The sequence below is a fragment of the Pelodiscus sinensis genome, chromosome 9 (genome assembly GCF_049634645.1).
Source record: "Pelodiscus sinensis isolate JC-2024 chromosome 9, ASM4963464v1, whole genome shotgun sequence".
Lineage (NCBI taxonomy): Eukaryota > Metazoa > Chordata > Testudines > Trionychidae > Pelodiscus > Pelodiscus sinensis.
The window spans coordinates 41,314,029-41,386,117 of record NC_134719.1 but is presented as its reverse complement, the minus strand read 5'-3'; positions in this window follow the sequence as shown (position 1 = coordinate 41,386,117).

The window sequence follows — 72,089 nt, the reverse complement described above, 5'->3', positions numbered from 1 at the left end:
CATGGCCAAGCGGCTCTGACCCCAAAGGCAGCCAAGAAGTTCTGTCCCTAGCCATGTAGCTTCAGTTCTGGCTCCAGCAGCTGGGGACCTTCGGCCTCAGGGGCAGCCAGGAAGTTCTAGCCCCATATGCAGTCACAGGGCTCCAGCCCTGACTGTGGAGCTCCAGCTGTTGTGCACCAGCCCCAGCAGTAGCAGGGCCCACAGCAGCTAGAGAGCCCCAAGAGGCTGGGCAGCAGTAGGGCCAGGCTGGAGCCATAGCCTGGGGGCAATGGAGCAGCATGGGCCATGAGGGGAAGAACCTTCTCTGGTCTGGTACATCCCCTCGTTTGGCACCTGTCCGGTCCTGAGTGTGCCTGTAAAAGATATTACCTCACTCACATTGTCTCTCTATAGTTATAAAATAGCGAGGCAAGAGATGCATGGAAAATACATGCTGTATAGGTAAAACTGTGTCAATAGACATTTTCAAAATTTTCCATGAGGCATTAGCAAGGCTTTAAATAGCTGCAAACTGAATATTAAAAATACCCAAGTGTATAATACATGTAGAAGGGCACCTTGGGTTGAATGCATAATGGATAAAAAACTGTCAACACCCCCTTCAAAATCATATAGTCACTTGCTTAGGTGAATAGACAAGGGTAGTGAGGTGCACTTACCATCAGTTAAATTAGGAGGTGTATAAATGGAAATAGAAACCTTCTTTTAAAAATGAACATCCCTCTGCCTGGCTTTTTTCTCCTCCTCTCTCATGAATCAAGCCTTTTCCAGGCAGATCTTAAGACCTGTATTTAGAAAAGACTGGTAAATGGTCATGTTTTATCCACAGAGAGACTGCTTTTATGTGATCCATTCACCTCCTTTTGTGGCAAAGACATAAGCCAGTCTGCATTTAGACACCTGAGACTCAATTCAGCCTCAGGAAAGGGTGAAGCAGCCGATAGAGGACTGTTACATCTTCTGTATAAGATATGAGAAGTATTGGTTTTCTCCATTTAATCATTGTTCTGTGGTTAGGCTGGGAATGAGGGGTTCTGTAAGCAGGCTGCCCCAGGGAAAGAGGACAACCCCAGCCCTCTGTCATCGCAGCAACTTGGAGCCAGGTGAGAAGCACCTATCCATGGCCACTGCAGGTGCAGCAGGCACAGCTGGGGAAGGGGTGCATGTCCCACAGCTGGGGGACTGACAGACAGACAGACACACACAGAAACAAACTCTGTAAAATATATCGTAGATAGCTGTCCCTTTCTCCACCCCTGTTCCATGTAGGCCTAATGGGGTTATAGTAGTCCAGGTCCTGAACTCTGGCCTCTTGCTGACCCCTTGTGGTTATTGTGCAGTATAACTCCATTCTACCAGACTCCTCCCTTTCCAATTTATGAGGAACAATTGAATTCCACTTACCTCCCATTATCCTGGCAAAACCAACTCCTGACCTTGCTTGAAGTTATGATAAGAGGAAGCTACATAACAAATCTGGTGGTCCCAGTATTACCATTTAGAAGAAGTTCTTGAACAAACAAACTTGCAGACAGACACACATTTCTAAAATATATTTTAAAGATGTGTATAGAGTTGAAACACTTTTAAAAGTTCTGTGTATTTAGGAGAAGAATGTCTAATAATAATAATGCAGCCCCAGTACTGGAATGAGTCATTGTATATTTCAGCAAGTTATGTAGATTTTTCTCCTCTACTATACAATAAAATACATGCTTTTACTATGACGAGTACTTTGATAGCACATCAGCTCATTATTTAAGAAAGGTTCCTTGTGTAACAGTTATTTTGTAGTTAGCTGTAGAAAAGATTATTTGTTTGGCTTTTTAATGTTGCATTCCTAATGGGAGAGAAAAGAAGTGAAAGATTTTCTTTGACAGAGGTGACTGTCATCTGTGACATTCTTTCTGTGGATGTTGAGAGAGTGAAACAAGAGTTCAAAATGAAGAAGCTTATGAATTGCTGTTATTGGTGATATCCTGCTGAGAAGATGAGGTGCATGCCCACACCTCTATTTTGTTTTCCACGTACATTTTCAGCCTTGCATGAAGACCTAGCCTGCTGTTTAAATTGTATTTCTCTATGTGACTCATGCGTATGTGATTCATTCATAGCAATATGCAGAAAGAATCTTTATAGCATATTCCTGACCCCTCCAATTAATTTTTAATCTCATTTTAGGGAAGGGAAAAAGCTTTTTCTAGGCAAAACAAGGTAACAACAGAAGAAGTAAAGACTCCAACCTGTTGTCCATGCTCAGTACACATAGGACATTTCTTCCAGGAGAGAGGACCCTTATCTGTATTTACAAAACCTTGATGGTTGTGGGAAAGGGTCAAGCAACCATCTGTTTAATTTCTAAATATATTTCTTCTGCTTTGCACCTGTCAAGATGTACCGCTTTATAGTGTGACCAGAGACTGCATGTGACCAAACAAAAATCCACAGGGCTTCAGTCAGTTCCTCCAAAGGTTATTTTTACATTCTGCCACTTCCTGTTGCCCCCAGTGCTGACTAGGAACAGTAGCAAGGAGAGAGAACAAAAGTGGCATAGGTGATTAGCAGTAATTGTGTGAGCACCAGTTTAGCACTCTGTGTGGGTCTTTGGGAACACATCAATAAGAAGGAAGGTTGTTTTCTTGTAGACTCTCTTGTAGAATCCAGATGAAGTGGCAATTTTAGTTTGGTTTAAAAATCAGCAAAGAAAGCCATGGTAAATAAAGAACATTCAGTTTATGGAGGTTTCACTGTAAGTGTGCTATGGACAGACATGTTCTATTCCTCCTCCCCCCCCCCCCCCAACATTCTTTATAAGCAGGTTCTAAAATATGCTGTGCTTCCCGGTTCCACATAAACATGTACTTCTGATTGTAGACTGCTGCCAAATTCCGAAGCTAAGAACACAAAGAAATCAATCCCTGTTTAAAATGATCAGATAATAGTTAGCAAAATATTTTTCAGGATGTCTTTTACAGACTCCTACTGAGATAAAAGTTGGCAGGAGGCAAAGGGTGGTGATTTCAAGACATCTTTTTTATTTTGATAATTTTTTTAGAACTACAGATTAAAAAAGAACAAAGAAAAGACTCCTAAAAGAGAAGCATGAAATAATATTTAAATGATGTGTGACTTCATTCTTGCCTACAGGCCTGCTGAATCTTTTTAGAATTCATAAAGAAAGTCCCCCAGGATATTTCACAGTGTGATGGTACACAGCCTACTTTCCTGACAGGTCATTATTGCATATCATGCTGGGATCCAGTACATGGCATGCTAGTGGCTGCTCTACCTGCCTCTGTCTCCTTGTACCCTCTGTAAATATAAGCAGAGAAGTCTGTCTTTGGAATCCTAAAGGTCCAAGAGAGCTCAAAAGGTAGTGAGTGATTGTTTTGCACTACAGGACAGTGCTGTCATAAAAATTTCTGCTTAATTCAGAAGGCTTGCACCCAGAGTCCTTGGCAAAAGTCAGGCATATGATGTGGACCACCATGTGGTGCTGTCTTATTGCTGCAGCCCTTTCTGATTTTATGCAAGGTAACACTTCTACTTAGTGATTAAAAGATGTTCATATAGATGAAGGAGGAAAAGAATAAATGCAAAAGAACAGGTCTATTGAATTTAAAATACACAGCCGAGACATATTAGCATGGATGAAACTGTGAGGAGAAATTGCCTCATTAGTTCACTTCTGGGATATGGAGTGGGCACAGCTCACAGCTAGAACTTTGTGCCTCTATAAACCTTGTCTTTCCATAATAATTCTGCACAGTGTTTCTAGAAGCCTAAAACATGGAGCTTGTGAAAAAGCTTTGTAACAGTGGCTCCTGTAGTTATACTAGGGACTGTATGTTGTTGCTATGGTCAGTGGTTTTGAATCTTATTCATCACTGGAGAATTCAAAGAGTATATCCCCAGAAAAGGTTTTCTTTTGGAATACAAGAAACTACCATTTTACCCTGGCTCACATTGAGTGGGATGGTAACAATGTAACAAGTGGGTATATTGGACAATAGGTAAAGTTCACTAGAGGTTGATGGGAGTGCAGGTCACTGAATCCCTCTTATATTTCTGACCAGGGCTTTGTAAAATTCGCTTGTGAGACCAATAAATGTTCAAGACTAGCCTTGTAGTTATCATTACAAATATTACCAGTTATTAATTGAGTAGCAAAGGGTTTATTGGATAAATAGAGTTGAGTAAGCTTCCAAGAGAAGTTGTGGAATCCCCCAAAACAGTTTGGATAAACATATGTCAGCGATAGTCTGGCTTTATTTGGCCCTGCACAGCATAGGGAACTGGATTTGATGACTCCTTGAGGTTCCCTTCAGCCCTGGGGTTACATGTTTCTCTGATTCTATTATATAAATTAGAGCAGAGCTACTCAGCACATGACTTCAGGGCCGCATGCGGCTCATAGCCTGTTTGTTTGCAGACTGTGGTGCACTTTGGATTTACGTGGGGCTCAACATGTGGTCTGTGAGTGGGATCTTTTGAACATGGCCTCCACTGGGAATACACTCCACAATGGCGAGGTGTCTCCCAGGTGGGGTGAGCATTGAAAGGGCTGGCTAGAACAGATGGGTACAGGGTGTCGGCATTTCTAGCCGCCAGGGAGGAAGTACTGAGAGTGCGAGGGCATTGTGGGAAGTGCTGGATGCTTAGCTTTGTGGGCAGAGTCTGAGAGGTACTGACTGGCTCACACTGGCCACGTTTGGGTCCGGCGCTGCAGCTTAAACTTTGTATTCATGCCCATCAGTGTGAAAGAAGCTATTTGCATATATTTGCATATATATTTGCATACATATGCAACCACACTTAAGTTGCAGCCCTCGGCATGTGATGTGAGTATCACTGTGGCCCCTAGGGCTTCCAAAGTTGAGTAGCCCTGAATTAGAGGTTAGATTTTTTTTTACTTGCTTAAATTCTCAATGCATTGAGATTTGCACTTAAGGCGGAAATTAAATCTCTTTGCAGGGTCTGAATAATATAATGTTCCATCCTCACAGTCTCAATATTTATTCTTTGGTCAAAGAATTAGTTTTCTGATAAGTTACAAGTAAATCTGCTAATTAGTTTAGGAGATAGAATTATTTAAAAAATGGGACCTGTAAGAACTTGTTTTAATGAGACCACGTGTAGATCCCTCTGGTAAATTAATTATTGATTTTTTTTGGCAGTGCTGAGCACTGCAAACAAAGTTCACAAAGTACCTGGCAGGATTGGGTCCTTAATGAGGACTGAGAAATGATTTCCTTTCAGTATACTATCCATCTAACCAGGGATTTGTAATCTTCTTTTATCTCTTTATAGTCATACATGTAAAAAGGCTATAAAATAACAGAAGCACTGTATGATTAAGTGTCAGGCATTCACATTTTTGAGGGAGCAGAGCAAAGGGGATAGAGCAGGGGCCCTGTATCATGAATTGTGAAGCTGTAGAACCTTTCATTTTGACTAACACTCAACTCCAGGGTGAGACTAAGCATTATTATGGGTATGTCTACACTGCAGAGTTTTTCCGGAAAAATGACACTTATGTCCACACTGCAATTGCCTTATTTTGACAAAACGTCAAAAGAACAGAGGGTTTTTTCTGACGGAGGTAAAGATCTTTCCACGAGGAAGAAGTCTTTTTCAGAAAGAGCTTTTTCAGAAAAAAACGTGTGTGGACAGGGAAGAGAGATTGGGGGGGGGGGCAGGTTCAAAAGAAGAGGCCTCCTGGAAAAAGCACAGGTGCTCTAGTGGCCACTCTGTCCATAGTAATCACAACTTAAATGCGAGCTAGCGTCCATTCAGTGTGGACGCTGTCTTTTGAAAAAGCAGATCACTTTGTTGATGTGCTTTTGCTATGTGGATGCTCTCTTTCAAAAGAAGTTTTTCCTGAAGATCTCTTCTGGAAAAGAGTCTTCCGAAAGAAGTCTGCAGTCTAGACATAACCTATGTTGTAATGGAAGAAAGAGAAAGAAAGACAACAAACTGAGAAAATGAGCAGATTTAGCATCTTTGTCTTTTGATATTGACTGGTAACTGTTGGAGAATGAGAAGTTTTTAATGGTAAGCAATGTTTATACATATTATAAGAGTAAAACTATAAGATTGCCTGAATAGGATACTAGCTTTTGGAAATATGTAGCTAATGACAGGTCAAATCCAAAAATAGCTAACTTTGTTGAATTTGTTTAGTACTTCACTGGTTTAAAATATTTTGGTTATTTAGATCTGCTTGGATTTGTAGTCTGAAAAACAAACAAAAAACAAAAAACAAAAAAAACCTTGCCACAATACTAGCTATAGCAATAATCACAATAATATTTCCTTCAAATCCATCAAAACAATTGCCCTGATGTCATAAAAATCACAATCTAATGATGTTATAGTAGACTCTCGCTTTTCTGATGTTAATTGATTTTAACTTCTGTTTGTATAACTTCCTATGTAGTTGTCCATTCCTCTTTTTATGATCAACTTGTCTGATTCTACTAGTTCTCCCTTACCGCTGCCACCATCATCTATAACTTTTCTTGCCTGGGTTTATGGTTATATTTACTTTTCCAAATATTCTATTGTGAGAAAAATAACCTTAGAGAGCGTTGGAGTAATCTATATTGCCCTGCCATTCATTTAAATATGTGTGAACATTTCCTTGATAGTATGGAAAAATAGGTGAATCAAGAAATGGTGCCACAATAGTAATTAATACAATTCATGAAGTGCTGTTGAGGATAAAAAACAGCTTGAGACTGGCTTGTAGATAGTTCCTGATCTAGCTTTTGAAATCTTTATGACTGGATGTTTGCTTGCTTGCTTTTTTCTTAGAAATAGCCTCAGTCAGTTATTGATTTTCTTTACCCCAAATGTTAAAGCAGTAAAAATAGGCGTGACGCCCAGTTTGACAATTGCCTTTGCAGTACTTGTATACTTGAATCACAACCCTCTATTAAGTCGGAAGAATCTTTAAGTTACTAAAGCACTACTAGATGGTCCAATGAGAGACAGCAGTCAGAATTGTTTTAGGACATTTATTTGCAACATAATACTATAGATTAATGGCTTTTCAGGAGCTTTAATTCCTTGTTTCTGCATTAGCATTTTTAAGCCAGAAACACCAAATAGTGAAGAGAGGCGAAGGCAGAGAGTTAGGTAGGTTGATTATTTAGCAATAAGGATTAAAGAACAAATGAAAAGTTCAGGGGCTATATAGTATTATGATGTAGCCAATCAATGCTCACTTGTTCTCCTTTTGATCTGCTACTTCATAGAGTCAAATCCCACTACTTGTTTTTTTGGATATAGAGGAACCCCTTATAGTTCAGCCAATATGGCCTCCTATCCAAGAACAGTAAGGTAATAAGGTTGCACAGAAGGTACAGAATCACTGTGGCATGCTGCTCAGCTCCTTCAGAGTGCAGATGTTGAAAATGACCAACACATTAGTAGGACAAGGGCAAAATATACGCACTGCTACACAATATACTATGAGGACTACTGAGGTCTCACCACTGTGAAAACAGACTTGGAGTCAAGCAGCTAAGCAATCACTCCATTCCCTAAGGAGGACAAGGCCTCTATGCCTCAGTTACCCTTCCTGTAAAATGGAAGTAATAATACTTTACCAGCTTTGTATAGTGCTTTGGCATCTTCTGAAGAAATGTGCTCTGATGTCTTTGGAAGAAATTTGTTCCATACTATATAGATGTCTCAGGACATTATAGTTATAGCCCTTTTTTTTCTTGTTATGTTTCTTGGCCCTCTCTAAATAATTCCTGTCTCTGCTTGGCTTTGACTAACACACTTAGTCAGTGTTCAGCCATGATATACATAATTAGCTCTTTTAAATATTCCACCTCAATCAAATTGCTCTAGTCCTTAAACTTTTACATTGCTTTTCTCCCGAACTCAATATCTTGTCATTTATCATTACCATTTGTAATGGGCCAATTTTTTTTCCATGAGACGCTGCTAATTTGCAAGCCAATTAAAATTAATTTTTCAAGTATGAGTTGAAGCATTTTATCCCTTGCCAAAAGCTACACTTCATTACACCATTGCAATCACATTGAAGTCAGCCTGGATTTCCGCAGGCATGTCTGCTATCATAATTTCACATGGGCTATGTCTAGACTAAAGGGTTTTTTCGAAAAAAGTGGCCTTTTTTCAAAAAATCCTCACCTATGTCTAGACTGCCATCACATTCTTTTGAAATTAAATCGAAAGAACATGGCAGTTTTTTTCGACAGCAGTAAACTTCATTTTACGAAGAAGAATGCCTTTTTTCAAAGAGCTCTTTCGAAGAGCCCTGGAATGCAAACAGGGCTTTTTCAATAAAGAGCGTCCAGATTGCTCTCTTTCAAAAAAGTGGATTGTTTTTTCAAAAGTGTTGTTGCTGTCTAGACGATCTTTTGAAAGAGACTTGTAGTCTAGTGGTACCCTTACTGGTGCCCATTGCTTACCATTATGCTACCTTCTGCATGCCTATATATTTTTAAAAATTACTGTTCCACTATCTTACTATAGATGAACAGATTATATAATTTCCAGGATTGCTCTTTATTCATCTTCTAAAGTTCAGTTTCACATTTTCATCCAATCCTTGGGTTTCTCCAGAGGCCGGACCACTCAAAGCTTTAATCAGTTGGTGGATTTTAAGCACATGAATCCCACTGAAGTGAATGGAACTATTGAGCATGTGCATGACTTTTTGCTGAATCAGGGCCAAAAACATTTCCATTTATAAATATTGTTGGTTAATTTTATAAATTAAATCCATGAGTCCCTAGGCTGCACATCATTCAGAATAGCTAATCTGTATATAGTAGGGTTTTTGGCATAATCCTTTACTAGGTTATAATCAGCCACTGTGGTGATGAGGGACCTGATTCTGACTTTGTTTGTCCTGTTCACTCCCATCCCTGTTTTTCTTCTTTATTTGTTCCTTGTAATTCGTTGGTGTCAAGAGCTCTATGGATCCTCCTTATAGGATGCGGGGGGGGGAGGGTGTCCTTTAAATGAGGGCAGGTTCATGCCCACCCACCTCCACCTCCAAGACCCCAATAGGATGAATCATTATTAACAACACTGTAACAGTTGCACCAGGGAAAAATCAGTTTAGGGAGGATGAGAATCAGGGCCAAAGTCTTCATTACTGCTTAATTATTGAATCTTCATTCTCTCTCTCTCTTTCTCTCTCTCTCTCCCTCTCTCATGTTGTGAGATTAATAGCACAGCCATTTTAGAATCAGCATGACATTTTCCCTCCTTCTACCCATATTAACAGCTCCACTTTCTCTCTAGCACTTTTTTCCTCTGATACATTTTTAAATCCCTTATTATTCTTAAACCTGTATCCAGTATTAACATGTTCTGCTTTTGAAGAATTATACTGGGAAGGATCTCCTTCCCTCTCCTCTGCCAAATATATATTTGGAGAACTCCTTTTGAATTGTGGATGTATTCTTCATACTGTGTAAGATTAGACTATCATTATTAAAGTGCATACTGTTTCCTGAAAGGAGACTTGGTATATCATGTTCAGCTATATAAACCCACCGTTTTTTGGACTTGTGACTCTGCATGGCATCTTAAACTTACTTCAGCTAATTTCAACTAAAGCACTTGTTCATTGCCACAATAACAACACCTGGGGTATGTCTAGACTACACCTCTCTGACGACAGAGAGATATAGATTAGGCATGTCAAAATTGCTAATGAAGCAGGGATTTAAATATCCCATGCTTCATTAGCATAAACATGGCCACCGCTTTTTTTCGAAACAGAGCTTTTTTGAAAGAAAACGGCAGTCTAGACGTGGATCTTTCAAAAAATAAACCCTTTTTCGAAAGATCCTGTAAATCTCTAGCACAGGCCTTGTTTATGCTAATGAAGCGCAGGATATTTAAATCCCCACTTCATTAGCAATTTCACCGTGCCTAATCTACAGCTCTCTGTCGACAGAGAGGTGTAGTCTAGACACAGCCCTAGCTACTAAGGGCATGGCTATACTATGCAAAAGATTGATGCTGCTGCAGTCCATCTTCTGGGTTCAATTTAGCAGGTCTGTGCTGACCTGATAAATTGAACTCAGAGGGCACCTCCATCAGCACTGGTACTCCTGCTCCTCACAAGGAGTAATGAAAGTCGATGGGAGCATTTGCTCCTGTCATCCTACCACTGTGTGGACAGTGCAGAAAATCAATGTAAGACACATTGACCCCAGCTAGTTGCATATCTTAATTAGACCTTCTTCTGTAGTGTAGACCAGGCCTTAAGGAGTGACTCTTGTAACCAATTTTGTCACATTTCATTGCTTTCTGTCACTCCTACTGTTAATTCATAATTTTATGGAATGAATTGTGCTGTTAGAATGAGGTTTATATAACAAAGAGACCAGTTGCACTTTTGCATATATCTGACACAAATCCAAACTTGACTTTTTCTATCAGATTAATTCAGATGAGGACTTTCTTCCCCCTTCTTCCAACTGACCTTCACCATAGCTAACCTTCCATAGTATTCTCCTAAGTTCTGAAAGCATCTCTGCTAGGCCTTCATGTACTCCTCAGTTCAAATCTGATTATCCAGAATACACACTAAACCACAGAAGACAGAGTCAGAAACCGGGCAAAAATTCAGCAGCTAGTGATGCCAAAAAGGCTGCAGAGCTCTGTGATACATGAAGTGATATCACAGGAAATGTGATGAAGGAAAAGCCAGAGAGCCTTTGTAGGGCCAGAGTAAGGAAATGGAAGGCTGGTTATGGACCCATTCTAATGTTATATGGAACAATAGAGGAGAAATGGATTGGTGAGTTTACCTGTAATATACTGTTCAGCCATGAGATATCTCTGGGTATGTCTACACTGCCACCCTAGTTTGAACTAATGTAGGCATTCGAAGTTGCAAATGAAGCCCGGGATTTAAATATCCCAGGCTTCATTTGCAGCTTGCCGGGCGCCGCCATTTTTAAATCCCTGTTAGTGCGGACTCCGTGCCTGTGGCTACACGCGGCATAGAGTAGGTAGTTCAAATTAGGCTCTCTAATTTGAACTACCAGTACACCTCGTTCGAACTACCTACTCCGTGCCGCGTGTAGCCGCGGGCACGGAGTCCGCACTAACGGGGATTTAAAAATGGTGGCGCCCGGCAAGATGCAAATGAAGCCTGGGATATTTAAATCCCGGGCTTCATTTGCAACTTCGAATGCCTACATTAGCCACCCTAGTTCGAACTAGGGTGGCAGTGCAGACATACCCAGTCTGTGAGTACCAATTTTTTCCCTCTTGTTTACCAGAAACCATAGTGCTTGAGACTCTGTTTCTGGTAAACAAGAGGGAAAAAATTGGTACTCAAGGCATTAATGAAGGTGTTTTCCTTAACAAACACTTGCTGTTTAAAATCTCTGATTCCATATATTATATTATGACACCAACAGAAGTAGAGCGGATCAGAAATTTTCTGTCAGGGAATGCTGATGCACTGAAATCAAAATGTTCTATGAGAACCTGTCAGTTTGGACAAAATTATGACAGAAGCCTGACAACTTTCTGATGGAGCAGTCCTTGGTTAGACACAGCCTGAAGAATCTAGGATAATTATCTAGAGTGAAACTGATGCTCATGCAGAAGAACCCTTAAACCATTTAAAGCTTTAAGTGACACTTAAATAGTGCATAGGCCTTATTTGGACCTTCTGCATAAGGTGAATTTCACCCTTTGCCCCCTTGTCTGCCATTTATCCTGAACTTTTATTAAAGTATTCATTCTTTTTTGGCTCTTTTTATGTAACTAAATATAATAATAACTATAACTAAAGCTAAACTAATATCATCAACAACTTATGAATGGAAATAAAAAAAGTAAGGCTTCCTTTTCATCAGAATAATAGCAAACATTTCCATCTAACACCTGGACATTTATTTTAATAGAAAGATATCACAAGTTTAAACACAGAGGAAAATAGCTCACAAATCCAATAAAATTTAGAATGCACGGTACCAGCAATATCAGGGGATTTTCACCCAATATATTTGCCAACAAATCAATAACAAGAGTAAATCCTTCTTCACTGTGTGCAATCAAATGCTCACTAACAGGTACTACCACTTAAATTAATATAATCCCCGAAGTGCTCTGTATGTGTCAAAGTTAATACCAAGGGAAGCTTACGCTTCACATGTGATAAGCTGAAGGATATTTCTTAATAATGGTTTAAATAAAAAGAAATTATGTGGAGATTTTGAATTAAATGATCCTGAACTGACTTGGCTCAGCTGCAGTCTCTTCCTTCCCTAGATGCTATGTTTTCTCAGCCTTGTGAGCCTGTTGGGCCAATAAATCCTTTATGGTGAGCTTGAAAATGAAGTCCCAGTCCAGGTGATCTAGAGACTGAATGAGACAATTGTTTCTTTTAGTGGTATGTTTATATTCACAATGTTTTCTGAAGCATGAAAGTCATTAATTTATGTCTGTACTTCATACATAACAATAGTCAATGGTAAACCTTTTAACACGGTAGGGAAAAAAGAAAAGAAACTGGATAGTTAGAGTAAATATCTGAATAATATTTAGCAATCACTTTTCAGATAGATTGTGATTAAATAAGGAGGCACTACGACCACTCTAAATAACACTTACTAGAAAGCCTCTTTAAAAAAGCAACAACACACTTTGTAAACAACTCCACCTTGAGGGTAAGTGTTTAAGTAGCCTTGGGACACATACTATACTTTTGTTCTGTGTTTGCACAGAGCCTATCACAACAGGGGCTTGGTCCATGACTGGAATTCCTAAGTGCTCCCACAATACAAATAACATAATAGAAGTTTAAATACTACTGTTTCCTGTGGAATTCAACCATGTCAGAGGTCACATAGAATGAATATGATTGGCTGAATTTTCCTCAAAATATTCTAATTAAAAAATAAAGGGAAGGATATTGCCTAGTAACTTATTAATGCCTGGAGGAACTGATCCGTTGAGGAAGGCAGGTCTTGTGCTCAAGGCAATTTACTTAGGATTCTGGAGCTGGCTCACTGGTGCATGTCCCTTGAGATTTGGAAGAAGATGGATAGAAGATCAGCCTCTGTGTAATTTCCCCCATAATTAAAATGAGGATAATATTTTCTTAACTTACTAGCTTGTTGGGAGGTGCTCTAACACTACATTGAATTGTGGGCCATATAAATAAATATGTAGTTAGCAGCGAAAGTGTTAGGTCATACATCATGTGAACTGTATACACAGAGTACTGAGGAAAGTTCTTAGCTAACCATGATAGTTAAAATGGATCCCTGTGTACCTTGGATAACTCATATTCATTCCTAGCACTACTGTCAGTATTAAGGACCAGAAAATGCTTAAGGCTACATCTAGTCTGCAGGCTTCTTTCAAAAAAAGCTTTTCCAGAGATCTTCCGAAAAAACTTCTTCCAAAAGAGAGCATCTGCACAGCAGAAGCTCATCGAAAAAGTGATCTGCTTTTTCAAAAGATAGCATCCACACTGAATGGACACTCTCTTGCATTTAAGCTGTGATTATTATGGATGGAGGGCAGCTGTACTTTTTTCCTCTTTCCTCTTCTTTTGAAATAACTCCCTCTTTTTCATCCACACATGCCTTTTTCCAAAAGAGCTCTTTCAGAAAAAGGCTTCTTCCTCATACCAACGTCAGAAAAATCCCCTCTGTTCTTTCAATTTTTTTTTCAAAAGAACGTGATTGCAGTATGGACATAAGTGAAGGTTTTTTTGGAAAAAAACAGCTGTTTTGCTGAAAAAACTCTGCAATATAGACATATCCTGAGTCAATAGTGCTCTGACAAAATGTGGAAAGCCCTTCTAGTTTAACACAGTGAAAGACTAGATGTTGAACTGCACAGTGCTACCGATATGGTATTGTATTGATTTCTTCTGAGGATTTAAAGACAAGCACAGCAATGCACAGCACAGCGGGAGTTTCTTATTAATGTCCATTAGAAGTTTAGCTATTTATTTGAACTATTTGAGGGACGCTGATCTTCCTAGCCTCAATCCATAGTTTCTTCATCTCCCTTGCCTTACATAATGCACCCTCCGACACTGGCTTAAAATTAGAGCTCAGTAGTAATTTTCTGTGGTGGAATGAAAAACAAACATAAAATCTCGGAACTTTTCAGACAACAGCTGTCTAACTCTCAGGTCAGCCACTGGGAAGCTAGGCAGCCCATCATGAGGGCAGTCCAGGAGCCAGCAAAACCACTCCCTGAAATAACCCACCTCCTTAAGCTACGTACATTTTTCTGGCATCATCCGCATGCATGTTCATAGCACTATGTCGGTAGGAGATGCTCTCCGAACAAAATAGCTACTACTTCTTGCTGAGATGGTATTATGTGAACAGAACTCTCTCCCATCAGCATAACGCAGCTCCATGAGCAGTCTTACAGTGGCAGAGCTATATCGATACAGCTGTGCTTATAAACATAGACATGGCTTTGGCAAAAGTCAGTGAAGCTGTCCAGTAGGCGTCAGGTCAGGTTAAATGTATAGCTTCTGTTATTTCTCAATATCTTTCCTATATCCATGTAGGTAGACCCTGTGATGCAGCATATTACAGGAGAGAGAAACACTTTGTTATCTTACGAAGACTGCTTTCTTCAATCTTGTCTTCTGGTTTCTAACCTTAAACTATAGATTTGCTCTTAGCGTCTCAAAGACAAAGACCTAATCAAAATGTTATTGCTAGATTTTAGCAGACCCCTAATAGTAGGCTTTTTGAAGCTGTTACTTTTCTATAAGAAAACCCACAGATAGACAGAGGTATACTAGGTGAAATCTTGACTTCACCGAAATCAATGGAAGCTTTGCCATTGACTTGAAAGGAGCCAGGATTTCAAGAAGTAGGTATGGTATGAGGTGCAGATATTGTTCCACAAAGGAATACACACAGACAAATAGTGGCTGTGTCTACACTGGCATGAATTTCCGGAAATGCTTAAAACGGAATACTATTCCGTTTTCAGTTTTTCCAGAAAAGGAGCGTTCCGGAAAAAGCCCTTTTTCCGGAAAAGCATCTGTGGCCAATGTAGACGTGCTTTTCCGGAAAAGACTACTGGGCTGTCTACACTGGCCCTTTTCCGGAACAGTGTTCCGGAATAAGGACTTATGCCCTAGTGGGAGCAGAATAGTTTTTCCGGAATAGCGGCTGATTTTGTACAGTAGATCATTGTTGCTGTTCCGGAAATTCAAGGGCCAGTGTAGACAGCTCGCAGCTTATTCTGAAAAAGCGGCTGATTTTCCGGAATAAGTGGCCCAGTGTAGACACAGCCAAGTAAGTGTTTACATGCTACTTTACAGAAAAGTATTTGATGTCATATTAGCTATCAGTTTAGAATTATTATATTTCAGCTGGGATGCAGGTATTGACATTTTTTTCTAAGGTATAGTTTAGTGCAATGCAATTCTTGGTTGACATATGAAGGGAAATGCGAATCTGCTATTTCTTCAATGTTCTCCAAGTATCGGGTAACATTTCACAAATGTGTAAAACAGATAATTAATCCAAGAAGGTACAGCTCTCTGTACCTGAATTCTAAACATGTTTATTTAACATTAGGATGATATAAGTAGAAACTTATATATATATAAGATATAACTTAAAAGCCATAGTTGCATTGGAGCTGACCAGTACTTCTGACAATCTTCAAAATAACGATCTTGTCATAGCAAGCTATATTGTCACTATATTCAAAAGCTTTAATGTGCCCGTGTGAAAAGTTGCAATGATTTTAGGTGAAGGGTGAACAGGTAGAAGCATGCTGAGAAGAATGCAAAGGGGCCAGGCTTGGCTCACCTATGTTGGCAATTCATTCAGCAGGTGCTCCCCTCTAGCAGTCTGTAACGAGGATGTGGCATTGGACTTGAAAGTTTACTACAACATTTTACTATTACATTGTTAAAATTGTTAGTTTTGGTTCATGGGCCTTTGTTGAAAGGGTCTTTGACTTACTTTTGTGAAAGCAGCCAGTCTGTGGAAATTCTTTTAAACATTTCTTAAGCATGCACAGTTGAGAAAAACAAAAAAAGAAAAAAAATGTGTGGTTTTCAAAAACAAATTAATCCTGCCTTTGTGAGAAAGTTCCTCTTTCAAATTTGGAAAAGTCAAAGGGAAAAGAATGTTCCTTAAAGTAGACATGGCTAATGTCTTTTGTAGGCAAATCAGGGACAAAACATCACAACCTTGAATTCTGGCTCACAGTTGCTTTCATTAAGATTATTCCTGCTCTTTAGACAATCACGGCAAAACACATGGGCAGAAAAGAAAGGATAGAGAAGGAAGAAAAACTTCGGTGTCATGGATGCTTGTTTGTCATATATGCTGCAAACAGGATAGTTCCATGATGGGATGGGCTAGTTAGTCATGGAGTGGTATGCTTGATCTTTTAGTTCCTGGCTCATTTCCCTAATTTGGCATAACATCTAGTTGGTATCTAGTTGGTATGCTCTGGTTTTCCAATAGTTCTACCATCATGGTGAAGCCAGTCAAGCATGGAGCTAGTTACAAGACAAAAATAAAGTTTGGGAATAATGCAGAATTGACAGAATGGATACATGAATACATGTGGTAATGACCTCAATTCTTCATTGGTTTTGTTTGTTACCTACATATATTGGGAATCTTCCAAAAGTAAAGGTGAACACTGGAGAACCTGAAAATTCATTTGTGAGTTCCTTTCTAAAATATCCAGAATAGTGTGGTCATATTAGCCTTGTTGAGAAGGCTGATTTTATGGAAAATAGATTCATAAAAATTGAATTGTTGTAAATTGCAGTTGTAAAATACATTATTGATAGGTTCTAACAACCCTGTGTTATATGTGCAGGTCCCATGGCCTGAAGCATTAGAAAAGGGAGTTCAATACTGTCACTACAGCTGCCACAGTAGTGGGGGTGGTAGTGGTAGAGCCCCAGCACTTTACACTGCTGCTAAAGCCCCACATGGTACAGTCCAGGTGGCACTGAGGGCTGGCTGCCTTAGGCTTATCCCTTCCACCTAAAGCTCCACCCTTTCCTGGTGGCCTAGGAGTTGAGCTCTACCCCTGCCCCGGGCCCAGAAAAGTCTGTTGCCAGCTCTGACTGATGATCAATAGTAGAGCTAGGCAGCTTGAGCTGAATCCACAGAGAGAGCAGCAGCCTAGTCAAGGGACTCTGGTCTGGTGTGACCCTACCTACTCAGCAATTAAGGCTGAAATCTATCCGGAGGATTAGGTAATAGAGCCCCCAGAATAGCCTAGGCATCCCTAATCTCCTTAATTGTTAGTGGGGGGAGTAGAGAAGAGGAAAGTGGCCAAAACATGTTAGCTATTCATAACAGCCAAAGGAGGGCTGACACTGCTGTTAAAATTCACCAGCCATGGGAATGTTACTTCATGGAACAGGTTAATTTGTTAACTCTTGCTGTTCTCAAATTTATTCTGTTCTTCCTTACCAACCAGCCACCACCCAAATAAAGTTCTCTTTGGTTTTGGGTGGGATTTGAACTGGTGTGAATTAAGTCTTTAAGGAAAGCCCTAGAAAATGGAACTCAGCCCTCTTGATGCCTGCAAACCTGGCAGAAAGATTACATCTCTAAACTATGCAAGGAAAATCTTCTTTTTTTCTCTTTCTCTATTTGTAATTTCAATGTAGATTTACTTTAATTATACAGATTGGACCCCCCTGATCTGGCACCCTGGGAACATAACCAGTCCTGTACGAGGGGATTTGTTGGACCAGGGAGGTCCCTCCCCTCATATTGAACCACTGTCCCCAACTAAGGCGCCAGCACGGCCTCACTGCTGCCTGGTTGTCCATGGCTCCCATGACTGGAGCTCCCTGACTGCTGCCAGGGGGGCAGAACTTGGAGCACCAGTGCCAGGGTTGAAGCTCTGTGGCCAAGGCCAGAACTCCCTGGCTGCCATTGGGGCCAAATTTCCGGGGCTGGGGCTGGTCCCCTCTTACTGCCCAGCCACTGAGGCCAGAACTCCCTGCTGCACCACCTGCACCACCATCCCCCAACACAGGGCTCCTGGCTGAGTCACTGGCCCACCCTGCCATGCTCCTGCCCTGGGGTGAGATCTCCCTAAACCTGAGCTCTTTGGTCCAGTATCATCCACGGTCATGCTGAACCCAGGATATTGCCAGACCAGAAAGTCCCAGTTAAGGGAGGTACAACCTATAGTGTAAAATTTTATTTTAATTTGGAAAATCACCACCAGGGCTTTTTCACTCTATGCAACAATACATACCAGTAAGAGGATACAAAATTGGAAGAAAACAGGTTTAACTAGCCTTAGACAGCTCAGCAGAGAAAGTGTGATTTCATACAAATCCTATCAGACTTGGCTAAAGCTAGATGCATAATCAGTGATGGCTAATATATGCAGAGACTTCATCAAACATTTTTTTCTGTTCATAATTTATCTGCAAATAAATCCTGATTTTTTTTTAAATGTATTTTTGAAATTGTTTACTGAAAAAAATGGCTAAGTCTGCATATGTATAATATGTGAGTGTCCAAAATTCTAACTGTTCACACTTAACAACTAGATCACCTATTTTTTTTTCCTTTGGATAGTGAAGGTTCAGGTTTCTGGTGTAAACACTAATATTTACAATTTTTAAATTAATTCAAAATGCATACTTTCTCTGAACACTCCTAACAGTAAATTCTTTTGCTGGAAGATTTTCAGAAAACAAGCTGAAAAGGGGCCCAAACACAGTGAAAACTCTTTAAAAAAATCAAGAGTATTCTAGGCAGATGTTTTGTAATACTCAATCTGCTTGAGGCCTAGAAGACCCCAGAAAGGAGTAAAAATAGTTTTTGGACTCTTATTTTCATAACCAGCACTGATGACGGATGACACAAAAGAACACAGGAAGATTATACAAGGCTATGTCTAGACTGCATTGCCAAGGAACACGTCTGCTATTTTGGAAAAATTTTCAAAATAGCAAACGCGCTCTTTCACCATCCCTGAAAACCTCGTTCTATGAGGAATAAGGGGTGGCTCAAAAGAGCACTTTATTTTGAAATTTGGTGCCGTATAGACCCTATTTCAAAATTAAATAGAAAAAAGATATGCAATTTGCATATCTTTTTTTGATTTTACAGTTCAGTCTAGATGTAGCCCAAGAGAAATGTGGGAATTTATATTGTTTCCAAATTATTAAAAAGCTGCTGCCACTGTTTTGTTTTTTTCTTTTTAATTTTTTTTTTAATGGTGCTGTTCGCAGCAGTTACTGGTGGAAATGAGAGCCATTGTAGTGTCTCAATTGACTCCATTGGACTTTTACTATATCTTAATTTAGTGTAATGAAGCCACAAATTAATATATGTAGAGAGAAAAATAAATTAATGAATGTATTCTAGGGGAAAAATCAAGAAGCACATGACAGAGTGGAGAAGAGAGCTCAGCTGCTGACTGCTAGCTGAGATAGTGATGAAGTTATTCAGGTCACAAGGTCTTTCTCATTTCTCATTTTCATATTTCTGAGGATTCGGTAGATGACAAGTTTCCACTAGCAAAAAGTGATAAAACAGAGCTTTCTGCCTTCACGAGTTGGGATTTGTTCAGTGAAGTTTTCAGCCATTCTGCAATTCTAATTATTTCAGACTTGTAGATAGTTTGCTAGCGTAAAGGATATTTCATACGGAATGAAGAACCTATTATGCTAGCTTTCTTACAAAGCATAAGCAGCTGTGGATTTTGATTCTGATTCAGAAAGAAGATTTGAATCTGAGACTGAATAACCTTTAGGCCACTATGTGGGTGGCTCTCCTAGATATTCCATAAGCTTCCTGTACTCGGAAAGCATGTTCGATGGGAAATCAACATTGATTAACCTATAACTGAAGTTGTACCACAGATATATGAAGGATTTTTGTCCCAAAGTATCAAACTACTTCCAGGAATACTCTAGCCCACCTAAAAAGAATGCCCCTCCCCCCAAAACCAAACCTCAGCAGAGAACTGTCTAGAAGCTAATGGATGCATTTCAAAAGCAGGAAACGTGGGGCCTGCAGGGGACTGCTTGAGTTCCCCACTGACCATGATCACCGGAACATTTCAGAGGAAGAGGCGCCCTTATCAACTAATCAAATAGTCGATGCAAATTATATCAACTATTTGATTAGTTGATTAATCTAAAATTAACATCTTTAGTTCTTATCAATAAGCAACCAGGCCAAGAAAAATTAAAATGAGTGTTTAAAGTTAGGTTTCTATGCACCTAAAGTAGGGTTTTCAAAAATATCTTAGCAATTTAGGAACAAATGAATGTCAGTGGAAATTGTGCTCCTTCATTATTTAGGCACTTTCGTAAATCTAACACTTAGACAAATGCCTTCCTTTTCAAATGAGCTCCCAGCACCCCCACTGACTTCAGTCACAACCACAATATTTAACATTATAGTTATCAAACCAGACTAAACAAGCTATCGCTATGTAGCTAATTGTGTCAAATCTATAGTAAATGTAATATTGAGTGTTTTGGAGGAGATAACATGCATGGATTCTATTCTATTCTATTGTATTCTATTCTATTCTATTTATCCCCAAAGGTATCATTCCATCATGTAGTCTTCCTGCTATGTCTTGTTTATTTATAATATAAATTGTGAAGAAGAAAGCTATTTTATCTTTTGCAATTTATAACAGTGTAATTTAAAAGTAAGCAGAAACAGAAATGGCCTCCAGTATTCTTCAGGGAATTATCCTGCAATTTGCAGATTACTGTTCACTTTGCTTATTGTACGTAGTTAAAAAGCATGTTATGTGCAACAGTCTTAAACAATCTTAGGTAGTGAGATCAGGTGAGTTCCTGTTTCTGTGCAGGCTCTTAAATTACAGGAGAGTTCAAGTGTAATATCTGATGATGTAGGCAAGATTTTCCTGTGCTTTCTACACTGGTGAATTAATAGATAAATGGAAGTGTCTGACATGCAAATTCTTTGCTGGAACTGCAAATGATTTGTGACCTATTTACTAAATAGAGGTGATCATCACAATATTGACAGTATATGCAGCTCTGAGACTAGGTTAATTAAGCAGCATTATGCTTTGGGCATCCAGCCAAATCTTCAGAGCCTGGTTTTAAAAAAATGTAGATCCTTCTATATTTTTGAATTTCCTTGTTTATATGTTTTATGCCTTTAAGATCTACTTAGATGTGTATTTTGTTTATTTATGTCCATCTCATCTAATTTCATGAGATGTTACTGGTCCCTCTTCAATTTCTAATTTAGCATTGGCATTTCTCTAGAACCTGCACATTGATCATTGGCTCTGGTATGTTTAATAGGGAATGGCAATGTTCTTTCCATCATCTGCCTTGTTCTTCTTTGCTTTCAACATCTGCCCATAAGAATCCCTGATGGGCATCACCTGGGATAGTCTGGTTCCTCCCAAGAGGTCTTATGATGCAAATGTACTGAGCACACTAGTGCAGGGAGCAAAGAGTTGGCCAATGACAGTGGCTTACAAAAAGAGATTGGAGGCTTCCTATTACAGATAGACGAGGAATATAGTACACAGTAATAGTAAGTATATAGTACATAGTAAGGCAAAACAAACAGCACAAGTGTGCAGGAAGCAGAGAGAGCAGGACATGTTGGGAAATATCACAAAAAAAGAAGTCTCATGGAGCTGGGATATATACACCACGTGGAAGCTGAGAGACATGCTAAGCAAGCATTGAATTGGGTACCCAAGGGCAAGGGAAGAAAGAAAATGTATGCAAGGCCAAGGAAGAATTTACAGAAGATAGTGACAGGATATTAAACTTGCTGGCATGACCTGGGAAGAACATAAGAACATAAGAATGTCCATACTGGGTCAGACCAAAGGTCCATGCAGCCCAGTACCCTATCTGCCAACAGTGGCCAATGCCAGGTGTCCCAGAGGGAATGAATCTAACAGGTAATGATCAAGCAATCTCTCTCCTGACATCCATCTCCACCCTCTGACAAACAGAGGCAAGGGACACCATTCCTTACCCATACTGTCTAATAGCCATTTATGGACTTAACCTCCATGAATTTGTCTAGTTCTCTTTTAAACCCTGTTATAGTCCTAGCCTTCACAACCTCCTCAGGCAAGGAGTTCCACAGATTGACTATGCATTGCGTGAAGAAGAACTTCCTTTTAGAAGTACCACAACTAGTGAGGAATCATAATAGATGGAGAAACAATCTGTCAGCAGCACAGGAGGAAATAAGATCTGAGTCAAGGTGTGTTTCACTTTCGGAATTTTTGAGTATATCAGTTTGTAAAACCCAGGGCAAAACGGGAGGGGAGAAAGGTTCCATGGGCTATATTCTAAAAATCCAGGTAAATATTAAAGCATAAATTTCTATAATCTCAATGCATCTTTACTTTTGGCTTTTCAGTCTTCATTGTCAGTTGCAGATTAATTTCAATAGAAAATTGATTTATTTATACATGAGAGTAGTTTTAGATATTTTGCATGTCAGTCTGATTAGACTCTAGCTGGTTGTCCTAGAAAGACAGGAATTAGGAAACTAGATGACCCAATAAGTCATCTATAAAATTTTTGTGGAGGAACTTCCTTACATTTTCATATACCTGAGCAAATAATTCATGATAAACAATTTATTTTATTAATTTAGCCTTTTTTCTGCTCACAGACTATTCATGAGCATATACTGATTGTCTCAGATTTATTCATTATCTAAACTTATCGTTTTTAAATTATTCATTCTATGGACAGATCTCAAGTCATGCTGTTTTCCTTAACTGTAATTTGTCAGATAAATCACTTTTGTTTTTCTGGCTCACTGGTTGGAGGACTATGCATGAATTTCTGGAGCAAATACTGAAACTGGTTTTCTGTAAATATACCAGGAAACAATATCACTCAGATGTTTACAGAAAGCAAGCAAAAAATAGGTGCAAATTTAGGCTTAAGAAAATTCATTAAAATATATGAATAAACACTTGTGAAAAATTAGATCATTAATCACCCAGCTCCAGTCATGCATAATTATATATCACTTTAGCATAAAGACACAAAATGGGTGAGGTAATGCCTTTTATTGGACCAGCTTTTGCTGGTGAAAGAGACATGTCTTCAAGCTGCACAGAGCTCTTCTTTTGGTTTTCTCATCACAAGACTTAAATCATTTACAGCCTATACTCTACAGTGTGATTTCCCTATTAATGCTGTGTGTGACAACCTCCCAACCTGCAGGTGTTTAACTTCTCTTTCTTTATGCACCTTGTAGACCTGGATGGGATTTAGAATATAATACATTTTAGAATGTCTAAGTAACATTGACTTAAAGATGGCATAATCTGTGCACAAGCAGCAGTGTGTGTGAAATAGACCTATAGATGACATCCTGTTATCACACACAACAGCAACAGGAAATGTGGTTTCAGGGTAAAATGGCATAATTTGCTGAAAATCTACTGAGCAACTTTCCTGTAATTCACAACAATTTCAGGCTTCACTTCAAGAAAATATCTTGGTCCAGGACAACACTTGTGCATTTGCTTAAGTGTGAGCGAAAGTGAATGGGAATTAATCACTAGCTTAAAGTTAAGTTGTCTTGAATTGGGCCCTCAGTGTGGAGCCAACAGAAGATGGTCCAATAAAAAGTACATCTAAAGAAAGATGCAGTTCAGAGCATTTGGGGAGTGTTAGAAGTTGGACTTCTCTGTCAGAGCACATATTGGTTGAACTATTTGAATAGATACGACTGCTGGGGCGGCACAGGCTTTCTTTCATATTAAAGGACTAGGTTTTGGCTCTATACCTCTTCTAACGATGTGAAGTCTACAGTCATTTTAAAATCATGCTGGAATTAGAATTGTCCTAACTGTTGTGAATAATCTTCATTGAGATTTGTTTTCCAGATCCTTCTGTGTACCCCCTGCTTCTAAAAAAAAATCAGACTGTGAAGGATTTGATTCTGCCATATTGATTGTTCACTCTACCTCATTTAGAAATATTTGTCTTAGTTCACTTTGTTGTTGAAAAACAGGTTATTTTAGTACAGTTAGACATGACAGCTGGCTCAAAAATGTCTTCCTGGAGCAATCCAATGTCCTCAGCATAACTGTGCAGAAAGATAAAAGCAGACATTGTTTGAGATACAGCATATAGACACCGAGATAGAACTTAGATAATCGTCCTTATTTCAAAAATGTTATAATACAACACTTGGACAGGGGATGCTGATGCAAGACTTAGGTACCATTAATGGGCCTTATTTTGGCTCTCTGCACAGGACTGAATTTCATCCATAATAAGCTGTTTATTTAGTAGCTGCCCCGTAAAGATTTGGGGAGCTTTTAATAAACTGATTTAATAATCTTTTCAATAATCCTTTCTAACATATGCACTTGCAGAATATGCCATGACTTATCGATTTTAAGGGGTAATTGTACCGTTCCACAAACTTAACCAATTATTGATTTTCCTATATATCTCACTGTTACATTCTGGCAGAATTGTGGAGGTAGACTGTCTTTAGTAGTTCAGTGGGAACTCAGTTTTATTACCCTTATGGTTTTCATTATGTTATGAGCAGTACTGTAGGTTATCAGAGGAATGATCTCTTTATTTATTTATTACTTATTTCTGATGCAGAAGATATCCTGATGGTAATAGAGACTGTAAGAGTTCACAGAAGATAGGGATCCATTAAATGCTTATTATATAAATGGCAAAATCAAAACTCTGATGTTATTTAGAAGGGTCTCAATCCAGAGTAACTTCATGGAGTTATTCTAGATTCTAACTCTTGCCATTGAGACAGAGTCTAGAGTCTGGCCCTGTTCTGGGGAAGGGTTTGTATTTTTAATAGTCAGGTTATAACAAAGAAAAGCAATGCAAATTCTGTTTGGAGTGTGGTGGATGGGTAACACAAATTAAGTCCATAGTTTTTGGAATTTGAATATTTCAGGTATAAAAATTTAAAAATATAGCTGCTTCTTTGTTTCTTAGATCTCTTACAGGGACATGCCAATGTCATCATTATTTACATCTTCCATGCATGTTCCCATTTTATTGCATCTCATAGGGAACAGGGTGTGAGCAGCAAGAGAAAAGGGGGTCACTACATCTCTATTGTTTTGTTAGAGTGGCAATAGCCTGCACAATAAACTGGGCTGAGTAGAGGAAACTGTTTCTTTTCTGGAACTTGAGTGAGGATTTAGAATTCGAGTAAAAATCAGATTTTACTGCAAGAAGTTTAATTTGATGGCTGAAATTTGTTACATTAGATTTTTACCCTAAGAATATTAGTCTTACTTATGAATAATTGATGGTAACACCTGACTTGGAAAACAGTTTTCTAAATCAACTCATATGTTTAATGCACCATACAATATTAGTTAATGTTGCTGCAAATTACACGAATGCACAAGTTAGAAATATGTAGCCAGATTCTCTGATGTGATGTGGCCTTATGGCGCTCTTCTGGTGGTCTTAAAGGAGCCAACAGCTGCCCATCCCAATGTGTAGGTGCTCTTCTCGTGGAGTGGAGTAGACTTGAGACACTTAAGTTCTTCCCCTATCCACTTCTGATGTAGCAAGGGTAAGAGTGCACCCCTGTTCCATGCTGACCTTCCTCTGAGTTTTAGGCCTCTGGATGTCAGGCTGCTCTAACATGGCACATGCTGAGCCATTGTGCTCACCAAAACAGCAGATCAGGGAGTGAAGGTGTGCACATTGAGGGTACACTGCAGCTGGGAGGGAATCTCCCCGCCTGGGCTGACCTTAGCAGGGCTCATGCTAGTGCTCTACAAATAGTTGTGTGCACATTGCAACACTAGCTGGGGCTTGGGCCATCACCAAAGCTTGGATTCAGAGGCTCAGGTGGCTAACCTGAGCCTCTGCTGATGCCACAACAGCTACACAGCTATTTTTTAGCATGCACCCCACTAGCATGAGATGCATCTCTCTTCCCAGAATGGGAAACTCATTTTCAGCTGCACTGCAGACATTCTCATCTTGCCTTTGCATGCTGTCAATCATCTCTCTTCAGGCCCTTGATTTCTAATTTTTCCTGTGGATTTTTTCTTTAAAAAGATGCCCCTCCTGTTAACATATGACATGTCCTGTACATAAATCAGCAGAGGCATACCTACAGCTGCTCTGGGTATGCTGGATTCTACAACTCTCCAACTTTGGAGGGGTCTGGCCATATTCATGCTTTAGACAGAGTGGGAAAGACAGAGAGAGAGAATTATGACAAGCCTCTCAGCATTCAAGATAACTACAGTCCTCCTCCCTGAGACAGAATCATTCCCTTTCTATTGCTGACTTTTTACTGGATTGCTTACTTTTTTCCCTAACTCTGATGTGTGGGGCACATATCATGTTAGAATTAAATTGGAGTTGTAGCATAACCCAATGCAAGATCTATGCACAGCGGTGGTCTGTTCTATAATTCCTTTTGGTCTTGAAATTCACACCTGTGCAGATGGCTGGAGCAGATCATAGGTAATGCATAGCCCTTATGCTGGGCCTCTGCACCAGGTCTATCATGTGTGAATAGGAGAGACAGTGAACCTGGACATGCCCTTTCGGGGATTTCTGAGCATGGAGCACAAATGGGCTATGTTTACACTGGCATGATTTTCCGGAAATGCTTTTAACGGAAAAGTTTTCCGTTAAAAGCATTTTCGGAAAAATCGCGTCTAGATTGGCAGGACACTTTTCCGCAAAAGCACTTTTTGCAGAAAAATGTCAGTGGCCAATCTAGACGCGCTTTTCTGCAAAAAAGCCCCAATCGCCATTTTAGCCATCGGGGCTTTTTTGTGAAAAACAGCACTGTGCTGTCTACACTGGCCCTCTTGTGCAAATGATTTGTGCAAGAGGGCTTTTGCCCGAATGGGAGCAGCACAGTATTTCCGCAAGAACACTGATGATCTTACATGAGATCGTCAGTGTTCTTGCGGAAATTTAAGCGGCCAGTGTAGACACCTGGCAAGTTTTTCCGCAAAAGCAGATGATTTTGTGGAAAAACTTGCCAGTCTAGACACAGCCATGGTGTTTTGTTCAAGATCAAAGGGGCCTTGCTGTTTTATGGAACCTTTTCTTTTGCTGAACAATACCCCTGCAATTGGAAACACTGCAGTGGCAGAAATGATAGCATGCCATTCTAAACTGGCTTGCATTGACTTTGCCACTTTTCCAATCTTTGATCACATGTTTGGAAAAATCCACAAATACCAAAGAAAGTATGTTTAGCCACAGGAGCTCTTTAGTCCTGACAGAAATATTACTGGAGGCCTGGGCCTTTGTAATCAAGTATGTTGACCCTGAAGTGTACAACAGTAACTGCTAGGAGCTATACTGTGCTGCATTTCAGTCTGGTCCTGGTAGACCTCTGGCTGATAAGGCGCATCTCGCTGAATGACTCATAAGCTGGAAACCTACATCATAGGCAAAGTGTAACAAAGAGGCAGTGGCACTCCTGAAAGAGCTAACCGAGTGCATAAGCTTTTCCACCCCACTGTCGTGAGACACTTTTTCTTTAGAAGTGGGCCTCTGAGGCCTTACTCACACAATGACCAATAATTATTCTATTTAGCTAAATCAAGGCTCAAAACCTACCTTTTTGTTCATAGGATGGATGAAATGCTATGGCATCCCCCAAGTGAAACTGTCAAGTTTTGTGGTTTAGACCAGTTTTGTTTTGTATGTGAAATGTCTGCCTTTTTGCCTATGAATATATCAAAGAGCCTTTTGTGTCATTGGAAAGAAAAATAACCTCCTTTTTACCTTATGGAAAGATAATTTTGGCCAACCTTTTAAGAGCATGTTAATTAGGCACCTAAATCTATAGGAAAAACTGAAGTAAAAAACATTACTGAATTGCAGAAATGGCTTTTTACAACTGAATATTTCAAGTGAAAATGAGCATTATACTGCAAAACAGTGCTTAGTACCAAAAAATAAACTGGCACATGTTTGGCTGTATTAAGTATCCAACTTTTTCTATAAAATCTAAATAGAAAATCTATGGGGAAATGATCCTTCACTATGTCTTCATCACCTCTTTTATCTGAATTTTTCCTTTTTTTTTTTCCTTCATGACTGAAACTCTCTTTATAGCACGGACATTGTTCCCCACTCGGAATCTTTTTCTCCCTATTCCTTTTTTGATTGATCTGATTTGCTGCTGTGTAGATGAAACAAACTAAAACCTTCCCAAAAGCATTACAACATGCTGCTTCATTTTTGTTTTAATGTGGAGGTGCCCTTCACTTTCCCTTTTCTGTTTTGAACACATGTAAAGGGAAACAGTGCACTTAAAAGTGTTTTGTGTGTGGTGGGCTGGTGGGTTCTGAGAGAGAAGGGTAAAAGTCCATGTGAGTTTTCTCTTTTTTAAATTGACTAGTTCTATCAGATCAAATAAAAAAGTATGTTTCCAAGACAAATACTTGCTTCCTTCTTACTCTTTCTTCAGTCTCTACTATCTGTGCTCTTTCAGGACTCCTAATTCCTCACCTATGTTTCCCTTTGTTTGGGACACTTTTGGGAAGGACCTGTTCTTTCACTGTTTCTCAGATGGTTATAGGAGATTAGAAGTAGGAGATTTTGTATCATTTCAGATAGAATATTTGCATCCATTTGCACCCTACACAGTTCTGCTTTGTCTTTTTGCCCTTTTGTTATTAATTCCTTGTCATGGACTCAAACTGTAATTTTGTGCCTAGGAGGAAAATAAATTGTGTGGGCCAGTGAATTAGTCACTGAAATGAAGTCAAGATCCAAATGCAATGATGTGTGTTGAAAGGCATGTGTGTGTGTGTGTGTGTGTGTGTGTGTGTGTGTGCGTGTGTATGCCTGTATATTGAAATGGGAATGAATATTCAACAGAGGATACATGGTGCAATGTGTATCATTAATGAAATTTGTAAACTTCAAGATTCTTAACTAGCATTGCTATTATTTAGGCATGTACTGGTATATGACTTGAAATGCTCATATACAGTGGTTTTTTTGTAATAAAAAAAAGAAGGTGCCCTACTCAAGGGGGAAAGTTGTTGAGCAAAAAAAAAAAGTGATGGAGCCAGCATTGCCCTTTTAAGAGATGCATCCCTTTTAAGAAATGTGGTCCAGCCGACTGTCAGCCATTTTCATTACAGAGGTGCCTGCACACTCCATTCTTTCCAGGTAAGCTCTGACTGGAGGTGCCGATATTGCGTACCAGGCAGTACCATCACAAAAGAAGCACTTTTCACATGTGGATTATGTGATTTGTAAACAGTAGGTCACAATGTCCAGAGCATGAAGCTAAGACCACCTTGCAGGACGGGTGTCACTGATGCAATGCAAATGCAAGATAGGCTCACTTGTTCTCCAATCCCTTACCTCCCTGAGGTCTTCCATGCTGCAATGAGGATGAGCCTGGGGGAGGGCTTTGAAGCCCGGACCTTGTCTACATTATGAGATTGAATTTACGAAGGTCAGTTTTTCAGCACCAGATTTTTGTAAAGTCCAAGGTGCATGTCCCGGCTGCGTGCAAGAGTTCGACATCGTTTGATGTAGCATGTCCCCATCAACCCTGAGGGTTGCCATGTACCCTCTCAGTCTTCTCTGAATCACACAGAATGATAAGGGGCAGGTGCTGACTGAATGTGTCCAGAAACCTAGACATTATGCTGCAATGCTTTGTGCTGGATGATACCAGGTCACTTACTGCTGGCTTGGCATGGGAAAGTGAAGTACTGTGGAGGATGGATAAGAGGGGTCTCCCCAGAAACCCTGTGGGAAAGATGAAAGTGCACCTCTATGAGTGCTTTATGAAGGTGTGCAGGGAGGATTCCTGCTCCATCTCCAGACACGTTAACAAGCTCTTCCGGGGAGCCTCCACTTTCTAGGTAGAACGGCCATCACACATTCCAATTGCCTTAAGCCACTTGTAGTGTGATTAAAAATGTGAACTCTCCAGAAGTGCCCTCCCCACTATCAGGGCTGTCAGCCGATGGTCAGAGCAGTGTGTGTGTGTGTGTTTTCGAGAAAAGGTTTAATGTCCGTGTCTTTACTGCTAGGACCGGGGTCCCGTCAGAGAGGGTAGCCAGCAGGCCAACAGACGCCCCTTTATAGGAAGAGCTTATAGCACCTCAGATTTTAGCTGCTAGAATGCAAGATTCCTTCGCAGCGGGCAGCCTGGAAAGACTGAGAGGTGCCCCAACGGACCTGTCACCTGGGAGTGACACAAATCCAAACGCCCAAGATATTCCTATACCTGTCCCTTATGACCGGCTGAAGTTCTTTTACATTGTGCTTGGTTCTATTACAGCAACTGAAGGAGTCAGGTTAAAAGCTTAAACAGTTACAGGTTTATTAAAAGACTTATAAATCATATGGTTACAATGGCTATTGCTCTCTTTCTTAAGTGATAGCAAATACAAATTTTAAAAATGGTTACAAAGAAAATAAAGATAGAAAATAGAAATAATGGTACCAAGTGACAGCTTAATCTTTAAAGAACTCTAAGTCTATGTGTACACTTAAGACAAAGGACCACATCCAGGTACAATTTTTACCCCCTTCTGTGCCTCTCGACTCCAGCGTGTCAGGCCAGGGCCGGTCTCTCAATTCCTAGGAAAGACGAATGCGAGGAACCTCGGGAGATCAAACACCTAACCCGACCAGCAGATAGATGGTAGATTGACACTCAGAGTAAATGTGCTGCTGGACCCATCTTTATACCCCTGGGGGCCTGTATCCTCTTTCTTATCTTAAGATGCCAAATTGTACTGGTCCGTTTTGTGGCGCCAGTTCTTACAAGCAAGTTTCAAGTTAATTTACACTTGCAAGAGAGATAACTAAATTGTGTGTACTGGACATTTTTTTACTGGGCGAGAGATTCCTCCCCCCACGGACGGCTGTGTGTTCGTATCAATATGGGTTAAGTCAAGGGCACTCCTCGGCAGTCTCTTGGTCAGCAATTGGCATATCTCTGTTTACAGCCATTCACGGTCACACAGCCTGGGCCTTCTGCTCTGTGCTCCCTGCATGCTCCAGGCAAGCAAAAATGGATGTTACAGGGGGGTTCCTGTCTGGCTACAAGGGCCCGGCAACGACATGCACTAGGAAAAGGGGATTGTTTTCAAAGTCATAAAAACAGTCCTGGCTGTCAGTGAGATCAGATACTCTGCTTGCCTGCTGACCATTTTCCTCCTCTTCCTTATCCACAATGTCCCCCCCACACACACACTTGCCCAAGGCTGGCCGAAGAATCTCTTTGGAGGAATCCACAGGATTGGGATACTGATCGGCGCCTCCCCCTAGAATCTCAAGCAGCTGCTCATAGAAGTGGCATATTTGTGGTGATGAGCCAGAGCATCTGTTTACCTCCTTTGTCTTCTGGTACATCTACTTGAGCTCTTTTATATTCATGAGGCACTGCAGAATTTCCCTGATATATCCTTTCCCCTCCCTGCCTTGTGTGATCTTGGCATAGATATCAGAGTTCTTTTGCTGCTTTTTAGTTCTGCCTGAACAGATTCCTCTCCCCACATAGAAATTAGGTCCAGCATGCTTCATGCTGGCACTTGTTCACGACCCTGGACATTTATGGCCAGGAGTGCTGCTGAGGTATCCTGCCTGCTCTGAAGCTTGCTTTCCACGGTGGCCAAACAGGAAATGAAATTCAAACTTTCTTAGGCCTTTTCTTGTGCATCTGGAGAGCAGCAGCTTTGAAAGTGTTGGCCAGAGCATTCACACTGGGACACAGTGGAATTACTTCCCAGAGACCAGGAATGTTGATTTTCAGAGTTTTGTCTCTGCACTGTCCTTAAATCAACCATCTCAGGTCAAATTTACCATTACTCCTCCTGAAAAGCTGGAGTACCCAAACTTACTTTAATAGCTCTTAAAAGTTGGCAGAACTTGGAGGTGTGAACTTGCTGGGCTTGGTGGTATGAATTCATTGTTTAGAACATTGATCTAATGCAGCTACGTTCAACTAAACTTGTTGTGTAGACCAGGTCTAGGTTGGGAACGGTAGCCAATGTTTGAAAGGCAGCAGCCGCAGGAGAAGACTGGGATTCTGTGGCTGTGATCTGTGTTGTTTTGAGGTCTGTATCAGCTAGCCTATCCCCCTTTCCCCAACATAAAAGGAACTTTAAGAAGCTAATATTTTCTTAGGACAGAGACTGCTTGGAGTTCTGTTTTATGTTTCCTTTTTGTTGTAGCCTGTCTTCTACTGTCAACTAAAAGAATGATGTATTCAAATTAAAGGGGTGTAGCAAGAACCCTATTATTATTCTCGGTCCTCAGGAGGAGGGGAAGATGGGAGAATGAGAGCAAAAACAATGAATTTATTTAAATAATTTTAAAATAGCAAAGAGTAGTTATGTACTATTATATACACACTGTACATATATATGCAACAGTCAGCCCCCAAACAAGACAAAATGCAGTAGGTGAGCCACCTTAATACAAAAATTAGGCGCCATTGATATGCTACATGATTTTTGCTCATATTCTTTGTTCATCTAACACACCTTTTCAGTAGCTGAAATCAGAAAGTCTTCTTAAACAAGCAAAACTTAAATTGAGATCTAATATATGCCTTATGCCTTCTGTGCTTTGTCATTTTGTGAAATTTCTATGAATCAACAGACTCCTTTGTTTTGATGATGTAAGCAGGATTTTTTAGAGCATTCCACACATGAGAATACAGGCAAATGTAAATGTATAACACATGCATTCTATAAATGAAATATTCCCAATGACCTATCTACTAAATAAAAACTATGCTACAGTGGCACACAATATATTCTTCACTATGTATAAGCTCACAAGTCCCTACGTGAAAATCCTTCATTTCTTATTCATTTAGATCACCATTTTCTTGTTTTATATTGGTAGAAAAAAATCAAAGAATAATTCATGAGTCTATGAGGCAAGGATTCCTCTGTTCCTCTTTAGCAAATGCTAAGAGGAGTTTGCAAAATTCATTCAGTATAGGACAGCAAAAATTAATATTATATACATAAGGTGCATTTCCAAATTATATAACTTTTTTCCTGAAATGAGATCACTTTTAATTTCCAAAAAGTAGAAACCCTATTATCTCAAGTTCCTTTAAATCTTGTCATATTTAAAGAATCAAAGCTAGCTCCCTCAGGCCATGTCTACACTAGGAAACTATTTCAAAATTACTAGATTTGACTTCAGAATTCCCAATTCTACAAATTCGAACTAGCATTTTCTCACTATGGGGAAGCCTTGAAATTAGTCCAAAATAGTGCATCCACATTTAACGGAGCCTGACTCAGACTTAGAGCCCCCAGAAACATTCTAGGGAGGGCACTAGGAGGATGGATACTTCCTGTGGCTGCTTAGTCTGGCAAGCTACGATGCATGCTTACAGAGGCTCCTCTCTATGCCTGCATCTCACAAGCCACTCCTCCACTCCCACCCTCTTACCCCCATCACAGGACAGAAAAGGGACACAGTGGGCAAGCGCCTTCTTGTGCCCATGCAGATGCCACAGCTACCATGGAGCCAGGACTGCTACGAAGCAGTGCCATACTCATGGCTCTCATGCTGCACCTCATGGTGCAGTACCTCCAGACGGCTCACAGGTTGCTCCAGTGGGATAAGGATGAGGACAAGGAGGATGAACCTGAGCATGGTTCCCAGGCATGGTTCCTGCTCAGCCAAGTCCTGGTGCTCCTGCTGCTGCACACACCCGAGCAGGTATGCAGATGTCTCAGGGGAGCATTGCAACACTCCTGGCCCGAGAACAAGCAGGCATAGGAAGGTGCCAACCAGGCCAGGACCCTGGGTGGGAGGCAGGGATGGGGTGATTTGGCTTCCTTTTGTGTCCTGCACATGCTGAGTTTGGCACCGGTGGCGTCCCACAGAGACACTTTATCTTGACATCGGGTGGGGGGATGGTTAGGAGAGGTATGTGTGAGCAGCAGATACCGCTTACCAGAGAGAGTGCTAATGGATTCTCCTCTTCTTCCTCCTTTTGGCATGAATGATATCAGTCTCCTCCACATCACCGTGCTTGATCAGGAGTGCTGACTTAGTGCAGGCATGACCCTGGGCCATGTACAGCACTGCTGTGTGGTTGCATGACTCCAAAGTACTTAGCGGTGACTTGGCATGGAAAGGTGTCCTACTATGGAATCTGGGATAAGGCAGGCCTCTCCAGGGACCTCGTGAGAAGGAGCGAGGGGTTCCTGTGTGAGAACATCATGGAGCTGAGTGCTCTAGAATGGCACTTCATATGCAAATACATGAACAAGCTGTTATGTGATCCCTTCCCTCCCCTTCCCCCCCCCCCCGGCCAAGTAGGCTGAGAGAGGAGAACTCAGCTCCTCACAGCCTATCACCTGACCTTGCTTGTAGATAGGGAATGTAATATAACTGTTCTGAAGTGCTCTCCCTGGGTTCCTTGGAACCCTGGGTGATGTCCTGGATGGGGTAACTGGCTCCAAGGTCAGGATCAGCTCCTAGCTCTCAGGAATGGTGAACTGGCTGGTCTCCTCCTCCTCCATGTTATCATCTTCCTTCTCTGCCACCTCACCCTCCTGAAGGCTGATGTCAAGTGTATGTTGGCCAGACTTGACAACGACAGCAGGGGAAGTGACCAGCCCCTCTCCCAGGATGTCAACCAGCTGTTCGTAGTAGCAGCTGGTGTGAGGTGCCACCCTAGAGCATTCATTTTGTTCCCTGCCCATATGGTAGGCCTCGTGCAGCAATCTTGCCGTAGATATTGGCTTTGAGCTTCTTGGTGCAGAAAGCCTGGAGGTTGGAGGATCCCCACATCTCAGTAAGGTCCAGGATCTTTGCACCAGTCCAGGCCAGAGCTCTTCTGCATCCCTGGGCATTTGGAGGCCATGGGAGCAGCAGAAGTTCTGGTAGCTGTTGGACAGTTCACCAGAGCATTGCGGGTGTTCATGTCTTTCTCAACGTCCTGGTCGCTAGCACAGAGCTCATGCAACTGGCCATGTGGGAAAAGCACTTCTCTTCTTCCCAGGACTTTTAGGGTATGTTTACATTGCATTCTTCCTTTGAGAGAGGAATGCAAATGCGGACAAACAAAATTGCAAATGAAGTGCGGATTTGAAATTCCCACACTTCATTTGCATAATAATGTCTGGCTGCTTTTCTGAAATACCATATTTCGGGAAAAAAACCATGGTCTCCATGGGGTTATTTTGAAAAGAAACCCTGCCTTCGAAATAACCCTTAAACATCATTTTTTAAGGAGTAAAGGTGATTTTGAAGGAAGGGTTTCTTTTCAAAATAACCCCGTTTTTTTTCTCAAAATACTGTATTTTGGAAAAGCGTCCAGATGCCATTATGCAAATGAAGAGCAGGAAATTCAAATTTGTACTTCATTTGCAATTTCGTTTGTCTGCATTTGTATTCCTTTCTTGAAGAGGAATGCAATGTAGACAGACACTTACAGAACTACAGGAGGAAGAGAGTAGTGGAGATGCCTGATGTGGTCAGAGCTAACAGTTCAAATTAATGGCACTGGAGCATCCACACTAATGTTATTTCAATAATTATTATTTTGGAATTAGCATTATTCCTGATGAAAAGCAGGAGTGCAGAGTTCGAATTCTGAAGCCTATTATTTCAAAATAACGGTCTTGATAGTGTGGAGGCACTGCTTATAGATTTGAACTGGGGGCATTATTTCAGAATAAGGTCCTAGGGTAGACCATGTGAACCTAAAGCAATGAAATTTTGGGTTTTATTAAATCTGGATGGTAAAATTGCTGTGACAGATCTCTTCATTTTCATAAAATTCTTTGTAATAATTGCTAATATTGAGCCTAACAGTGTCCATTATTTTTACTGCCTTTTTGCTTCATGTAAGATCTACTCTTCTGATTTAGATATTCACCTGAATGCATATAAACACAGAAATATCCCCTAGAGAGGTTTGTCTGAAGTATGCTCTAGACTATATACATTTCACAAATGAGCACTATACTTTTGAAGCTGGCTTCCCTTTGGAAGGGTGTACAGTCTAGGTTTTCAAAGGACGGTGAAATCTGTTCAGTTATTCATTTTTTCTCCTACTTTTCCAGTACAGTATCTGAATATTATGCTGATGAACTGAATAGTTGATACTATGTTTTATTATATGCAACAAGATATTTTAATACTAAGCAATGTTAATATGTGTACATGCTCAAAATTAAAGTTAATTGCCCATCTAACTTTTAAAAGAAATAATAAAACCATACTATAGTTGCATTTATTAACATTTTCTGGAGGTTGATAATGGATGAACTTTTTTTGCTTAAAATTGACCCCATGTTGTAGGTTTCGAAAATCTATCTAGAACATTATTGTGGTCACCTTTTTCTTAATGTGACCAGATTAAGGGGAAACGGGGGGGGGGGGGGGGAGGAACAATACAGAAGGCCAGATCCTGATCTTGTGTAAATCAGAATAGTTCTGTGGAAATCAATGGAAATATTTGATTGACATGAACCGGAGATCTGGCTCAGAAAGAATATAAAATATCAGAGAAAAATAATCTGTATAAAGTTTGTAAGATTTTTTTCATATGTATTCTCTTTCAGAGGGCATCCATTTGTGCTAACCTTCCCTTGTGGGGGATTCTTTTATCACTAGTACAAAACACTGGCTCTTCTTTAGAGGGAGAAACATTTTTTTTTAAAAAGTGAAGTCATCTTTGGAATAGAAAAAGAGATTCATGTTCTGTGGGGAAAAAACATATATAAACTTGAAGAGGTTTTGCAGACCATATAAGAAATAACAAGATCTCAAACATTATGAGGTGTAGACATCGCTTGCTAAAATGTCTGACCTATAGATTTTCCCCCTCCATCTTTTAGCAGAAAACACCTCCACTTTAAAGATTTTAATTGAATCTTCAGGTTGTTTTCAGTTCTGATTGTATCATGATCAGTGGAAATGGAGTTTGCTGATGGGGGAGGTAAAGAGAGAAATTGTGTAAGGGGCCCAGGAGAATGTTATGTAGGACTGGGCAGATCCCCAATATCAACCACTATACATGCTAAAACCAATGATAATGGACGTTCCTGCTCTAAAGTGCTATCATCCAGGAGAGCCATTGACAGAATCATTGTAAGAATTGGCAAAAGGATTGGGTGTAGCTCTTTTGCAGGAGCAGCTGTGATATTTGGGGTGGAATAATTCTATGAGTATTATTATATCATGCAATCGGACCTCAAATCTCTAGAGATAATTATGGTAAAGTCCTTCTTGTTATAGAGAGATTGCAGCACATGTAGATGCTCCACCAGCTCTATCAGGTCATTATCAAAGGGTAAGTCTACACTACGTGCTTATTTTGAAATAAACTATTCCAGAATAGTTATTCCAAATAGGCTTATTTCAAAATAGCATGTCTACACTGCAGGGAAGCCTCAAAATTAGTCCAAGGCAGGCTTCCCTAATGTAGACATGCTATCTCAATATATAGCTCCAGGAGGCACTGGTGAGGAGTAACTTAGAATGTCCCTAGTAAGGGGCTATTTCAAAATAGCAGCAGTAGAGTATCTACACATGCCTTATTTCAATGTAGCTATTTCAGAATCTGCATTATTCCTGGTAGAATAAGGTTTACAGATTTTGGAAATTATTTTGAAATAATGGAATGGTTGTGTAGGTGTTATTTCAAAATAGTGCTAGTTATCTCGAAATAAAGGTGCTGTGTAGACGCACCCCAAGATGATTGCTGATGTTAGCTTACACAGCACACAGGGCATGTTGGTGGAAGGGGATCAGAGCATTGAACCTGTTAATCTTCTTTGCTGTCCCCCAGTTTCAACAGCGAGGTTGCTGGAAATCAACATGCCTATAGAAAAGAAAACCCCACTTTAGATATCAAGACAGTGATACTAGAATGGTGGCCAGAAGACAAAAGCCCATTTTAGTTGGAATTGGTCCTGCTTTGAGCAGGGGGCTGGACTTGATGACCTCCTGACCTCTCTTCCAGCCCTGGGATTCTATAATTCGAAATACAGGTAGGAGCAGAATCCTATTTTCAAATTTAAGCAGATCTGAGTGTGCAAGATGACATACTATTCCAAGGGCAGAGAGCTGTTGTCCCACTTCATTACATAAGGACAGCATGCAAAAATACATGGGCTCAAGAGTGTGTTTACTGGCTGGGAATGATGGAAAATGTGACACCTGCTGGTCTTATGATAAATTTCAAAGGAAGAGACTGCAGACTTTTTTTGGAAGAAGCTTTTCCAGAAGAGATCCTCCAAAAAAAATTTCTGAAAGAGAGCATCCACACTGCCAAAACTCATCGAAAAAGTGATCTGCTTTTTAGAAAGATAGCATCCACACTGGATGGATGCTATCTCACATTTAAATTGTGATTACTATGGATGGTGTGGCCACCAAGGCTGTGTCTAGACTACATGCCTCTGTCAGCAGAGGCATGTAGATTAGACACATAGGCAAAGGCAAATGAAGCCACGATTTAAATGATCGCGGCTTCATTTAAATTTACATGGCTGCCGCGCTGAGCTGACAAACAGCTGATCAGCTGTTTGTCCGCTCAGCGTGCTAGTCTGGACGCTCCCCTGCCAACATCAAAGCCCTTTGTCGGCAGCCCTGGTAAACCTCATTCCACGAGGAATAACAGGGCTGCCGACAAAGGGCTTTGATGTCGGCAGGGGAGCGTCCAGACTAGTGCACTGAGCGGACAAACAGCTGATCAACTGTTTGTCGGCTCAGCGCAGCAGCCACGTAAATTTAAATGAAGCCGTGATCATTTAAATTGCGGCTTCATTTGACTTTGCCAAAACAACAAATCTACATGGCTCCGTCAACGGAGCCATGTAGTTTAGACGTACCACACGTTACATGTGCTTTTTCCTCTTTCCTCTTCTTTTGAAAGAACTCTCTCTTCCCCATCCACACACGCCTTTTTGCGAAAGAGCTCTTTTAGAAAAAGGCTTCTTCCTCATCAAAAGAGAATTACCAATGCTGAAAAAAAAACCTCTGTTCTTTCGATTTTCTTTTGAAAGAATGCGGTTGCAGTATGGACGTAAATGAAGTTTTTTCGGAAAAATGGCCATTTTTTCCAAAAAAATTATAGTGTAGACATAACCTCTGTTGCCACATGAGCTGCCTATCTAGCTATGGGAAAAGGTAGGAGTGGCCTTATTTACCTTCAGAAAAAAAGCAGAACTTGATTATAGCAGATTACTATTCAAACTCTTCGGAGGTTGATGTTGATATCCTGCCTGATACAAAAAAAAAAAGTTAATAATTGGCAAACTGGAGTCCCACTATGTGAAATATGGCACTCCAGGCACTTTATTCACTAACAATGGACCCTTATTTGCTTCAGAGGAATTCAAAGTATTAGCATACAAATAGAAATTGGACCGCCATACTTCTTCCTCACCATATGGTAAAGGCTAAGGAAACAGAAAAGAGTTTGTAATACAAGGGAGGTAGTTTTTTTTCTGGTTTAGACACTTTGTTAGCATTTTTAGCACATAGGAATTCCTCATTGATGGGACAAATGACCTGTTGCAGCCAGAAGGATGGGGACACTCTCAACTGGAGATAGCTAGCCATGAGATAAAGCTGCTATTAGAGTACAACAGGTTGGCCAAGGGCCTACTAGTCCCTGGAATAGACCCTCCTGTGAACAGCCAGTCATTAGAGAGATCTCAGAAGTGGAATGAAGGAGTAGTGAGGTGCGCAGTGGTGAAGTAACACAGATCATAATGGAATAGAGAGACTGAGAACATCTGGAAGCCAATCCAAAAAAGGGAGGGAGCAGACTCCATCCAATTTCCTAGAATCAGAGACAGTTGACAAGGAGACAGAGAGAGGTCACTCCTGGTGCGGTTATCTGTTGAGGGGCTCAAACTCTATCTCAAAGACTATGTAAGCAGCTGAGTCTGTAGTAAAGATAACGCTCCAGCTAAGCTGTGTGCTAGCAACTCCTTGCCAAAGGGACGTGGGGTAGGAGTCCAGATATCAATTATTTATTTTTAATGCTTTTGTATTTAAAATGTTTGTAAAATTAGGACGTTGCGTCATGATCATTGAAACTGCAGTCAGAGACCCATGGTTCCTGGAGGGGTTGAGGGTTAACCCTAACCCCTAGGGAAACATGAAACAGGTGGCGGTGTTAGGCTAGAAGCGGCTCACTCCCAGGGATAGAGTAGTGCACTGGGATATTCGACCTGTTCAGCTTAACAAGAGTTCAGCATCACTCTTTGCTACTGAAACACTGAAATGCCAATGGTCCAAAGTTAAAGAGATTTGTAGTGCTATCCTTCATTCTAACAAGTAGAGCTCTTCAAATCCATGGATATCCACTTTATATCCATGGGTATCTGCATGTATGGGTGTAGATGTGGATATTTGCAGTTCATTTTTGCAGATACAGATGGGGATGCAGACACAAATGTTGTATGTAGAACCCTGCAAATTTGTTGGTATCTGCTTTATATCCACAGATATCTTCATCTGCAGCTGTGTGGATGTATGGATGCGAATATTTTTGTGGTTCTGGATACAAAATGTTGTATCTGTGCAGGACTCTCCCAGTAAGCTCTTTTTAACTACCATCTCTTGGGAAAGAAATTGTGGCATGACAAACCACCTAGCGGTATTTAATGTGGAAGGAAATGTGTTGCTTTTTGTTGCTTCTATTTATTAATTTTTTATTTTAATGGCATGTCAGCTTAAAATATATACTTGAAAATGACTTATTACTTTTCAATTTGATAGCGCATTAGTCTACGGGTCACTTTATTATTTATTTATGCTTTCTCTCCATAGTGTTGTGCTACCAGATTTGTGACAAGGTGATTCTAGTTATTAAGAGTGCAGTGTGCACTCAAATAACCAGTCTGCAGCTCTGCAATATCAGTCAAAAACACTGTGGGCCAGATTCTGCACTTACAGACATGGACATTTCTTCCAAGACATGCGAAAATGAATTATTGGTTATAATCCTGCTTTTGTAAAGGAATGGAGAATGTTCTAATGTTCTAATAAATGTTTTACTCGTTTAATTTCTGCAATTCATTGATTCCAGCTGGTCTTTTCCATGTGCAGATTGATAGAAGGTCTGGCCCTAGATGCCAATCAGAAAACAGTGGTGAGTCCATGGACATAGCCAGAGTACAGCGGCGGATTTGGGGCAGGGCGAGCGGGGCGGCTGCCCTGAGCCCCGTGCTTGCAGAAGCCCTGCGCATGCGCCATGTCAAAGGGGAGGGGGCCCCGCGAAATTGTGCTGCCCGGGGCCCCGCGGCACTCTCATCCGCCCCTGCCAAGGTATATACCCCTACAGCTGAAATTCAGGACCTGAGGCTATGTCTACACTACAGGGTATTTCCAGGATTCCAGGGGATGCATCTGCTCTTCCGCTTTTTTTTGCGGAAGAGCAGTCATGCTCTTTCAGAAGCCCTGTTTTCCTCCTCCCACAAGGAAGAAGGGCTCTTCCAAAAGAGGGGGCTTTTCCCAGTGTAGAGGGTCAAATTTTAGAAAAGCCTCTTCCAAAAAAGCTATCGGCAAAAGGTACGCAGACCACAATATGCGTACCTTTTTCCGATATATCTTTGTAGTATAGACATATCCTGATATGTGTGTCTAATCTATTCATGCTCAGCTATTCATTCATGCAAGTTGGGGATCTAAGCTTACATTTAGCTACACAACTATCATTCTAGCCCAATGTTTCTCAAAATGGTTTGAGAAACCACTTTGAGGAATCTGTTTACTGGCCATACCAGTGTGCTTACTTACCAGTGCCATGGCCACAGAGCCTCAATGGCTTCCATTGGCTCCAGTCCACCATTTGCAGCTGCGGAAAGTGGCGTGGGCCAGGTGTGGCCAGTTAGCAGTGTTTCTCAAAGTGGTTCATGGTCTAGTCACATATACATGCAAAATCCTCATATGGTTCTATATTTAAGTGTGTGTGCTACTTTGCTCTGAAAACTAAGCAATAAGGAGCACATTCTGATATGTGCTTGGGTCTTTCATTCAGTAAGCCTGATCTTGTTATTCTTTCTCAGAATCAGGAGAAACACAAAGTGGATGAACCATTGTGGTCAATAAGAAGTTTGCCTCCATGAAGAGTATAAGATAATGCTCATCAATGGTAGTTGTGCATGCACTAGGGCAGAAATTAGACAACAAGTTGTATAGTCACAAACCACTAATGCTGAGTTGCTGAGTGTTTATGCATACCATACAATAAAGCGTGAGTAAAAATATTTTCGTAGATATTTGTTTTTCTTTTCCTCTTTCATTCCCTCCTTGAGATGGTTAATGGCTTTCAGACTTGAATTTTGTTTTTAATTCTTTTTAACATTTGTTTCATAGTCAGTGTTTAAGCAAAATATCTTGGTCCTTTTTAACCTGAGTTCTGCTACCTTCCCAGTCATATCAAATCTTTCATATAGACAAAAGCTACTTTAACGTAAAAATGTAAGATCAAATTATGGGCCTACCAGCCACTGGTGCACTTAGCTGGGGGAATCACCTCTCAAGCACCAATAGTTACAGTATTAGGGAGTGGAAGGACATGATGAAGTGGCTCTAAATATCTCCTTGCAATGCACTTGCCACCACAGTATCAGAGTGGTCTTATGTTGTAGATCTTTACATGTTTTTAAAGTGCACTTCCCTCGGTGCTCTTTTGGCAGTGCTTTCCAGTGTGAAGTGCAGGAAGTAGCCCCACCTGCTCTTTGCCTAGGCATGCTTCATTTGAGCCAGTAAGTGCAATCAGCAGCGCTAACTGGCTTTCACCCTAGATCTTCTGAGTGCAGGCAGAGAAATCATGATGGCCTCCTTCAGAGGTGTGCTGAGGTAATCAGAGCACCATGAACCTCTCCTCTACTATCACACTTATACATCGTCAGCTATTATTTTGCATAGTTTATAGTGTGACATATACTGAGGAGTTCTGCACCACTGCACAATGCAGAATTTGACAGAAATTAATGGGTTTTGTGCATAATTTCACACACAGACACAGAAATGGACTGCAGTGCTGCTGGCTGCCACTCGGGCCCCTCTAGATCTGACAGAACCTCACTCGCTACATAGAAGTCACTGTAGGGGAGGAGGTTTGCTGCCAAACCTGCAGAAAATAAGCAGAAATTTGACTTGTTTCAGGCTCATTTGGCTTCTATTGGCTACTTTTTGCTTGTCGGGGGTTTCAAAAGTTGTTGGTAGCTTGTGGTGTTTGCGGGGGAGAAGGGTAAGGAGGGCAAGAGATTTAAGGGTTAGGGTTGGGGTTAGGACGACAGTCCCAGACTGCATGCTGGAGATGTAGTCACATGCCCCAGTCTACACTAGGGGATAAGTTCAAATTAAGAAACACATCTTCAGCTACGTTAATTGTGCAGCTTAAGTTGAAGTATCTTAACTTGAATTTTGGCGCTGTCGACTCTGTGGGAAGTCCAAGGGAGCACACTCTCTTTTTGACTTCCCTTACTCCAGGAAGCAGAACTGCCTGCATTGACAGGAGTGTCACTCTTTGTTCAAATTAGTGTGTCTTCACTAGACTCGCTAATTTGAACTCTAGAAGATTGACTGTGGCTGCTTCGATCTTATCTGTAGTGTGGACATGGCCACAGAGTACTCTTTTAGGTTCTTTTGAAATAACATTAACTGGGTTTTAGACTTATTGTGAAATCTGGGCACTTATTTATAGCATGGAAGCTCGCAGCCAGACCACTGTGCAGTAGGGGGATGGTTGTTTGGACTGTGTGGGCTATGGCTGGGTTCTGGAAGTAGGAGGAGTAGGAGGGTGCCTGGGATGGTGGTCCACAGCTGGGCTTACTGGGGGAAGGTATCTAGGTTAGAGGGGCCCCCACAGATGGGCTTGGGAAAGGGTTTGGGTGTACTGGTGGGCTCTGGAGTGAAAGAGGTTTGGATTTATTGGCTAGGAGGGCACAACTGGTCTTGTGGGGAGGGGTTGAGCGTGTCTGCCCTCCCTACTCCCATGGCTGGGCTCTGAGTATCGGAGGGGATTCATTAATTCCCTGCTCTTGAGGGAATTATGTTAATTTGCTGACAAGTATTTCAAAATAAATTACCAAAATAATTGAAACTGGTGAGATTACTGTGTGTTATTTGATAACATATGCAGAATTTTAAAATATTGTGTGTAGAATGTTTACATTTTTGGTGCAGAATTTTTAATTTAGGAGCACAAAATCCCCCAGGTTGGTGGATGAGTTGCTCATTGTCCTCTACTTCTATCCTTATGGAGAGGCCATAGAGAATGCAGTCTTAATGGAATTATAAGGATAAATGCTGAGTAAGGTTATATAGAAATGACTCTAAAAAAACCTAGAGGCTCAGATTCTCTCTGTGCTAGGATTTGCTCAGCACAGGAAGAGGACATAGGAACAGTCAGAAATCACTTGCAGACTACCCTGGCCACAGCTTCAGAGTAAACTAAAGAAACCCAGTGGCTATTCTAACTTACAAGTTGGATTTGATCCCCAAAAGACCATAGCTAGTTGAGGACCTGGCAGAGTACAGACCCAGCAGTCTATATGCTATAGGCTCCAGTATCAGCACTAATCCCCAAGATACCTTAAACATAGTATCTTAAACACACCCTTTTCTAGTTTGCCATCACATGTGGAGCTTCTGGTTTCCATTCAGAATACCATATTAGAGAGGGGTAAGGTATAATACCCGGATACTTTGCACCGAGGTCTAATACGTTGTTGCTTTTTATTTAGTTGTACAAGGGATGCATAGATTAAAACAAAATCATAACCTTCATGCTTTCCATGCCTATTTATAATTTTCCACCACACTCCAATTCACCACTATCTTCAGACAGCAGGAGGAAATATTTTCTCCCAGCTGAAGCTAATCCATTGTCCCAACATTCTTAACCCTGCATAGATGGCTGGTAAGTCCTAATGATGCACCATAGCTCTTTGGTGTATACTTGCTGCAAGTCCTGCCTGCAAGGGTGGATCTCACATTTACACAGGGCACTCAGTGTTACAACAATTGTCAGAACAACAACTCCATAAAAATCTTGTAATACTAATCACAAATTGTGCACACCCTACCCACTTTCTTCTGCTCCTAATATGAGAGGAGACTTTGTGGTAGAATAGACATACTGAAAGTTCTTCTCACAGAGACAATTCTCAGGTGGCTACATTTTGGCCAGAATTTGCCTCAAAAATTCCAAGTGGGTGAAAGGAGGAAGATGATGAAGCTCATAAGAGTTAAATTGAGAATGAGATCCTTTCCATTGGTTTTAGTTTTAAACGATCTCAAGGAATGCTATAGTAGGGATCTCATTCATTATTCAATTTCTGGTCAAAAATCTATTCAGAAATTGCCACTTTTTCTAAAATTATTTAGGACTTTTTCATTAATGATACAAATCCAGCTACCAAGTTCCCATGCTAACAGCTACATTTAAAGCTATGTTCTACACTTGATTGCAAGCTTCCATTACCGTCAATGAGAGCTGTGTATGCACATCTAAGGGCACAATTTGATTCTAAAGGGTATTGTCAAGTCTGACGTTCATAGAGGATGTAACCCTTTAAAGTTATTGGAAGTTACATATTCCAGTATACATCAAACAAAGATATACCCCCTTGTTAAATGAGATTAAGTTTCTCCTTGTCTATTATTAGTTAGCAGAATATTCATGTTGTTAAAGAATGTTTTCTGATATGGTACAAATGTTGTTGTAATTTGGGAAATCCCATGGTTGCTTTTATTTTTATGTGTAGACATAGAAGCAGGAAGGATATGTACTGATTTGGTCCATAGTGATTGGCAGAGAAATAACACGCTTTTTACAGTACACGGGCAAACTTTGGTACAGTATGTCATCAGTTTTTAAAACTACTCAACTGCCAGCTGCATACTAGAATCCTGAGTGAGATATGGAGTAAAAGAGACAAATTGCTGGCCTAGAGAGTGATCCTTTTTGGAAGTGTGAGAACATATGCAAATAGGATTTTTTTAATTATTATACAGCATTTGGACTTGAATAGACTTTGCCTTATTATCATTTCTGTTCCTGAAATAGAATATCTTGGTAATTTCCCATCTTCCCTTTTACTGCTGTTTGTGGAGGTGTTTGCACATGCATGTGTGTGCCCACACATAAGTGCGTCTTTCTGAAGACAATTGTATGCTTTTGGAAAAGGTCGTTTTTTCCTGGCTTGGAGACCAACCAACGTTTAGTCTCATCAAATGGAAAGGTTGTCATGTATTATCTCTGAGCTTTCACTCCATAAATGCTCTATTCTGCTGGCTTTCTTTTTATTATTTAGAAGATAATAACTAATTCATACTGTAGATAAACAATCAGTGCACCAGAACTGAGAATGACACAGAGCTAATGTTAAGAGAATGGGGTATCATTTGATCTGACTGCTCTGGTGCCTTTTGTATGCAACGCAAATTTTATACTGGCCAAGCAATGCTGCAGCAGCAGCCTGCATCTGCTCCCTCTCTGTTGCTTGAAAGTTATAGTAATTATTAACACGAGAGCTAATCAACAAAAGTAGTTGCCAGACACTATTAATGGTCTCTAATTTCTCTCATCCAGAAACTGAAGACATAAAAAAAAGCCAAGTCTGCAATGTGTTCATCACTTGCAATATGTTCATTCTTATCTCTTTAGAGTGTTTAGTTGGAATCTAGCAGTACAATGCCACTGGAGCTAGATCAGTGATATTAACAAGAACCCATTCTATGGCCCTTGTTAAAAGGAGAATAAAAACAAAGCCTGCAGCTGCTACTAATTTGTTAGTATCTTCCGATGAAAAATTACCTAAGGACCCTATATTATAGTTGTAAACAAGTGTTATGTAAACTATATGGTGTGAATGGTCATATTTAAGACAGCAAATACAAATCTATTTAGGGCAATGACTTCATATTTTAAACAGTATTGCCATCTTGTGGCTCAAACTAGTTCTATTATTCCTTTTCTTATTGTTACAGTCGCAGTTTCTTTACTCTATTCGCAAAAGCTCCTAAAAGAGTAAATAATATAAATTTGCCACAATGTTACATCTCCCAATTTCAAAAAGTGTATAAACCTTCACAAGAAAATTACACTCATCCCATTAGTCTGAAAGACCAGACGCCTTTGTCACCTTCTCTCAACAGAAAAGTATTGGAGAGGCAATTTTTAATTACAAGAATCATTTCTGAAATGATTGGTGACAGATTCTTCTCCAAAAGATTGTTCTCTTTTGACATGGAGCTCAGTCCTACAGACGATATTAATATGGGCTTTTGGGAGCAGAAATTTTCATTTTCTGTATATCTGTACAGCACCTACCACACAATGGGACCTTGATCTGACTGGCCTCTGTTTACGCACAACTGCAATATTAAATTATAATAATAATGTACAACTTTTGCCAGAGTACAGAATGCAGTATTAGGCCCAGTCTGTCCGTTATAAGGTCCAAATCAATATGTCAAGGTGTCGACTTCTTCCCGTAAGATGCTGAGCACCCTCAAATCTTTGCCAAAGATATGTGCTAAGCACACACCGTTTTCATAATTTCTCTGGGAGCTGGACATGATCATAATCAATGTTCCCTCTAATTTTTTCCAGTTGTGTGCAAAATAAATTGTGTTATGTGCACCAAGTCATGTATGAATGTGCACCACCAGTAAAAACACATGCTGCCATCTGTGAGTACTATGGACACTTTGCTAATCAGCTGGGCAGCATCTGAATTTGTCCTGGGCAGGTGCCCAAGCACTCAGCTTACAGGAAACACTGATCACAACCTCTGAAAATCAGGCAATCCATAACCTCAGATATGTTCTTGCTAAGTGCATTTGGCTCCCCAAATACCCTCCAGCAAATATTTGCAAATTTCCATCTGGCTTTACAACTTTCTTAAAAATAAGAAGGGTAAAAGTCATTAAAGCTTAGTAGTTAATCCAAATGTTTCTTTTTGTAAACATGATGGTTCCCTTGAAAATTAAAGCAGGATAGTCATTGTCTTTCAATACAATGTCATTTTTCTACTTGAGTCCCCACTGAGTGACTGAGATCACAATGGTCAAGACTGTGCCCTGGAGGTCCATGCACAGATTTCCCACGTGCAAAAGGAAGGTGAGTCACCATCCCCTTGTCCCAAGATCCCACCACAGACACTCTGCACAATAGTTTGGAATCCATGCAGTGGTGTGACCTGGGAGGTCTGCTGCTGAATTGGGAAAACTCCTTCTGCTTCAGTAATTCCCCTTTAAAGGCAGTCCCAAGGCACTTGTGGCTAAGGAAAGCAGAACAGATAGGGAACAATAGGGTTCCAAATGCAGTGTAGCTACGTGGAGCACCACTGCATGGCACAAAGCAGAATGTATCCCATTGACAATCCAACATACTAAGGAAACAAATCATGGAATAGTAACCCAGACCTATAATAAACCACAGATACCCAGACGCATACCACAGGTGTAGAGCATGTTGCTGCAAGCAACTAAGTACGTCTGACGTTCTGAAACCCTGTACACTACTGACGTGGTTGGCTACACAGGAAAGGTACATGCGGAATCGGATCTTTGCCCTCTGGTAATGAACAAGAACAAGGGCTCTTCACGGGTTTGACCACAAGGGGCCAGAGGTGAGCCATGCAAGGATTCTCCTACACTATGCATGTTGTGGGAGGATTCTTAGCACCGGACTATGTGTAGGCCAGTATTGTAGTCCCAGCAGGGGCTATACTTGGGGGAGGCAGGGACATTAGGGGGCACATGAGGCTAGTGGGAGGGGCAAGAGGCCAGCCAACAGCCAGCAGAGCCAGAGTCCCTGGGTGGCCTAGGGCCTAGCAGTGGACCCTCGTGCCTTCAGCACAGGGTCTGCCACCCCCTCCCCACCCCCGCCACATTCACCAACAGCAGCAGGGCAAGTGGAGCAACAATCTCCGGAGAGAGGCTGGGACTGCTCCCACACTCACTGGCGGGAATTAGATCTGGTGCTTCCAGATGGCCCCCCAGTGCTGGTGCTTGCCCCCCCAGCCCTAATTGTCCCTTGGAATGCATTGCTTGGAGGAGTGGAGTGAGGGAAGTGGCATGGTGGGATAGAGCAAGGGCACAGAAGAGGAGAGAAGGGGGTGGCACTAAGGAGGGAATAGGTGAGGCATGGAGTAAAGGGGGGGTTATCCTGGCTGGGGTTAGTCACATGCTCCCTCCCCCCGTAACTCCCTTCACCAGTTGCCCTGGTGCATAGTGTGCTGAACTTCCAATACTGAGCGTTCACAGTGATCTATGGGAGCAGACAGTCATCAAGGTCCGTTTGTTGGAATTCCCTGGGGTCAGGTGTTTCTGTCTGATATGGTATCAGGGACATTATAATCAGAGTTGAGCAAAATTTGGAATTTCTTTCCCACAGGAAATCTGACATTTCACTCTTGGTTTTTTTCTCCTAGAACAGGATAAAAAGTTGGAAGTGGAATTTTGAAATTTTCCACAGAATGAAAATTCCTAATTTTTTCAATTCAGACATTCTCAATCAAAGCCAAGCATTTCAACATTCCCCAAATCAATGTGTTTTGCTTCGGCTTGTTGACATGACTGGAAATGCTTTGTTTTGCCTTGTTTTAGTTCCTTATTGCCAGGGAAAAGGGTGATGTGCTCTTAGGCTAGAGAGCCTGTGGCCCAGCCAACCCTGATTACAGAATAAGCTCCACCTCAGGGGGAGTCTGGGAATTTCCTATAAAGAACAAAAGATGCAGGAAAGAAGGAAGTGTAGGAGGTGGTAGTGGCCGCACAAATCACTGAGAGAAGCTCCTGAGGGGAAGACTCTTGAGACTAGGGGAACTGCTGTTTCTCAGAAGAGCTGGGGGTAGACTGCTAAAGGAGAAAGACCCTGGGCAAACCATGGGAGTTTGGGGTAAAGGAAAGACCATTATGTTTAGTTTTAAACTTCAAATTAATAAATCCATTACTAAGGAGAGCTATTGTGTTTGGACTGGAAAACTCTGTGATAAGTTAATTTGAGGATCCAAGAAGGTAAATTGTGGTGAGGAGCTGTGTTCAGGGCTGAACTGAGTCAGCCCAGAGGCAATATGAGGTGACCACTAGATTACAGCTTTATGGGAACTGTAGATCAGATAACTGATACCTCCACCCCTCCAAGTTCTCTCTAACGGACAGGCTCCATGAGTGGATGAAATCTGCTACAATGCACCCAGCACCATATAACTCACATGATGAACCACAATGCTTGGTCAAAATGATGTCAGTGTATTGCTTTATGGGAGATGCAGTCTTCCATGGAGGCCAGTCTATGAGAGTGAAACTACAACTCACACAAGGTAATGTACTAGTGGAGGAAAATGCAATTTACAGTGATTTGAAATGAAATGTTTCAGGTTCAGTTTGAAAAAAAGGAAACATTTACATTGATTGGAAAGAACTCCAAATTAAATATTTCATTTTGATTTTCTCCATGAAAAAATTGAAATTTTTGATTTTGCAAGAACTGCATTTTCAGACTGAAAATTCCTGACTTTTCTAATTACAGTTGTGGACAGCTGCAGTGGGGGCAGGCAAGAGCAGAAGTTATGGAAGCTATATTTACATAATATATACATAGCAAAGAGATACTATAACCCCTCCACAGCAGGTCAGATGCCGGAGTAGCAGCAGTAAAGGAGCTGTGCTACACAATCACCAGTTTACTCTGAAGTTTAGGAATTTATTATGAAAGTGCAGCTTTTCACGGTAAGAAATTTTTCTGTAATAAAGATAACTATTGCTTTACAACTTTATTAGAGGTAATTGCAAGATTCATATAATTTTTATATCCTCCAATGAATGTAGAGCAAGAAACAAGATGGCATTCTTTTTACAATGGAGAGGTTAAAACTGAAGAGATCATTCAGAAATATACTGCAGATTTTACGCAATATTGCAAAGCAAAAACAAATAGAAGTGACAAATTCACTTCAGTAGAAACATCAGATGTCTGTAGGAAAGAAAAATCCCCTTGTTTCAGAATGTGGTAATGCCATCTGAATGTGACAAATTATTCCTCATCTTGGTTTTTATACTTTAAAATTGAGTCATAAATGTTGTTTAAACTGTTTACTTTGCTTATGGAATATTCTATTTTTTTAATTGATATTACATACTACAGTACTTATACCCTAGAATCCAGATTCAAAAATTGAAGGATGAGAATTAGGCTTATTTATGCATGAATCTAGTGAACATCTGCCAAAATCTATCTGGTGATTTTAATTCTCTGTTTTAACAAAGCTGACCATCTGCTCTGTCATTAACAATGATCTTGTTCTAAAAACTAAATAAAAAATCACCTGTCTTACGCACCTTGTTTTTATTTAATACAACACAAACAAAACTTGAACGGCATCCATCTGTAGCTATGATTGGTGACCTGAAACAGGCAAATATTCATTCTGACAACTCTATCTCCAGCTGCTATGTTTTGACTCAATTAAAAGTTTTACCCTGTGTTCATGAAGAAAGTGCATGAAAAATGGTGTACTGCCTACACAAATTGCTCCATCTAATAACCAATCATAATCTCCTGAAACTTCTAAAGCCTAAGGACACAGAAATTAAATGTAAAATGTGTAATAATATTTCTAATTTAAAACCTCAAAAGCTTAGTGCCATCTATTTTGACCTTGTAACTTTTGTATATTTAGAGACATCAGTATAAGACAATGATTAATGAAGTGTAGTCAGTGTTACTAGGAGAACCTAGTTTTTTTAATATTCTCACTTATGAATTTAAATGCTCAAAATTCATAATACCATTTTGTGTTGTTTTTCCCTTCTCCAAAAAATGAAAAATGCATCTCAAGTAAGCCTGATCTGTTTACAGACATTACTGGCTTCACCATACCTACATCAGCCCCTCCCTGAAATAGACAGAGGAACTGAGTAGGTTTTACAAACAGAACTCCTTGAATGCCAATGATTAGCCCATAAGTTTGAGTCAATTGAAACATTTTTGTTTCAGTCATTTCAAAATATTTGTTTTGATTTTGACTTTTTTATTATATTTTTATTATAGTTTTTTAAAAAACCACTTTATTTCAAGCTGAAAATAATAATGTGTTGTTTTGTTTAAAAAATAACAAAAAAGTAATATTTCAACAATTTTAAATTCACCTTGAAGCCAGGGCACTGGCGAGGGTTGGGTTCTCAGTTCTATAAAATGTGTATTATAGGTTTAAGGAGTACATAATATTTGATTCTGAAACCTGAAAGAATGGGTGAAGCAAAATGCAGGACAATGTAGCACTTTAAAGACTAACAAGATGGTTTATTAGATGATGAGCTTTCGTGGGCCAGACCCACTTCCTCAGATCAAATAGTGGAAGAAAGTAGTCACAACCATATATACCAAAGGATACAATTAAAAAGAATGAACAATTATGAAAAGGACAAATCACATTGCAGAACAGGAGGAGGATGCAGGGCGGGGGGGGGGGGGGGGGGAAGGAAGGAAGGTAAGTGTCTGTGAATTGATGATATTAGAGGTAGGGAGAGTGGGATGTTTGTGAGTTAATGGTATTAGAGGTAATAATTGGGGTTCCTATAGTTTTTTATAGAATCAGGAACAATTATTCTTAGTGTAGCTAAGCTATTATCTAGCCATTAAAATAGTGAAATATCAGGTTTCTGTCTTTCAGTAAGTTATCTGGGTATTAACGGAGAATACAAAGGATCAGATTTTTCTCTCAGATACCTCTCTGCTACTTCAGTTGAATTACTTGGGTATAAATTAGAGCAGAATTGGCCACACATGGGCCCAGAGTGAATACCTGTAAACTCTGAGGTAGCTCTGTAGTGAGAGAATCTAAAAACTGAATATGAACATCCCACACCCGAAGAAAGAATATACTTGGTTCCAACAATGACATCTGGAGCCCCAGTCCCTTTGAAGCACCATGTCCAGAAGTAATTGCTTCCTTTTCCACCCTTTGTTAGCAGGCCTGTTCATTTCAACCAAGATTTTACTCAGGAAGGTTGAATCTGGTCAGCAGACCTGGGATTTGAATTTTGATCTTGAAAAATGGCCCAACATAATAATTTAAACTGAACTTACAATAAACTTCTGTGCACAGAAGTATGCACAGTATGGCCATAAGTGGCTATAAATTGTGGCTACTTGTCACTCCATGAAAGAGGCAACTTTTCTGCTATAAAAATTCATTAAATTAATTATAACTGATAGTCTTGCTTTAGAGTCAAGTGTGTTTCTGTGTTCTAGCAATAATATTTGCAGCAACAATTATGTATCCATACGTGTTTGTCAAAACGAAGTAGTGGTATTTTCAGCAACAGTTTAAATGAAAAACTTTTGGAATTAGTGGAGGTACTAGGTTATTGGTACCTGAAATCCTGTAGATTTGTAAGCCAGAATTGGGTAATGTAAGGACAGCATCATCAAACACGGACACGCCAGGTTTTTCTTGGCAGGCTTTCCAGCTGTTCGAGGAAATAGTCATTAAGCTTACTTCATCTTTCAGGTGTCATATGTATTCCAAGAATTATTGTATTCCTTCATGGCGTAAGAAAACAGGACATTTGGTCATAGATCCATAAACTGTTCTTACCATGGCTGACCATTTAATTTTGGGTCTCTTCTCTACACACATGAAACCAATAAAGGTATTGATTAGGCATGTAAACCCTTAGTGGAAATATACTTGGGGATTAGACAGGTGATATTTAAAAAACCTGCAAAAGGGAGCAGGGTTTCACAAGTGACATCGGTATGTCTATGCCAAGCACTAAACAGTTTGGATGATTTTTTAAGCAAGATGCTATTATTAGACATAGTGGTGGCGCTGAGGGGATTCATTTCCTATGGATGGAATGAACTCCTAGATATTTATTCATCTAACTTTCTAATCTTTGTTTAACTCTTCACCTTTGTGGGCCTGAGCCAAATCACTGAAGTATAAAAGGGAGTCTCTCCATTAACTTCAATAAGCTTTCAAGCCCGTAATCATTCCACTTGTCTTTATCTTCTCAGCACCTCATTTGTACTCAGCTCAAACTCATTTTCACTGGGCCTTATTCTGTTTCTTCTTTGCTTTTTTGCTGATTCACTTCAGCTAGCCTCTCAGTTTGAATGTACAGTAAAAATGTGTCTTGATATTTAATAAATGCTTGATGCAATTTTCACTTTACACAGAATTGCATGTTTGAATATATCTCAAATGCTCAAATATATGATATTAGCATACTATGTATGAACTAACCATTTTTCTCTGTACCAAAGTTGTTGAGGTAATGATAAAAAGTAATTTTGAAGGTTATATTAAGTATAATTGAATGCATTCAGAGCACAACTGCAAATCTCTTGAAGCTGTTATAAACCATGCAAAACTACTTCCTATGTTACAGTTTGTTGAGCATATAAATGGAAATCAGAGTGCCTAAGCTATCTATTTCAATTCAGTTAGATATTTTGCAAGGCTTACAGTTCTGTAACACACTGTGGAAACTCAAACTCTGCTAAATATATACAAAATTCAATAGCACTTCTTTTTTTAACCCTATGTTAAGAGAATGTTAATGTTGCATAACTGGGCACCCAAAATCAGGAAACGACAAAAGTTAAGATTATATATTCACTCTTAACTCTGCCTATTGTGCAAATCTATTTATATCCATTCAATTGCACCAAAATGTAAATCTCAAATAACAACAACATGGGCTAATGCAGTCTACCTGAAATATGCATAGCTTTGGTGGTACACGGAGGTCATCCAGGGGGTGCATCATCTAACTCATCTAGATATTTGCCTTGCTTTAAAACATGCTACACAAAAAGCACTACATACAAGCTCAATATAAGCTAAAATGTAATACAGGAAACCCCCAAGTTGTGACTATTCAAGTTGCAATCTCCCACAGTTACAACTATTTTTGAAAGTGCAGAAGGGACTGAAACCCCCTGAATTATGTCCTCAGACTGTATTTATGATGGCATACAGTGCCTATCATCAATGAGGGTTTGATGTACAATGCCCCCAACTTGCAACGCTTCCCCGGGAACCAATCGCGTCGCAAGTCGGTGGTCACATGTACAGATAATGACTTGTGTCTACTGCTTTATATGCTATTCACTAAAATGTAAGCACAAAATTCACATTCTGATGATTTATTTTATAAATATATGGTAAAAATGAGAAAGAAGCAATTTTTCAGTAATAGCATGTTATGACATTTTATATTTTTGTCTGATTTTGTAAGTCGTTTTTAAGTGAGGTGAAACATGGGGCGCACAAGACAAATCAGACTCCTGAAAGAGAAACAATGGTATGGAAAGGCTGAAGACCACCAATCTAGTGGACAGGACACTGAATTGGGACTCAAGAGACCTAGTTTCTGTTTCACTCTGCTACTGACTTGCTGTGTGACTTTAGGCATGTCAACTCCGGGCCTCTGATCCTCCTATCTCTTTTGTTTCTTAGGGGCTTTAGTAAGACAGTCCCTTCCTTGAAGAGTATACAGTATAACCTTAACAGCAGATTCAAGAAAGCACTTAAGCACATATATAAGTGCTGTATTGAATAGCACAGTTTGTCTGAATTGGAACCTATATGTTGTAAATTCTGGCACAATGGAGCCTTGAACTCATCAGGGGCCTCTAAATGCAACAGTAATACAATTAAATATACCATTTATTTCTACAATAAACAATCTGTGTGTGAAACTTTTTGTACTATTTTTAATTCTTTTATACTGGCATCATTTTCATTGTTGTAATGGTCCAGCATATCTTCATTGACCCAGACTTTTTTTAATGGATAAGTTATTTTCTCTTTTCTCTCTGTTTAAATATTTAGCCAGGAAGACAATGCCTGAACCATACTCCTTCTCCCCATTGACTCAAACTAGCAGCATACCCTTCCTTATGGGTTATTCGGCGAATGGGTCAAATTAGTTTCTCGGTTAGTTTAGTTACAACTTTAAAGCCTGGTCCTGCAAACGCAGACATATGCAATGTTGTTTTCATGTGAGTTGTCCCATTGTTGTCCCATCGAAGTAATACTAACTGAAATCCCTGAGACAAGTCATAAGACTAAAGTTTTTGGGCTAGTTGAAATACTTTACCCATGAGAATTCATTTTAAATCCAGGTTTTATATTTAATTGGAGGAAGACATTTAAGAATATGGAAACTTTGGTTTCCTTTGGGGGGTTTGTTTCTCCCCATGTAATGGGACACATTCACCCTGCACTGCACAGGAGAGGGTTAACCCTGCATCATGGGCTGAGGAAGTGAAACCCTTCCACTTTACTTGGCACACTACAGGTGTACTGGTGCAAAAGCCAACAGCTTGGCTCATTTCGGACTGACTGCTGGAGAGAGAGGACAGGCACCATCTGCTCCAGACAGGTATCTGCAAAGCCAAGGGATGGAGATGCCTCAGCACAGACAGAAGACAAGATGTTCCCAGAAACTTCACAGCATACAGAAGCACAAAAGAAAGGAGAGCCCAGGGATCTAGAAGGTAATAGAAGTATTTATAGTGCAGCACTATACATCAATATTTAGTGTAACTGTAAAAATAATTCAGAGGCAAAGCCACGTTTGGCTGTAATTGGAAAAACTTTTTTAAAAAAAGAATAGTCTAGAGAAGCCTCTGCCCCCTCCTCTGGGCTCTCAGCATTCACAGAAGCACATGGCCTTCCAGGCAGCTTTCCTGAGTGCCGAGCAGGGGCAGGGAGCCAACTGCGGCTCTCGCCAGCCGGATCCAGCCCACAGATCATATTTTGCCTGTCCCTCCAGTAAGCCATTCTTTTGCGAGAAGGCCAGAAATCACTTTTGCTATATAGGCCTCTAAATGTATGCTTGAAAAAGAAAGAAAAGGGAAAAATCAAAATATAGGTAATTTGTTTTGTAAAGGGGGTTGTTCTTCAATAAAATGTTCTACTTGCCTGCTAATTTCTTAGGATGAGAATGACTTAAAATTCCATCTGGCCATGCAATTATCTCAAAAACTGAGTAAAAGAATTCAACGTTTTATAGGAAAAGATAATTTGACTACATCAGACCTATCTGGACCTAGTCCTGTTTTTCACCTCTTCAGATCTCTCTTTGACTACAGTGGAAACTTTGGATGCACAAGGAGTGCTTCACCTGGACAATTATTTTCCTGGAAATAAAACTAATCCAGATCCATAAACTATTATCGTAGAAATTCAACAAAATGATAGCTATAAATATTTCATTGGACATAATTTAATATAATATCTACCAGAGAGCCTTTGAGATGTCCTGTATGTAGAAAGAAGATATCCTCATGTTGATTCAGTATTTAATTTTGTATGAGGCTACATGCTTACCTAATCTTTTCTGGGTGATCAAATATAACCAAACTCGTGATGATTACAGGCTGGCAAATGAAGTTTGCCCTAGTAGTTGACAATACATTGGACATTTAGCATAAATTCACATAGGAGCAGAAGAAGAATGTTAATGAGATTTCTGTGACTACATGGATAAAGTAAAGGAGAGAGAGAGAGAAAAATCTGAAGTGAGTTTTTTTGTGCCCCTGAAATTAACTCTGAATTTGCTCATAATCCAATATCCACTAGCATGCCACCATAAATGTGTTTATACAATATATACTTTGTCTCTCACAGACTTGAAAGGTACAGCATTAGGGAAGAGAGAGAGTTTATTTAAGGTGATTAAAAAAATAATTGCCTGCACGATTAACATAGAAAATTTAACTTAGATGCCAAGAGAAAAAGTGCTGCCCTTATGATACGTTAGCCAATAGGGTATTTTAGAAATTGGAGGTCACTGAAACATCAACAGAAACACGTTCCGAAGTAAGCCAATTAGTGGACAGGATAATTTTATAATAATAGTAAAGCCTAAGGGTGCGTCTACACAGCAGTGCTTAACTTGAAATAAGCTATGCAAATTGAGCTACGTCAATTGCATAGCTTATTTCAAAATTGGGAGCGTCTAAACAGCACTCATTTCAAACCAGAGTACTCTTCCTCTGACTTCCCTTAGGGTATGTCTACACTACAAAGTTAATTCAAACTAACGGACGTTAGTTCGAATTAACTTTGATAGGCGCTACACTAGCGCTCCGCTAGTTCGAACTTAATCCACGAGGAATAAGCCTAGTTTGAACTTACTAGTTCGAATTAAGGGCTGTGTAGCGCCTTAATTCGAACTAGTGGGAGGCTAGCCCTCCCCAGCTTTCCCTGGTGGCCACTCTGGGCACCACCAGGGAAACTCTTCTGCCCCCCTCCCGACCCCGGAGCCCTTAAAGGGGCACGGGCTGGCTATGGTGCCCGTGCCAGGTGCAAGCCTGCCAGCACCCAGCCAGCAGACTCTGCACCTGGCACGGCTCGAGCCAGCCACCCGATGCCCCCCAGCCCTCCGCCTCTTCCCGGGACCGGGCTGGCGGCTCTCGGGAGCATGCCCAGGACCGCAAGAGGCGGGCACCCGCCTGGTCTAGTGCAGACATCTTGGATCTCGTCCACGACCTCCGCACTAGGCACAGGAAAGTGGCCGTCTAGGGCAGGAGAGCTGCCAGCCTGGCCACCCAGGAGCAGGTTTGCATGAAAATCAAGGTGGTCCACTGAGACCCCCGACCCTGAGCCCTGAGCTTACAATGGCCATCCTGGGTCAGACCAAAGGTCCATCTAGCCCAGTAGCCTGTCTGCCGACAGCGGCCAACCCTAGGGACCCTGGAGGGGATGGACCAAAGACAGTGACCAAGTCATTTGTCTCGTGCCATCCATCTCCAGCCTTCCACAAACAGAGGCCAGGGACACCATTTCTACCCCCTGGCTAATAGCACTCCATGGATCCAACCTCCATGACTTTATCTCACTTCTCTTTAAACTTTGTTCTAGTTCTAGCCTTCACAGCCTCCTGCAGCAAGGAGTAACATTACTGTGTAGACATACCCCAAGTGACCCAGGTGGTTTTATGTGCTCTAACTCTATGGGATAAACTGCACATGGCAAAATAATAGGAAGCTCTTCTATACAGACACCTGCTATTGACATCAGCCATAATGAATTTTTATCCCAGTGAAAGAAATATAAAATGTGAAATCCCATTGCACAGTTACAAAGGATGAAATATTAGTGTTAATTCCCTGCTAAAATAGGTTGTGACTCCTCCTCTAGGTGCATACATCTATTGAATGTATATATATCAACACTGTAAATAAATTGAAAGTTTGTATAAACTTGGATAATTGCTCACACTTGCTGTAGGAATGAGCTGATTGTGCCTAAGCTGGGAAGCAGCATGTGAATGTGCTCTGTGCCAAAGAGTGAATGGGTTTTGCTCAGGGATTCTCTGTGGGGTTTAGGAGCTAGGGAATCCTGCCCCTCTAGTGGAAATCACAAAATTGAACTGCTTTGTTGCTGTTACTGCATCCATGATGTAAAGTTAGGGAACCTGATCCATACTGTGGCTAACCACAGAACCCAGGGAATTGTAGGTCTGCTGGCTCTGCCACTGATATTCCTGCTTTGAACACCCTCTGCTCTGCTATGGATAGAGCCCCCATGAAGCAGAGCTATGCAGTGAGACTGAAGGCTCCTGTATCAAGATGTGCTCAGTGTTTTCCAGGCATCATAAAGTCCTATTGCAGCTGTCCTGAGATGTGCTCGTCAGCTACAACATGAAAGTAACAAATCCTGCACACTGTGCATAAACAAAGTGACTGCAGAATCAGTCTCTTTCCTCCACTCTCTTTGGTGATTCAATCATTTGGATTTGCTATGGCTATGCAGCTTCGTCTGTTAACTGAGTAATCTGGAAAGTTTGCCTGTGTTCTATTATTTGTATTCTGACATATCATTTATGCTATTTACTTTGGCATGTCACTTATTTTTCACAATAGTATTTAGCTATTTTCTTATCAGCTCTTGCTGTGCCATGTCCGCTATTTGTCAGTGACTGCCCGATCATATCACTCTCACTATTGTGCTTTGTTCTGTCATATCAACTGTCTCTAAAGCATCACTCTCTACAGTAGTAGGTTAAAAGAAGAATTTGTCAAAAGGTAAAAACCTGTGAATATTCCATGCTTAGGAGAATATACCATGCTTTCTTGCTTGAGTCCAGTTCATACATCAACATTTTTCCACATATGAGAGAGGCCTAAATTAAATCCTGCTACAATTTTACTTCATGAATCTATATCACCTGTGGGCCATGGAGCACAGCACTGTGGGCTGGGGGAGGTGGGGACTCCCTCCTCCTGTATATACAAATTACAACCATGTACAAAAGGTAATCCAGACCCAAATTGCAAATGGAATGTGTCATAACAGATAATAGACACACTTGTCATGCAGAAACCTGTTTTGTGAAGTTGCTTCTGTATTCTAATAGTCCATTTTGTTACAGAGCATCAGTTACAATATATATATAGTGTGGCAGGGTCGGTCCCACTCCTGGGCCCCAGACCTCTGTTCAATTCACCATCCAATTGGTAATTTAGGTACTACACCATGGACCCACTTGCCCTTGCCAGACTTTGGGCTTCTGTCCCTCAGCTAGAAGGGCATTGGAGTAAGCACCCTCTGGACAGCCTGGTGCTGAGAAAACATTTATACAGGAACTAGTATATTGTTCTTTGCTGACAGTGATAGTTCTGGTTTTGCCATATGAATATATGACTGCCATTCATTACCAGGAAGGGTTGTATGTGCATGATGAGGATAAGAGACTAAGCGCATTAAAAAAAATACTAAGAGACTTGCATAGAAAGAGTTCATGCACTTGAGATGTAATAAAAGTTCAAGTGTTATGTGCTTTTAAATTTTGTGATTTGTTTCCATCTATGCATAATAGTAACTTGAATCAGGCATTCGGTCTCTATAAAAGGCATAATAGATTACTAGCTTCCCTTTGTAGCACTTTTTCTTTTGCTAGACAAATAAGAATGACTCATGGAAACAGTCTGACAATAAGAATGACCCATGGAAACAAGAACAGACTGAGTCTGCACTCTTGAATAGAGCTGAGCAAAAAAATGGCAATGAATAATTTACTTGATTAACCTTTCAATCCACTCATGGAATAGCTATTGAGCAGAAACACAATTTGCTTGAATGTATACATTATCTGAGTGCCTTTTTTTAATTACTCTGTGGATGATAAATACAATGGTCAAAATTGAGGCTGTATTGCTTGGTTGTAGTTGGTCCGATCTATCATGTGGATGTTAGATGTCAGCAGCCTGCAATACTTTCAGCATGAATACTTTTGTGAATTTAAAATTCAGCATCCATTAATATTTGCATATGCAACTATGAAATTCACATTGATTCTGTGCCAAATTTGCTCCAATAAATCCCGATCATTTAAATGTCCGTAGAAAACATCAAAACAGAGTGAATAGAATCAAAACAAATTAATTTAGAAAGTTGAACAAATATTTCTGAAAATGTTGGGCATTATTTTACCTCTACAAGTTAATTTATTATCCATAACAATTGCGAACAAAGAAGTCACTTTTATATGCCACGCATCAAATCATGCCCATGTACCTGTATTTAAAGAGGGGAGGTTGCAGCTAAATGAACTCAAGGCTGCTGATGCTCCTGCTTTGTAGAAGTTGCAGAATATTGGCCACAGTTCAAGAAATCTCTTATCATCTATGCTCGATACCTTTTACTGCTAAGCTTTCTGATACCTTTTACAACTAAGCTTTCAAGATATCAGTATATTTCTGAGAAGTGGTAGATTATAGCAGTGTTTCTCAACCTTTATTTTATAAAGTACCCCTTTTTAAAAAAAAAAATTTAAGTGCCCCTATACCTACAGTTTTCAGACACACAAAATTTTGTTCTACTATTGCAACACATTTGTTTAAACAACTTAATCGTAGCCGGGTGGGCGATGACATTTTTGGGTGTAAAAAGTACAAAAATAATAACGCGCTGTAAAACTTAACACAAAAATTCAGTTTTCTCCAAGTTTCAGTTCTTTCCTCCCCAGACTTCTCTCAGGTCCCCTTAGGGTACTCGTACCGCTGGTTAAGAAACACTGGATTATAGCAATCTGATTTTTGCAGAATTTTGCTAGATCAGGGTGGACAATAATTTTTGAAGAGGGGCCACTTCACAAATTTCAGAAGCAGTTGTGGGCTGACCTGGAAGGGGTGGGGTCTCAGGCAGAAGGAGCCTACCCTACCCAGAGTTTTGCTTGGCCTGATGTCTCTGCTGCCTGACTTCTGGCCAATGGAAGGGACATGGACAAGAGGGCAGGGTGCTGGGGGCTAGCCTCCTCCCAGATTTGTCTGAGGTGGCAGCTTAGAATTCACATAACAGGGCTCGCAGCTCCCGGCCCCGTTGCTAACCTGTTGCCTGGCAGTCATCCAGCAGGCGCAAGCCCTTTGAATAGAAACAGTTGAAAGAGTTTGCGCCTCCCGGGCAACAGGCTAGTGTGGGGCCAGGATCTGTGAGCCCTTTCCATTGTTACTATTTAAATGGCTTGTGCTTGCTGGGTGGCTGCCAGGCAACACAAATGCCTTTAAATAGAAGGAGTTGAAAGGGCTCGTGAATCCGAGTTGCCAGGTGTCCGGTTTTGAACCGGACAGTCCGGTATTTGAGCTTTCTGTCTGGGAAACAAATTGAGAAAATACCAGACACATAAATGTCCGGTATTTTCTAATTAAGTAAGTTTTATTATTATCAGGAGTATTAGTACATAGTTGCGTACTGCCTGGCTAGTAGTCACGCTCACGCTGAGTGAGCATGTCTACCAGCCACGCAGTACGCAGCTACGCAGTAGAGAGGAGGGGGCCGGGGCCAGGCCTGGGGACGGGATAGAATCGCCAGGGCCAGACTCGCCCATGCACCCTGCTGGGACTGTGCACATTACGGGTAGCACCCTGGGATCTGCATGCGCCTGGGCCAGCCCCGCTCCCCGCAGGCTGGTTCCCCTCCCAGCCAGCCCCACTCCCCCCAACCCTCTCCCGGCCAGCCCTGCTTCCCGCTGACCGGTCCCCTCCCCTCCACCCCGATCTTCCCCGGCCAGCTCTGCTCCCCCCAACCCTCTCCTGGCCAGCCCTGCTTCCCTCCTGTCCCCATCCCCAATATCCCCCCATCAGCCCTGCTCCCCCCGACCCTCTCCCAGGCAGCCCCCCCCCCTCCTGTTCTGAGATCATGTGTGTCCGGTATTTTTTGAAACCCATCTGGTAACCCTAGGCAACACGCTATGGGATGGGGCTGGTAATTGCCATGTGGGCCAGATCGAAGGCTGAGAAGCTTTTGCCCTCCCCTGTGCTAGACACAAATAATACATGAAACACTTAAACTTGATATACGTGGGATAGTGAATGAATTTCCTGGAAAGAACCATTTTCATGGGTTTGTATACGTTAGTTGTAACATGCTGCTGTAACCACAGTGTTATCCTTCTGCCACAGCAAATGTGAGTTTTGCTTGTGATAAATTAGTGGGGGCAGGGAACTGATACACAATCCATCTTCCTCAAGCTCTCCTAGCCCAAACTGAAAAGAGCAGCTAACCGTCCATGAACTCCAGCACCCAAAACACAGCCCCTATCAGTCTGTGTATTCAGAAGATATTTAGTTCACTCCAGCAGGACTGACAGCTTCCTCCAGCCCCTGGACAAGTTGTGAGGGGGGTCCAACTCTGTTGTCCCAGAAGGAGAGTCCTCAGGCGGAAACAGTAAAGTTGCGGACAGTGATCCAACAGTGATTTAAGGGGTCCATAGCTCCAGCTACTGCTACTTATTAATTTAACTGGCGTAAATACACTCTTCCCTTCAACAAGACCACTGACCTTGGTTGTAATAAAATAACCCATTAACAAAAGAGCATGCATTCGGAGATACCAAGTATTGAAGAAAAATAGGGGAAACACATCTAAAAGTCTAAAATTTAGTCTGACGAGACAGTCCTTGTTCAAGGTGGTTTCTGTACCCTTTTTTTTTTTAACTTACTTCCAGTTTTTTATTGACTAGCCTAGCCAGGACTCAGCATAGAGATCAGCTCACTTGTTTTGTTTTTTTCTCCGAGGGGAAGGGAAAGGATGGAGTCCCTCTCTGGCTTATAAAGAGAAGTTTTTAATTTTGTGTCTTTCTCTGGGGTGCTGGAGCCATTTAGTTATTTTTCTCTAAAGTTCAGGAACAGGCTAACCCCCTGCTGGTTTAGTTTGATAGCTTTGTTTACAACTATTATGCAAACTGAGGTAAAGTTACATTTCCTTGTCTAGGACAGATCTGTTTATTAACTTTGTGTAGGCTAGGCTCTCTAGTCTTAAACATGTTCTCATTACATTAGACCTGACATCAGGGGGAGGCAAAGGGGGCATCTGCCCTAGAGTCTGGTGATTCTAAAGGGCCCTGACTCCCAGCCACTGCTGGACAGTGACAGTGGTGGCTGGAGCCCTGAGCCCTTTAAATTGCTGTCAGAGCACTGTGCACCATGTTTTGGGGGGGAGGGAGGGAGATGAGCACGACACGTTCTGTCCCTTCTGCCTGAGGCCCCGCCCCTTCTGGGAGTGTGGAGCCACCTCCCCCACCTTGCCCAGGGGTCTTCAAGTCTGTCGGCCCCTCCTGCATAACAATATAGTGGGACTTCGTAACTTCACATATAACATTAAGAACCGCATTTTATAGGGATATAAATAGCCAGTTTTCAGATGCTGCCTCACAAAGCAGAGTGTGTATAGATATTCTTGCAGTCATGTGTAGGGTGTGAATACTGGAATACCTCTGTTCACAGTCAATGTGTGGGATGGTGAATGAATGGCATATGTGTTGTCTGGGAAGAACAATTTTCAAGTGCTTGTATTTAAGTTAGTACTAGTACTAGAAAGAAAATGAGCAGAGAGACTGCCACCCCACAAGTGCTCATCTTCAGGACTTAGCACAAAGTCCATCTGTTGTTATGTCTGATTTGGGGGCAAAGTGAGGCTTGTTAACTTATGGCCCTTGTTATAAATTCCAATTACCTTTTGCCCTATCTAGTTTTGAGATGTGGGTGAAAAGGATAAAATCCTGGATTTACTGGCTGGTTGTTATTATTATTATTATTATTATTTATTTATGTTATTAAGAATTGTGTTTTAGAGTTTTCAGTAGAGCCCAGTCCCTGGCAAAGGTGCTTTTAGTTTTATGAAAGCAGAAATAATCAAAAGTGATAAATATTCAAATAGAACAAGGTGGCATATTGTGTTACATTATCTTTCAGCCAAAGGGATAAATCTTTTTGCTCAGAATCAGTTAAAACACGGGCTTTTCCACTGATTGACCAAACCTGATATCCTAAATTCAGGAAAGGCTAATACTTGATGCTTCAGAGAAAGTCGAAGAAAGTTATAGTGATATATATGTAGTGAAATGTTTTTCCCTGGCCTCTTGGTACTCACTTTTAAACACCAAAAAACAAAAAAATGAAAGCCCAGTGTGATTATCGTTGTTTTAGGATTATAAATGATACTATACTGTTATAACTATTCAGTACTAATACTGACTGATATAGCCTATAGCTTGTGCCAAGATCATAGCCTCTGTAGCTATAGATCCCACTTAAGCATTTAATATATTATGTAGAAAAGGAATTGACAAATTTCAGAAATGTTTCATTAACTGAAAAGATTATGCAAAAAAAAAAAAAGGAAATGACACAGTTACCACATCCACCAATAAGCTGTTTCATGGTATTTAATCCAGTTATTTTGCATACATTGAAAGAACATATGATCAAAACAAATGGCCACAGCAAGAAAACCACATTTACTGCTACTCTTCCTCTTTTCTTTTCTTTTCTTTTCTTTTCTTTTCTTTTCTTTTCTTTTCTTTTCTTTTCTTTTCTTTTCTCTGTGGTCTAATTATGGAAGGTTTAAATGAACATTAAGTGTTAAGCACCTATAGAGAGCTGGCAAAATGCCATTGCTTTTCCCACTCCAGTCTAATTAAAACACCTCATTACAACATTTATTTGAGCTACAAAGGATGTAATTTTATTTACAACACAACTAAACACAGGTACAATTAACAAAGTGAGGAAAAACCTTATTACTGATAAATTATTCCTAAGAGACTCTGTAAGCAAGTAATTTATTGTTAAATGGGAATAACATCTCATTTCAATTGGTTAGCTAACTACAGTTACTCAGTCTTGAATAGCTAACTATTCTGTTACTCTACCCGCATCGTCCATCTGCCCAACCAGCCACAATGAAAGCATCTCTTGATTGGAAATACTGAAAAAGGGACTATTCCAGATCTTTCCTAATGCACAAAGGAAACTATCGATAATATTCCAAGTATTACAGCAATAATATCCCACTGCCAGTATTAATAAGGTACTAAACCATAGTGCAGACCCACTCCCAATCCTCCTCATGTCCCTCAATTTCTTCTGTTAAATCCATTAAACTATCATCCTTAAAATGCTCTGTAAATCTAAGTTGGAGAAATAATTTCCAATAATTGATACATATAGAGCAGCTGGGTGACAGAAATCAAGGCATTATCTCACACCTACACTCACAATTAATTATCTTTTCATTGATTGTCCTTCTGTTCCAATCTATTTTCCTTAAATGCCTCCATATGTTGTATGGCACAAAGCAAAACATACTTTAACAACATCTTGATATATACTACATTCTGCTTAGTTTGAGTTATGCAATTTATCTCTCCTAAATCATATTATTATAGATTCCACGTTGCCTGAAGGAATATTATCAGTAAAATTCATCTGACAAAGTGGGTTCCAGCCCATGAAAGCTTATCTCCAAATAAATGTATTAGTCTTTATGGTGCCACAGGACTCCTTGTTGTTTCTCCTGAAACAATGGCTACTCCTCTGAAAATAATCGGTAAGGAAGGCCTTTTCACTTCAGTATAGTTTGAAGAGAGCATAAAGCTCTTTCAAAAAAGCTTCCTAACCTCATCATTAATGAGTCAGGTGAGGTTTTTTTGAGACAAGTGAGCCTATAAAAAGCAACGTTTCCAAACATTAAGCAAGAACTTTCATAGAATCATAGAATCATAGGACTGGAAGGGACCTTGAGAGGTCATTGAGTCCAGCCCCCCGCCCTCAAGGCAGGACCAAGCTCCGTCTACACCATCCCTGACAGATGTCTATCTAACCTGTTCTTAAATATCTCCAGAGAGGGAGATTCCACCACCTCCCTTGGCAATTTATTCCAATATTTGACCACCCTGACAGTTAGGAATTTTTTCCTAATGTCCAATCTAAACCTCCCTTGCTGCACTTTAAGTCCATTACTCCTTGTCCTGTCCTCAGAAACCAAGAGGAACACATTTTCTCCTTCCTCCTTGTGACACCCTTTTAGATATTTGAAAACCGCTATCATGTCCCCCCTTAATCTTCTTTTTTCCAAACTAAACAAGCCCAGTTCATGAAGCCTGGCTTCATAGGTCATGGTCTCTAGACCTTTAATCATTCTTGTCGCTCTTCTCTGTACCCTTTCCAATTTCTCCACATCTTTCTTGAAATGTGGCGCCCAGAACTGGACACAGTACTCCAGCTGAGGCCTAACTAGTGCAGAGTAGAACAGCAGAATGACTTCACGAGTTTTGCTTACAATACACCTGTTGATACACCCTAGAATCATATTTGCTTTTTTTGAAGCAGTGTCACACTGTTGACTCATATTCACGAGGCGTACAGATAGTTCGGAATAACTACATAGTTCGAACTATCTAGCCCGTGCCGCGTGTAGCCGCGCGGCACGGGGTTCGAACAAGCCGGCTTTTAAAAATGGCGGAGCCGGCTTTATGCTAATGAAGCCCGGGAAATTCAAATCCCGGGCTTCATTAGCAAGTTCGGTATGCATACATTACCCCCCTAGTTCGAACTAGGGGGGTAGTGTAGACATACCCTGAGAGAGCACTGTGAAAGGGGAAGTTAAAAGCGAGAAGAAGGTAAATTAGGCAAGAGGGAGACAATAGGGGAGGAGAACCAAGCCACAAGATCCCCTAGGGATGGAGGAATGTTCCCTTTAGCCTCACAATCAAAGATGTGACTTTTCCTCCATGAAAAGTCAGTCAAACAGCTCTTTGTAACTCGGTTGCTCTAAATATGCTTTTCTGTACTAATGGAACTGAAGAAATCTATATTACAAACAGGTGTTCGCTTTCCTGTTGAATGGTTTTTTTTTCAGCTCTCAAAGGGAAAACAATCACATTTTAGTTTTATGCTGCTGTGGTCGTACAACCATAATCTTCTTCCAGCAAATGTAAAAGCAGCCTGGTAGACTGATACTTCATAAGAAAGTGAAGGTGTCACACCTATAGCAGGACACCTATAGCAGGACACTTGGCAGGTTGGTACCTTTTACATTTCATCATAACTTAGAATCTCAGAATACTAGAACTGGAAGGACCCTCGAGAAGTCATCAGATCCATTCTCCTGCATTAATGGCAGGACCAAGCACTACCTCCAGACCATCACTAATAGGTGTTTCTCATCACCTCTTCCAAATCAGTCACATGGGACACAAAATTCTAGAGTTAATAAAGGATATAAATAATAAATTACATATACCGCCATAGTACAAAAAGTGACCAAGACAAGATTTATTTGTTGTTTCTTGGGCTATATCTAGATTATGGGGCTTTTTCGGGGAAAAAAAGGCCTTTTTTCAAAAAAAATCACCTGCGTCTAGACTGCCACTGTGTTCTTTCAAAATTAAATCGAAAGAATGTGCCAGTTTTTTTGACAGTGGTAAACCTCATTTTACAAGGAAGAATGCCTTTTTTTGAAAGAGCTCTTTCAAAAAAAGGTGTTCTTGCCGGCAAACAAGGCTTTTTCGAAAGAGAACATTCAGATTGCCTGGGTGCTCTCTTTCGAAAAAGTGGATCCACTTTTCAAAAAAAGTTGTGGCTGTCTAGATGATCTCTTTAAAAAGAAGCATGTGATCTAGACGTACCCATAGATGCCACATCCAGATATAGATACATACAGTTAAATGGAACACATTTACTGGGAATTGGCTTGCTATCGATTGGTAAGGTTTGAATTTCAAAAGTAACTGAAACATTCAGGCCCAGGACTATTGAAATGTTGTTATTTTATAGCTTGTATGGGTTGTTTTATAATTTACAGTTAAACATAGAAGGCAAAGCAAGCAAGGTGCAGTCAACCACAGCATGCCACTTTGGGCCCTGCAAACTCTTTGGCCATGCCTGCCTAAAAGCAGTTCTACTATAGTTTAGGTGGCAAAAATAAGAGACTGTTTGAAGAGAACCAAATTGTTAGTCATAATAGTGTTGTCAACTCTCATGCATTTATGACATTTGCAAAATATGATGTCTTTCATAAAGCATCAGCTGCTAGAGATAAACTGATTGCATGAGGATCCCTGCTTTCATTTCTCTTTTAAAGGTAAATTTCTGGCTCTCATAACTGGAGAGAAAAGCTTGACGTTATGACTCATGTGTACCTTGTAGGTTCAAAAAATGAAGTCAAATTAAAAGAACCCAAAATGTATTATACTTAAAAGTTTTATGATATCTATGTTAATCGCATGGCTCATTTTGTGATGTTTGCAGTTGGCAATACTGCTACAAATCATTAGAATAATAACCTATACCATCATCCCATATAACAGACTTATTGTATTATTTGAGTGAATAAAGGAAGCTGAATTTGGCCCATGGTGAGTAGTTGACTAATATATTGTCTGTTCACACAAATCTGAAATATTTTAAAAAATGAATACCTAAGCAAATGAATCTCTATGAATTTCACCATTGTAGTAACTGAAACTATAAAGAAGATGAATTATGCACATCCTAGTTTGCTCTATGAAATTCTCCACTTATATGCTGTTATGAAATATTTTAAATATTTAAAATTTAAAATATTCACTCTTACATATTGATATATAGAATTCTAAATGAAGGACTCAATGACAGCGCTTTAAATATATTACTAGACTTGTGTTGATAATTATAAGATTTCCCAAGAGAACTTGAAGAACAAAATGTCAGTGACACTTAATGGATGTGTAAGGTGGAGAGAGGGAAAGGGAATCAACAAAACATCACATCAATTCTAGCACCAATCTAAACTCCATGCACTTTGTTCCTGAACTCTCATTCCATGTGCCTCTTTCTAAAACAAGCTATGTCAGTGGCTCTGTGTCATAAACCTCATTCTCTTTCCCAGAATTTATATTCAAGGACAAAAAGAGCAAACAGATCACATGTTTGCCCATCTGTTCAATTTCTAATCAAAGACCTTTGAAGGTCTTTTTTTGTTGTTAATTCCAGTTGAGAGCCAGAGAGCCTGTGTTCTTATTTTTTTCATATGTGCTCTTGAAATGTTAAATTACCTCTTATTTTCATTGGCTTCTTTTCAGTAAAGTGTCATACACATCAGATTCACTAGGAAGCTGGTTTCCTACATGATAAATATGCTGCAAACATCAGAACATTTTCAAATGGTGGGAGAGGAGAATAGCATATTAAAGAATTCACATTGCCTGGAAACAGTCTCTAAATTATTTATTTTATTTAGAAATGTACATCAAGCCCGGAAGTGAAGCACCAAGGCACCCCACAGAAAGAAAAAGTTGATTACAGAATAGAACAGACCCTCCTGTTCACCACCATCAACATCAAAAATATTATTCTTTAATATTAGAGAGGATGAGTTAAAGGCTTTTTCCAGGTCTTCTCATATGGTGCTCTGAAGCTCACCAACTTTAGATTATGGCAGATCACTGTTTTTCAAAGTTATATATCTTCTGCAGAACATCAATTATTCTGAAACAACTATGTGAGCATCTACACAGCTAGCCCATTATTTCAAAAAAATTGCAGAATAATGGGCAGCTTATTTTGGCATTTGTAAACATCATTCCATGAGGAATAATGCCTCTTCCAAAATAGCTATTTTGGAATAGAAGTAGGTGGACACTCCACTGCTGCTATTTCAAAATAGCTCCTCTTCCAGGCCATTCAAAGTAATTACTCCCCAGTGCTTCCTGGGGCTCTAAATCAATGTAGCGTGTCCACATTAGGGGAGTCTGCCTTGGATTAATTGCCAGGCTTCCCTGTAGTATAGATGCACTATTTCAAAATAAGCTATTTCAGAGTATTTCTTCTGGAATAGCTTATTCCAAAATAATTGTGCAATGTAGACGTAGCCAGAGAGAGCTCCTTTGGTAGGATAAAAGGGAAAAAGTAAGCTCTTAGATGTCAGGGTACAAAACTTTTTAAGGGTCAGCCATAGAGATATCATTCAACAACTTGAATTACTTGAAGGATATTTCATGCTCTGCACAAATCAAGTTGAAATGCACAGTTTTATGTATTGTTGCTATGGGGCTGTGTCCCCTCCTCACTACGCTCGCCAACCCCACTCTTGCCTCCCCAGTGCACCGGGACAGGGGGAGGCTGCATAGCTCCTGTCTCCCTGGAGCACTGGGGAGAGGGGAAGCCATGGGGCTCTTGCCTTCTGCAAGCACTAGGGAGAGGGGAAGGGGAAGGGGAAGGGGAAGGCTGCACGGCTCCACCCCCTGCTGGAGCACCAGGGATGGGGAAGGCTGCACTTCTCCCACTCTCCCCCACCCCAGAGCACCAGGGCGGGGGGAGGGAGGAGGCTGCAGGGCTCTTGCCCCTCGCCCAAGTACCAGGAAGGAGGGAAAAGGGAGGCTGTGCCACTCCTGTGCCCCCAGCACTGGGAAGGGGGAAGAGAGAGAAGACGCTGCGCGGCTGAGGAGGGGAGGGCTGCAGGACACAGACTTGCTGATGTCACTTTGTCATCCCGCAGGCAAAGTGTTTTTATAGCAAGAGAGAGATTTTAATCAGACAGTCAAGAAAAACAACCCAGAAGTGATTGGGAGTGATTTGACACTTACACCCAGCCAAGCCATGATATACTAGTTTTTTTATACTAGTTTTCAATGATACACCTGAAATCTTGGTAAAGTTGGAAAAATAACTTTGTCGTGGTTTTAGTACTAAGTTAACACAATGGCTGCTTTACAGCCTACTGATACATATAACTGCCAGATGTACCTAAAAATCCTTTGTGTGTCACTTGGAATGAGGAACTAATTAGCAACAAAGATCATTGAAATCTTAGTCTTTGTCTACACTCCT